This window comes from Phyllobates terribilis, unplaced genomic scaffold (genome assembly GCF_046119375.1).
Source record: "Phyllobates terribilis strain yellow unplaced genomic scaffold, ASM4611937v1 Scaffold_252__1_contigs__length_2834547, whole genome shotgun sequence".
In the NCBI taxonomy this organism is placed as follows: Eukaryota; Metazoa; Chordata; class Amphibia; order Anura; family Dendrobatidae; genus Phyllobates; species Phyllobates terribilis.
The window spans coordinates 2,344,130-2,416,218 of NW_027363012.1; the positions used below are offsets into that span (position 1 = coordinate 2,344,130).

At 47.1% G+C, this 72,089-nt stretch overlaps 1 protein-coding gene and 1 long non-coding RNA gene across 2 annotated transcripts; both read left to right on the forward strand.

The window, feature by feature from the left end:
* Positions 1-6,437: 6,437 nt before the first annotated feature.
* Positions 6,438-54,076, forward strand: LOC141218956 (uncharacterized). Its single transcript, XR_012287590.1, has 3 exons — positions 6,438-6,657; positions 13,809-13,976; positions 53,963-54,076. It is a non-coding gene; the product is annotated as an uncharacterized lncRNA (long non-coding RNA).
* An 11-nt stretch (positions 54,077-54,087) lies between these two features.
* LOC141218955 (uncharacterized) lies at positions 54,088-59,220 on the forward strand. The gene is made up of 3 exons (XM_073666000.1): positions 54,088-54,362; positions 57,511-57,642; positions 58,501-59,220. Exons 1-3 carry the CDS (start codon positions 54,155-54,157, stop codon positions 59,094-59,096), a joined length of 936 nt encoding a protein of 311 aa, XP_073522101.1. The 5' UTR covers positions 54,088-54,154; the 3' UTR covers positions 59,097-59,220.
* The last annotated feature ends 12,869 nt before the right edge of the window (positions 59,221-72,089 follow it).

Consider the following 72,089-nt stretch of genomic DNA (forward strand, 5'->3'; position numbering starts at 1 on the left):
CTCATTGGGGAGGATCCTGATATGCACCCTTCACCCTACAGTGCTCCGGGATGTGCCTGACTTTCCATCAGTAAAAGGTACTGAAGTGACTACCGTGTCCGTCCCCGTTCTTGCTCTGACCCGGCTGGGTCTCGCCTGTCCTGCATTCCCCTTGCATACGCTGCCCAGAGGCCTAGCTCCGCCTGTGGGGAGCTATACCATCGAGCAACCTTATCACCGGCCTCAGTGGACTGCCGCAGCGCTGGTGATTATCATCAGAAACCACAGGTGGCGTCATTAACGTTCATAAAATTAACAAACAACCACCCTTTTAAAGAGTGACCCCAGGGTACGGGCCCGGGAGCCGACCACCGCGACATCCCCAAGGCCAGGCAAAGGCCCGGGTACCGAGTCATCCCCATCCCCTGGGCTGGTCACTGCTTTTCATCATCCATGTTGGGCTGTTGTACGACGTGTGGACTACTCTGCTTGTTGGATTCTTGCATTACCACAAACACTGCCTTTATTTTGTGATTTCTGTGCCGCTTCCCATTTCTATTGGCAGCGTGATATACCAGCACGTGAGGGCTGCCACAATCATGTGTCAATAGGTTATTGATGGAGGCCGTGATACAGAGACCGTCCTGGACCAGGGAGGAGTTGGTACAGAAGCACCTAGAGAGGGGGGTACAGGGGCTTCATTTCAATTTTAAAACTTAGCTGGATTGTGTTTAGGTACAAGAATGGAAAGAAAAATAGAAAAAAAAAATTAAGAGTTTATTATTTGGCAAAATCGTTCATCAGAGGTTTGGCCACTACCAAAAAGTTTTTGATGAACTTACAGTAGCAGCTGGCAAAACCCAAAAAACTTTGTAACACCTTTAAGTCCTGAATATAATAACAATCCAGTACCGTCCGGACTTTTGCCAGATCCATGCAAAAACAGTGAATGATAAGAAATAACCCAAAAAAGGGACCTCTTGATGGAGAACATAAATTATTTGTCAAACCAGAGAAATGTATTATCTTTGAGTATCTGTAAGACCTGCCTGACATGTACCTGATGTGATACGAGGTGAATAAATTAGACTGTGGGGACCCCCAACCAAACCCCGACGCTCAGGCCCCCTACCGCCACCCCTTCCTTAACAATACAATAATGTAACTCTTACAACTGGATGGGTGAGGATAGGTCACAGCTTTATTAACTCTTTAACTCATTCCATTAGAAAGGCATTTTATTTCCAAAAATAATTCCGCTTGTTGCAGCATGCCCTGTGTCTCCACACCGGCAAGTTGGCCAACAAGAGTAACTTTCCAACATGTCCTTTCTATTTCAGGCCAAGGAGGATCCTGCGTACTCGTATGCAGGACTCCGACCCCCACCCATCATCATTAACGCTTGCTCCACTCCGTCCTGGAGTCCTGACAGGAATATGTCCAGTCCAATATCCGTAAAATGAACACCGTCGGGCCGTATGAGGCCAGCTTTATCTCCTTCCAGTTCTCGGTGTCTTATCACTACACCACCTCTTTCCTTTACAAATTTTGCCATCCGAATATTTATTAGCCGCCTTGTCCGTTCGATGGCTGCACTGTCTCGCGCACCTCGCCATACCGTTCTCGGCACAATCTCTAACCATATTATAGTTAGTTTACTAAAAAATGCTCTGAAGCGCTCAGTGTCTAGCTTCATTATTGCCATTAGTTATGCGCTCTTGTAATGACCGAAGTCGTTCCCCCCGGCGTGTATAACTAAGATAACCGGACCTGTTGCTTCTCTCCCTATGTTGATTACCTCCATTAGTACCTGTGGCCATCGCAGGCCTCTAATACCTCTCCAGTTGAAATATGTGTCATGAAACCCCATATTCCTCCCGCCTGGGCGGACTGTCGCCCTTTTTTCTGCCCAGTATATGTACGAGTGTCCTATCACCCACACTGTTGGCTTATCGTCACCTGTAAAAGAAACAAACCACGTTAGGATAACAAGTCCGGTCTTATGTATCTCGCAAAACACACGGATCGCCATCTGCCTATCCTCTGCACTTCCAGACAGTCCTGCTCTAGCTGCTTCCGTGGCCGTGCCTATGCGGAATGAGTGTGTCCCGTAATCTTTGGGGTGGTTCCCTGCTGATGTTAGGCATTTATTAAATATAAATTGGAACTGGTATCTTGATAATGGCGTTCCATCAATGTGTGATAGGAAGAAATTACTTTGTGGCCTGATGGCTGCATATGTTTTTTCTATTGTTACCGGACACAGTGTACTGTTTGTGGGTTTTAGAAGCACCCAAGTGCCCTTGCCCGTTGGGTCTGTTTTGGATTTGCGTATGCGTAGGCGTATTGCATTATTGGCTATGACTACGTCCTGGTGTAATAAGCCTCCACTGGTGGTGATTTTGGATCGAGGGACTAATTCGCTTATGCGTAGTGCCCCGAAAAAGGCGATCACAAATGCAGTAGACAGTAGTGTTGCTTCAAATTGTGAGTGGCATGTTAATGGTGTTAGGGATATGATTTTTGAGAGCAGATTTAGTGACACGGGATGTCTGCACTCCTGACTTGTCTGACCTCTTTTCCACCCTTTTAAGGCTTGACTGATGATGAATCTTTTTGTCACATCTCCCCAATTCAGTAGTTGGAAATGAAATGCTACTCCGGTCCGCCACCGCTGCGCTGACGCCCCTGATATTCCCCTCATTATTAGCTGGTGGAGAAATTCTATGGTTACATCTAGTCTGGCTTGTTCACATTGGTCAACCAGTCTGCCTGCTACTAGTCGTGTCCAGTCTTCCCATGCCTTACCGTATGCTTTCCACATTGACGGGGCGACTGACGCTCTGATTAATGGCATCAGCTGTTCGCCACTAGATCCCATGGGGAGGGTGGGCAACTGGTGCCCGACGGGTGGGCTTTGGGGAGGCGCTCTCTGAAAACCTGCCACTTGAATTGTGATAAAGCGTTAGCAGCAGCGTTAGATCCCCCCTCCACATTGTGGCTAGCGCGGACCCATACATTGTGTTTTAGGCACAGGAATGCTAGCCGGCGTAGTAGGCCTAGCACTGGGAGAAACGATGATGCCATCTTATTAATGCAGTGCGCTAGGCTGGTGTTATTTGTTATGAAGCGTATATTTTTGTTCGCTAGGTACGTGCCCGATATTTCTATGGCTACCACTATTGGGAAAAGTTCCAGGAGTGTCTGTTTTTTTGTTAACCCTTGTTCAGACCAATACGGAGGCCATAAGCCTGTGCACCACTGGTTATCTAGTATCGCTGCATATCCGCCCACTTCTGCTGCCCCGGTGAATAATGTTAGTTCAATGTTGGACTGTTCTGCTGACATAAATAACGTGTGACCATTGAATGATTGTAAGTATGTTTTCCACACCTCTAAGTCCGCCCGAAGCTGCCTGCTGATTCTGATTCTATGACTCGGTTTTAATGCACGTTTTGTTGCAAGGTATAAACGACGAGAAAAAACCCTTCCGACTGGCATCACCTGGCTCGCGAACACGAGGAGGCCTAGTAACACTTGCATCTGTTGTAGTGTTACTTTCCGTACTGTGCAAAATCACTCGAGGTGTAGTGTTTTTTGTATTTTTTCTGTTGGGAGGTGGAATAACCTTGCTGTGGTGTCGATTTCGATGCCTAAGAACGATAGCTTTGTTGTGGGGCCTATGGTTTTTGTAGGGCATAATGGGACTCCGAACCGTCGAGAGATGTTTGTGAATTCGTTAAGAAATGATTGGCATTGATATGAGTCTTTGGGTGCGACGAATAGGAAGTCATCTAGGTAATGTGTGACGGACCTATTGCCGGTTTCATACCTCAACACCCATTCTAGGAAGGAACTGAATAGTTCGATGTAATAACAAGATATTGAACAACCCATTGGGAGGCAAGTGTCGTAGAAGTATTCATCGTCCACTTGGCATCCCAGCAGGTGGTAGCAATCTGGGTGCACCGGTAGTAGGCGAAAGGCGGATTCTATGTCGGATTTAGCGAGCAGCGCTCCGGGCCCCGCATCGCGTACTAACATTACTGCTCTGTCGAACGACGCGTAGGAGACCGAGGCGTCTTCAGACGAAATACCGTCATTTACAGACTCTCCTTTTGGGTAAGATAAATGATGGATAAGCCGGAATGAACCTGGCTCTTTTTTGGGGATTATTCCCAGAGGGGAAACTCTTAGGTTACTGAATGGTGGTGTTGGGAAAGGGCCCGCCACTCTGCCTAGAGCTACTTCTTTTTGTATTTTTTGCCTAAGTATTTCAGGGTGCTCTTTTGCAGATTTAAGGTTATTTGCAAAGGTGGGCGATTTATTAAGTTTGAAAGGGATGAAAAATACCGTATGTGAAACCAAAACGTAACTGTCCCGCTGCGTCTTTCTTAGGATATTGGTCTAGCCAGGGGCCCATCGCGTTTACGCTCACCGGGGTCCTTGGATTCTGACTGTGGGAGTTTAATTGATAATTTGCTTGTGGGACGAGAACATCTTGCCGCGGGGTGGGCTGCACCGCAGGCTGAGCATTCATGTTTGTATCTGCATAAGGCGTAGAAACGACAGTGTCCCTCATTGTACTGCCAGCTGGCCCCTGGTCTACGTACTACCACTGAATTTTGGCCTGCTGTTGTCTGTTGTCCAGTAGCCGTTGTTGGAAAGGGATGGTGTTTCTGTGACAGCATTCATCGCAACCATACGTCTGTAGCTTTTACCCCCCAGCCTAACTGTGGTTGCAGGGCCAACCACCTCCGGAACTCTTCATCGTAGCGCCACCATGCTGAACCGCCGTGGGCTTTGTACGAGTTATACACCCTATCCTGGTATATGAATAGTTCCGAGCAGCGTTCCGGATGCTTTTGGCCCATGATGAACCCAGCACAGAAAACGCCTGTAACCAGTTACTCATCGTCATTGCAACCTTTTGTCTGTTTCTGTCGAATGGTCTGTCGGCTATCCTTTTCTCTTTGTCTATAGTATGTTGGTCAGCGGTTACAAGTGACCAAATGTCGATGCAGTCATTATTCCATATTTTAATTCTGGTTTCCTCGTCTATGTGTGAGCCCAATGGGCTTTTCCCGCAAAAGAATGTGTCCTTGTGTATGCTGGCTAATGGTGGAGTTCTTTTAGTAGAATTATGTATAGCGCCTGGTGGCGCGGATAGTTGTTCGACTATGGCCTTAAGGGCCGCTATTAAGTTGGTGTTACTATTTCCCATTTCAGTTATACTTATATTGCACGCACCCATTCCTGCGGCTGGAGGAGGGACTCCGATGTGTGGAGGGACTCTGACACCTGTCTCGCTCGGGGTGAGCGGCGTGCCTGTGCTCGTAGACCTGCGTGAAATCGTTGTATCGTGCAGACTGTAAGCTCTGGAGGGTGCTATTGTATAGTTTCTGTCCCCGGGAGGACGGGATCGGTGCAAGCGGCTGTTGGGGCTCGACGATGCGCTCGACATCTCTGATGCAGAGGATGGTGAGCGCCACCTTGAGGACTGCGACCTGTGACCCCTCCTGTGGGATGCCGATCTCCGCTTTGCTTGAGATGTCCGCTTCCTTCGCCGGTGACTTGTGTGCGATGGCATAGATCTGTCGTCGGAGGAACTACAGCGAGTTCGCCTAGAGTGAGTACGCCTGGAGTCTCTGTGTCCCTGAGGGTGTATGGGGGGTTCTGCGCAGTTTACATGTGTCCCACCGGGACATGTCGGTGCTATTTGTGGCCAGGGCAATGCTATAGCGGTGTCAAGCGCGTGCGTCGCTGCGCTATTATAGGGGTATATGGGGGAGGCGAGGATGGTCGCTGAAGTGTTTAGGCTCCGTATCGTGTCCATCAGTGGGGTATTGATACTGTGACTGGGCGCTGGATGGGCTGCGGTGATTACAGGGCCGCAATGTCCCCTGGATGTGTAGTGTCACGTGTTCTGTTTTGGGAACTTTTTCTTTTATTTTTAATAGGAGTTTTTCTGTGGGGGATTGTTTGGGGGGGAGGCAGAGCACAGCCCCCGGCAGAGGATTCCTGTCTGGAGCTCTGCTCTGCCACAGCCCCTGCTGTGTGTTGAGGGGGCGGGGAATGGTTACTAAGTGGCCCGCAGCTTCTTCTGTGAGGCTGCGGGGTGCTGTGCCTAAAGCGCTCTGGAGGACGGGAGTGCCTGCTGGACCTCCGCCCTCCAGGGCGCTCCTCGGCAGGATGCGGGACGGGAGTGTTAACAGGGGTGGGGAACAACAGGCTCTATGCTGTCTCCAGCGCCGGCGGCAGGCAGGAGACCTGAATCCCCTCTGTGCCCGCCGCCGACATGGAAGACAGCCCGCACTCATTTATTAGTGCAGTGGAGCCCTGCGCCCGCTGTGAGTGAGGCGCAGGGTCCACTGCCGCACTAGCTTCAGCTTCCTGCTCCGCCCCGCAGCTTTCTGGACTGGGGGGCGTGACCTGTGGGGTCACGTGAGGCGGACATGCGCCCCGCACATGCGCATCGAGCGCTTCCTGCCCTCCAGCTCCGCCTCCCCCAACATGCCTCTTCGGCCTAGTGGAGTCGCGCGCCCGCTTCCGGACCGCCACGTCTGCCCGCTTCCCCGAGTCAGCGCGCGCCTGCAGCACTACCGCAGCCACCTGCCGTCCCGTGCCGGGTTGAGTGGCCCGATGAACACTGTAAAGTTGTGCGGATGCGGCGGTCAGGTGAGGATGGGGATCGGGACCAGGCCGCGGAAGTAATGCAGCCCCCCGTTCCAGATGACCCGACCGCCGTGGAGGGGACCGTTGTATCGTGGGCAATTGGAGTGAGTAGGCCCAAGTGGTGAGGGGACTGGGGAATATGATGTTCCCATAAGGGGTTGAGGGCCAGGGGCAGGGTGATCTGGGGATTTAGAGCTTGGGGCCAGGGGGATGAGCGCTGAGCCCCGACATGAGAGCCTGTAACCAGCGCTCGCCCCCCTGTGCAAACCCAGCCTGGAGGGCCTCAGCAATCTGACCTGATCCTGAAATCTCCATGACATTCGACTCCGGGACCAGCAAAGAAAGGAAGTAACGTGGGATGTCCCGGTGTTTATGTATCCAGGGGACGGCTTGCAGCAGCCGTCCCTTTCGCTTCATTGGATCCTTCCGGGGGCTTCAGGATCACTGGTCAGTAAGGGGCAGAGAAGGGGGGGTCACCAATCGCCACGGCCCAGGGAGGGGCCACCACAGTCAGTGACTCCCTCCTTATTTAGTATGGAGTCTACCATTATGTCATCAAGATGGGTTTGTTGTGATCTACCTGCCAGATGAGTAAAAATGGGAGCATTAGTCAACCCAAATGCCATCACAAGGTTTTCATAGTGCCCCTCAGGAGTATTGAAGGCCGTCTTCCACTCATCTCCTCAATGTGAATGAGATTATAAGCCACCCTGAGGTCTAGTTTAACCAAATTGTAGGAGCCAAATGGTTTTCTAAAGAGGTCTGGGATGAGAGGGAGAGGATATGCATCCCAGACCTTAATCTGATTAAACTCGCAAAAATCAAGGCAGGGGCACAACCCCTAGTTTGTTTGTTTTTTGACAAAGAAAAACCCCACTGCAACGGGAGATGAAGAAAGTCTTATGGCCCTTTGGTAGACTTTCAGTGATCTAGTTTTTCATGGCCTGCCTCTCTGAACCAGAGATATTATATAACCTGTTTTTTTGGTAGCTTGGCCCCAGGAATAATATTGCCGACGCAATCATAAGGATGATGGGGAGAAAGTTCTTGACTCCCCTGTTCAGAAAACACATTCCTAAAATCAGACCCACCGTGGCTATCCGAGTGACCAAGCAGTGTTCTTGGCAATACTCGCTCCATTTTACCACCTCCCGAGTCTGCCAGTCTACGGCTAAGTGCCCACGATGCAGAAATGCTCTGGATTTTTCCTGAGCGTTTCTGCATCTCCCTGGCAGAAAAAAATGCATGCGGATTTTACATGTGTTTTTCCTGCCAGGGACAAGTGTAAGTGAAGTGTTTTTTCACATGCATTTCCGCATGCGGGTTGTCAAGCGCTTTCCAAGCGATTTTAGCATCACTTGGAAAGTGCTTGACAACTTGGTCACACTATATAAATACGTGCAACCAGCATGGATTTATATAGTGTGACCAAGTTAATAGTTGAAGAAAAAAGATTAAAAATGGTAAAAAAAACAAAAAACAAAAACATTTTACTTACCTTCTGATGGCCCCTGGTCTCTTGTACGGCTCACGGTGGTGTGAAAGGACCTTCCATGACGTCATTTAGTCATGTGACAGATCACGCGACCGCTGACGAGCCGTACAAGAGACTGGGCGCAGCGGAGAAAAGACAGGGGGCCATCAGAAGGTAAGAATAATGTATTTTTTTCTTTTCTTTTTTTTTTTTTTTACTACAGGTACCATGGTACCCGGGTCTTGAGGAGAGTCTCTTCTTCTCCAGACCCGGGTACCATCCACACGTTGAATCGCTTAATATCCGCATGTGCACATGTAGTCATGCGGATATTAAGCCATTCAATGGAGGCGAAAACGTTGCGATTACGCAAAATAATTGGTAGTGCTGCGGATTTTTCCGCACTGATAATGCGCAGCGGAAATTTCCGCAGCATGTGCACAGCACATGGGGATTATCATTGGGGAACATTGCAGACCTTCTACCAAGCGTTTAAGCGTTTCTGCAATGGAATTGCCGCTGCGGAAACGCTTAAAAGACGCATAGTGGGCACACAACCTACCACAGGATTGTGCAGCGTAAACCAAGGTAGTCCAAGGACCACAGGAGAGGGCAAGCCCTCTAGCACATAACAGTCAATAAATTTAGAGTGCAAGGCCCCTACCTGCAGATGTAGCACACGAGCGACAAGAGTAAAATACCCCTAGCTCAAGGGTGCAGAGTCAATGGCGATTATGGGTGTTGAGCCAGAAAATTTATGAGGTTTGAGGTCCTGATCGAACCTAGCGTCGATCAAAATAAACCCCGCCCCAATGTCCAGAAAGGCAGAAATTACCACCATACTTTTGCCAAGATGGATCTTGGACGGTAAAAAAAAAAATTGTGACCTACCCACAGAGGAAATAAGTACACCCCCGAGTTGCCAATTCACCCCGCAACTCGCGGGCGCCTTAGTTTTCCGGTGGGTGTTTAGGAATTTAGGAAAGACACACACACACACGTGCAACATCCCCCCAGAATACCCAGAACATGCCCCCACCAGCCCCACAGACCACCCAAAGCAAGCAGCATCCCCCAGAGCCCAGCACTGACCTCCTCCTGAAGCTTCACCGTATCACTTTCTGCATGAATCTCTGGCGTCTGGTGCTAAACTAGAACACGCCCATAATGCAGTCAGGACACGCCCCCGCAAACTACGTCATACCTGGAAGGAGCCCATACATTCTAACGTTTACCAGGGAGGAGGCTGCAGAGCGAGTTGTGGGTGGTGAGGCTGCTGAGTATTGGGGAGACATGGCGGATGACTGCGCACCCCACACTGAGCTCCCGGGGGGGGCAGTCTCAGTCCGGGGGGGGGGCACCCTGGCTTCCTGTGGATGTGGTTAGTCCCCTGCAGCAATGGTCGGTGACGGGTCAGAGCCGGGGATTACAGGGGGCCGCAGCCTCTCACCTGTCAGCAGTTGGACTATAAACCAGGTTTCCAGTCACTGACAGTATGGCTGGAGCTGCGCCCATTATGCACTGTTAGAACTTGGCGATGTCTGCCATGTTTGGAGGTTCCTGGATTCTGTATTTTTCTGCACAGGGTTTGTCCATGAGAAAAAGGAACACAGAGCGCCAGTCCTGGCCCCAGGTTGTGTCTGGTACTACAGCTCCGGTCTAGTGACGTGACAGGTGCTGAGCTGTAATGCCACACACAGCCTGTACCTAGGGGTGGCGCTGTAATCCAACAGCTCTGGCTTTCTACTCTGGGACAACTTCTGTAAGGCTGAATTCACACATCTGTGCTCCACGGAGCGAGCTCAGATCTGACAACCGCTGGGTCACCAGTGCTGATCTGTGATTACCTCCTAGGAATAGATGTGGCACTGATCAGGTCCGGAGAGCCGGGCCGGGTCCTCGGATCCCACCACGGATGTGTGAATTCCTCCTTAAGTTAATATCTTAGTGTTAGAGTTCTCCTTTAGAATTTGTGTTCACATGAGAGTAATTTATTATAGTTTATTGTGTAACTTTCGAAAAACGTATCGATTACTAATCCTGAGTTACAGCCAGTGATAGTCTAGAGCTGCGTTCAGAGATCTGCAGGCTTCTGAGCTGAAATCTCCCAGCAGTCCTTGCTGAGATTACTATTGTTAGCGTTGCAATGTTAAGGCAGGTGCAGATAGCAGTGTTTTCGGTCGGAGTGCGATCTGACAAAACATTGAATCGCACTGTGACCAGTGTTTGTCCAAGGAGAAAAATCGCACATGTGCACGGCCCCATAGACAGTCTGTCCGAGGACAAAAATCACTATGCTTGAGTTTCATCTAATATTCGGATCACGTTCGGCCATGCAAGTTAATGAGTCCTTCGAAAAGATCGCACTGCACTCAGATGACATCTGAGTGCAGTCCCATTTTTCACGGATTGACGGAACGAAGAAGATGGAGAATTTTTTTTGACCTATGTCTTGTATCTTGTTTTGTGTCACTTTATGTACAGTTCTGGCCAAAAGTCTTGTGACTGATACAAATTTTGGTGTTCACTTCAGTGTTTTTAGATCTTTTAGTCAGATGTTTCTGTGGTTACTGTAGTACAATTATCAGCATTTTATAAGTTTTACACTTTTATTGACAAATACATCAAGTTTATGGAAAGATTCAATATTCAGTGTTGACCCTTATTTTTCAAGACTCGTTCCCTTCGCCTTGGCAGCTGGATATCGGCTGCTGGGCCAAATCCTGACTGACGACGGACAATTTTTGTCTAATCAGTGCTAGGAGCTCACTACATACATTTCTGTTTGTCCACCCGCTTTTTGAGGAGTGACCACAATCGAATTGAGATCTGGAGAGTTTACTGGCCATGAACCCAAAATGTCAATGTTACCCAGACACTTAGTTGTCACTTTTGCCTTGTGACATATTCTCCGTCATGCTCATATATGCATTGTTAATCACCAAAAATGCTCCTGCAGTGTTCTTAGGCAAAATTGTGAGTGAGCCCACTCCCTTTTGATGATGGATAACTCCACACATGACTCGTCTCGGGTGCTTTACTGTTGGCATAACACAGGACTCAAAGTAGCACTCAGCTTTTCTTCTCCGGACATTCATTCTTCCATATGTCCCTAACAGTTTGAAGGGGGCCTTCATCAGGGAAATAACTTTACCCCAGTCCTCTGTAATCCAATCACTGTAGTTTACTGCATTTTATAATCCTGTTCTTCATCTTTTTCATGGAGAAAAGTGGTTTCTTTGCTGCCCTACTTGACACCAGCACAGCCTCCAAAATCCTTCTCCTCACGGTGTGTACAGATGCACTGACGCCCGCCTGCTGCCATTCTTGAGCAAGCTCTGCACTGGTGTTGAACCAATTCCATAGCTGAATCCTATGTAGGAAGTGATACAGGGACTTGCTGGACTTTTTTCGGAGTCCTGAAGTCTCCACAGCAAATTAACCTCCCCCTATTAAGTTATTATTTTTTATAGTGCCATTTATTACATGGAGCTTTACATGTGAAAAGGGATATACATAGCAAAAAACAAGTACAATAATCTTGAACAAAAACGAATCACCGACTGGTACAGGAGGAGCGAGGACCCTGCCCGCGAGGGCTTACAGTCTACAATGAATGGGTGAGGATACAGTAGGTGAGGGTAGAGCTGGTCGTGCAGTGGTATGATGGAGCGGTGGTTACTGCAGATTGTAGGCTTGTCAGAAGAAGTGGATCTTCAGCTTCCTTTTGAAGGTTTCCACGGTTGGCAACAGTCTGATATATTGGGGTAGAGAGTTCTAGAGTAGGGGGATGCATGGGAGAAATCTTGCGTGCGATTGTGGGAAGAGGAGATAAGAGGGGAGTAGAGAAGGAGATCTTGTGAGGATTGGAGGTTGCGTGCAGGTAAGTACCAGGACACTAAGTCACAGTTATATGGAGGAGACAGGTTGTGGATGGCTTGGTATGTCATGGTTAGGGTTTTCATCTGGAGTCTCTGGATAATGGGGAGCCAGTGAAGGGATTGACAGAGGGGAGAGGCCAGGGAATAGTGGGGGGGACAGGTGGATTAGTCGGGCAGCAGAGTACAGTTATCTGACAGGAGAAAACAAACTCCTTTGCCATGCTTGCCGATGGGGCGAGGGGTGTGGGAAAGGTGGAATCCAACGTATGAAAGTGCAGCTGGAGAGGCCATGTCAGAGGGGGTGAGTCAGGTACCATTGATGCCAAGGAAGGAAAGTTTGTTAGTAATGAAAAGTTTGTTGCAGACGGAGAGAGCATTCCATAGAGCTCCTGTTAGTGGGATTGGGGAAGCTGGGGATGGGCAATGGGTATAGGGTTAGAAATGTTGCGGAAATTTGATAGATTGTGGATGAGAGGTAGAAGTGACTGTGGGGATGTGGTGAGGAGGGCCATGATTTGGAGAGATATCGCCAGCAGTGAGGAGCAGAAGGAGCGAGCGTGAGGTGGCTGTCTGTGTTTAGAGACAGAGGATTGTATGTTGAGGAACAGATCTTCTGAGGAGGTGAGATGGAGGGAGAGATGACCAGTTCATTACTAGGTGTAGGGATTAGAAGGGTTAGTAGAACGTGTAGGACTATAGGGGTGAGAGTGAAAACAAAGAGAAACATTTTTTACTCTGGCTGTGCAGTTACCTTCAGGTATCTTCTGGTTCATTTCTGGTCTAACTCAGTGCAGCACACTGTAAGGTGGCTGCCAGACAGGTCGTGGATGGGAGGTATGTGTCCCCGAAGTACCAAACTTCGGTGATGTAGGACATGGAGAAGCAGGCTCCAGAACACATAGTGCTGGGAGGGAGTTAATGGGCCCGGATTAAAGGGCCGGGTTTTAAGAGCAGCTGAAAGAGTTGGGGGGAAATAGCTGCTCACTTACCTCCAGTCCAGGTCTTGGAAGGCCTGATTTAAGACAGCTGCGCCTGTCTCAGTGGTGCTGTGTGTTGTGCAAGGTGAGCAAACCTTGCATGTGCTGCTCAGTCTGCTGGAGGCCGAGAAAAGCACTAGATTTAAACGGCTGATGCCGTGCTGTATGGACTGGTTATTTTTAGTTTTGTTCTGTTATAGCAGTGTTTCCCAAACCTCATCCTTACGGACCCCCATAGGTCATGTTTTCAGAATCTCCTTAGTATTACACAGGTGAGAGAATTCCTGATGCCTTGATGATACTTCAGTCACCTGTGTAATACTAAGGAAATCCTGAAAATACGACCTGTGGGGTCTGTGAGGATGGGGTTTGGGAAACACTGCGTTATACCTTTTGTGTATCTATTGTATGGTGGCAGAAGGTGCCAAGCCCCCCCTGCTTTGGGCAGAGGGGGGGTATGTAAGGTTGCTGCCGGACAGGTCGTGGACGGGAGGTATGTGTCCCCGAAGTGCCAAGCTTTGGTGATGTAGGACCCGGAGAAGCAGGCTACAGCACACATAGTGTAGTGATAGGGTTTTGTGGTTAAGTAATTTCTTTGGGAAAAAATTAATATGCATTTTTTTTTTTTTTAACAATTCATCTGATCATTCTTCATAACAATCTACAGTTAATGCAAATTGACACTATAAAAACTGAAGCAGCAAACTTTATGAAAGCCAGAATGTGTTTCAGTCTCCAAACTTGCCGACTGTGTATTATTGTGTTACCTCTTTTGTATATTATTGTGTCACCTCTTATCTTGTGTATCGCTTCTCTTTTCAGTTTGTTAGCCACATGCTGCCAGGCGAGAGCTTGTGGGCACAATCATGCGGCTGGTGATTCTTGATGACTATGCCCTGGCCAGCGAATGGGCAGCAAAATACCTAAGTAATCGCATCGCCCAGTTCAATCCTGGACCTGACAATTACTTCACACTTGGGCTACCCACAGGTAATGTGCCTTTTATCTATCTTTATCCAGTTTTCCACGAGTTGGTTCCAGCGTTTTAGTTGTGGATTGAACTATTTTTGCACATGTGAATTACGAGAAGTCCTCAGGAGTAAGTCAGATGTGTACGGCAAAGCTTCATAGAGGAGGGAGACTCCAAGTTCACTGCTGAACATCTGCTCTCTCCATGTTTCGTTGCGATCTACCAGTGTCTCCGTAAGATTTGGCCATTCTCTACTGTTATATGCAAGAGTGTGCCAATTTTCCAAAGAAACAAGGAGACTGAGTAGCTCAACAGCCTCTTGCCACTGATCGGCAAACAAATTTGGAGAAAATAATTGGACAAAGCCTGAAGGACGCGGTAATGCAGGGTTGTGTTCTGGGGGATCGATGAAGACATAAGAAGCATGATCTGTGCTGAACAGTATGGATGGTAATCCAAAGCCTCCATAACCAAGCTTGGCGTGGAAGGCACTCGGGAAATAGGAGTGTGAGTTGGGGGTCTCCCAGTGGTAATACAGTTGGAATCACTGCCTTATTAATACAACGGGGAACTGTTTTTATTTCAATTAACAATTTAAAGGGGTTGTCCGCACCCTACACTGATTTAATCCTAAATCTCTATTTAATTTAATAATCTACCGTATTTTTCAGACTATAAGACGCACTTTTTTCCTCCAAAATTTTGGTGGAAAATGGGGGGTGCATCTTATAGTCCGAATGTTGGGGGGGGGTGTGTATATATATATATATATATATGTGGGGTGTGGGGGTAGCGGTGGAGGAGCGGGGCACAGGAGGCAGCGGCCGCCTGCTGCAGCCTACACTGTCCCCGCTGCTACAGCAAATTAATATTCACTGCTCCCCACGCCCATGGGGCATGGGGAGCACTGAATATTCATGCTCCTTAATAGCAGCACACAGTGTAGCCGCGCTGCGGCTCCTGCTGCTGCCGGAATCGCCTGTGCCCGCTATTAAAGGGCTTGAATATTCAACCTCTCTCCACGCCCATGGGCGTGGGGAGGGGGTGAATATTCATGTCCTTTAATAAGCGGGCACACGCTATAGCCCGGCAGCAGCAGGAGCCGCAGCACGGCTAAGCTGTGTGCCGGCTATGAAGGAGAGTGAAGTCACTGCTCCCCGCACACACAGACCCGGCATGGGAGTGACTTCCGGGAGCTGATCTTTCCATGTCAGCCGCGCATGGCAGTGACGTCATGCGCGGCTGTAAAATAATACTCTTTCTGTATTATTTTTTCTACTGAGGACTTCTCAAAGTATCAATATCACGATATTCTTATAAAAAAATGTATCTATTTATTCTTGGATTGTCCATTAAAAAGAATCAGATTGCAGCAGGTACATACAATAATTAGTTATAAAGTAATTGTCCATTTGTCCATAATTAGCTTAATTGTTGAGATTCACCCATCTTTCCTTGGATCCTGGCTGGTAAATCATGTCTTTATCCAGCACGTGTCCAGGCCTACATGTCAGATACTTCTCAGCATGAAGATTCTGTGTCTTGTGGGGTGGGCAGAGCAAGAGAGCCCCCCCTTTCTATACCATGGGCTTTTATAGCCAGTCGTATGGACACCTGTTCTACATATGGTGGTGAACCAAAAATACACACACAAATAGCGCATGTCAACTAGACACGATGGCTGATGCATAGAACTCAGATTTAAGAAAAATGATTATCGATTATTAATTATTTAACATTCCCCCCTTTTTGAGGATAAAAAGGACTGAAAAATCCTCAAAAGAAGACAGGTTTATCATTAGGATAACAATCATTTTTTCTTTCCTTCTTCCTTGGCAATATCATTAAATTTCCATAATAATAATAATAATAATATCAATATCTGATTATTGTTATATAATGATGTGAATTCATGTTATGGTAAGCCGTGACTAATATTCATTTAATATGTATAATTATACTTCCCTATATCTAAATTGAAGTAATCGCGGGTCCAATCGTCATCATCTGATGTCATCGGGTCGTCGTCTCATCTTCTTCTTGGTTCTTTTATAACACAGTCTTTAGATGAAAACTCCTTTGAAATAAATTATAGCGTGTAGATATTGTACAGTCCATAATTGTATTCATCATTGTGCAGTCCATAAACTGTACTCTTTATTAGAAAGATCATGTGTGTCAACTGATAAGAAAACAAAGTCTATGGATGAAATGTAGCTTTAATATCTGTGTGATGTCACCTGGACTGACGTTGGATATTCTGGAATCTTCCCCGTGTCATCTGCACTGGTCTCATGTCACTTTTGGAACAGATGTGACGTCTTTGGTCAGTAAAGCAAGGGTTAACTTGACACTTCCCTGCTTTATATAGCCCCATAACCAGTACTCAGTCCTTTATATACAGGACACATATGCCAGGTATTACCTGTTCACCAGCTTTCATTGAAGCGTTGCAGGTGATAAGAAACCACTGGAACGTGATGAAACTTGAACACAACACAGTTCATATAGGATCATCGTCCTCTGCCGTCCCGGTGATCAGTGGTGTGAATTGTATCTGACACAGTCTATGATCACTCAGCATTCACACCTGTTACCTTCTGAGACCTCCGGATATCGGTTGCGTCTTCTTGTAACCTCTGAGAGTCTCTTTGATTTATAAATATGAAAAGTCATTATTAAGATAGAATTCATAATTGCGATGTCTTGATTGAAGTCTTCATTCCCTAATCTGATACCAAATCTGGCAACTTTCCTAACCTATAATATCACAGCGTACCATAGCAATCAATAATATCCATCTAATTATTATCAAAATATTAAAATAAATTATGTTTGGAATAATAAACAATAATAGATAATAATTCATTATTAATCAAGTTCTTCATGTGATAGAACATTTTTATGTCATAGGTGTAATTGCCTTTTCCAACCCATAGGTGTCAGTGTGTTTTGAAACAACAAGTGTTTATATCTTTATTAAACCAATAATACCAAAGAATGTATACTGCTGAACTAAAATGAATAAATATATGAATGTAAGAATGAATGAATGAATTGTTGTGTTTACTCAGAAAATGTAAACATTTTTCTTATATTAATTCATATCATCATTATATTTAATGAAGCAATATTCTTTGTACTAGACATTACCCCATTAAATATTAATGTGTTTTCTCAGTTGAAATATTGAACTGAATTAAAATCAAAAATTGAAAATTAAAACTGAAAAATGGAAAAATAAGAAAATAAGTAAGAATAAAAATGTAAAAATGAAAATAAAAATAAGGCCTTCATATGTTAATGACAAATGAAGAGTAATTATATTCTCCATAAAAAATACCTTTATATTTCCATTATCTGGATGATTTCATATTTGTCATAACCTTGTATCACCAAAAAATTATTAAACTATGCAACTTTGCATGTAATACCCTTCTTAATTATACCATTGTACCTTATAACTTTTTGACAGTTAGGGTGATTAATGAGTGGAACAGGCTGCCACGAGAGGTGGTGAGTTCCCCTTCAATGGACGTCTTCAAACAGAGGCTGGACAGACATTTGTCTGAGATGATCTAGTGAATCCTGCTTTGAGCAGGGGGTTGGACCAGATGACCCAGGAGGTCCCTTCCAACTCTACCATTCTATGATTCTATGATTCTATTATTGTTTCTTCTTTATTAAAATGTGTGAAAAAATAAGTATTGATCAAAAGTGATTATGTAATCAGGATCAAAAACACATTTTCCCCTTTAATACCAAAAAATATTATTTTATAAAATTTATGTATATATCAGAACCAAATTAAAAATAATTATTCTTCTATGAACATTTTGCATAAATTTCATATCGATGAGTAGCATAGATTTGTCTACAGAGAGGTGTGTACCTATTTAGGTAACCATTAAAAATAATATCATAGTTATTCAAGAATATTATCATGTGGAAAATTATTCTAAATATAAATTTGCTTTGTAAACCATTTTGATGTGTGGTTGCCCTTATCCACTATTAGTTAAATCAAGAAATAATAATTATTAAAGAAATATAGAAGTATATATATATGTAGATAATACCTAATTATGTATTATAATTTTTTTTCAGAATTAAATATATTTTTGTACCTTCACATAAAGAAACATTTTTTTTTTCCAAACATACAAACGTACGAGGCCTCTGTCACATCAATCACACTTAGCAGCTGCTGATTTACTCATCTGTCACCTTCACTCTGACATTCACAGATCTGTTCAACTCAAACATTCCACATATGAAGTTTTAGATATATATATATTTAACCCAAAATTGTTGTATCCCAATTTATTAATGCGCATTGTCATATCAATTAAATATCTTAATATTCTTTGAATATTCCCCAAGTACATATTATATAATATGAGAGTAAGTTGCTGAAATTTCAGATACTTGAAAAAAAAACCTCTTGTTTGGCTATGTGCACACGATGCAGAAATGAAGCAGAAAATTTCTGCATCATTTCTGCATCTCCCTGGCAGAAAAAACGCATGCAGAAATGCGTTTTTCCTGCAGAATACATGCGGATCCACATGCAGATTCACATGCGTTTCCGCATGCAGATTGACAAGCGCTTTACTGGTGATTTTAGCATCTCTTGGAAAGTGCTTGACAACTAGGTCACACTATATAAATCCATGCAAACAGCATGGATTTATACAGTGTGACCCTAGAGAGTGTATATACTTACCTCCGATGGCCCGCGCTGTCCTGCTCACTCCGTTCTCCCGGCTGCCGGCAACTTTGAATTGAAAGACCTGCCGACGTCAGCGTCACGTGACCCGTCACATGACTCTGACGTCACCGCAGGTCCTACAACTCACTGCAAGTGCCGGGAAGCAAGCAGGAGCGCTGCGCGGGCCGACAGATGGTAAGTATATATATATTTTTTATTTTATTCTTGTTTTTACAGCTTTTTTAATGGTACCTGGGTGTGGATGAGACTCTCCTCTCCTCCACACCCGGGTACCATCCGCATATTAGAACGCACCAATTACGCAAGTACAGATGCAGTCTTGCGGAATTGGCGCGTTCTAATGCAAGTCAATGGCGGCGAAAACGCCGCGTTTCCGCAAAATTAAATGACATGCTGCGGATTTTTGAGCGCAGCGTTTACGCTGCGGAAAAATCCGCATCATGGGCACAGTACATGCGGATTTCAATTGGGGAACATTGCTTCCCTTCTACCATGCGTTTTTCATGCTTTTCCGCGGCGTTTACGCAACTGCAAAAACGCTGCGGAAACACATGAAATACGCATCGTGTGAACTCAGCCTTATAGATTCTTTTTTCACTGGCTGCCCGGTCTTAAGTTACATCAGCTGAAAATAGAATGAATAGGATCTATACTATTAGCTCAAAGTTCAAAGGCCGCAGCTGTCACACGTCATGCTGTAAAGCTACTTTAATTTGCACGAACACTTCATGCACAGAAAATATTAATTAATTAATGTTACACATAAATCATGCAATTTTCAGCTTCCTGTGTGAATAAAGAAATAAATCCATTTTAGAGTTGTTTGATCAAATCCTGCTTTGGAATGAAAACTCTAAGGAAATATAAGAAAATAAAATTAAATATCAAATTCATACAGAAACAGAATTATTTAAATATCTTATACATATATTGGTTGGTTCTAATGTAATTCAAAATATTGTTACTTAAATTTATATATGAAGTTCTAATTTATTAATTAATATATATATATATTTTATAAACATATATATAAATACAATTATACACAATCTCTACTTAGACAAGTGTATATATATATACATACATGAACTACTACCGTGTTTCCCCGAAAGTAAGGCCCTGTCTTACATTAATTTTACCCCCAAAAGTCCCACCCTGCCTTACTTTCGGGGGAGGCCTTACATTGGGAAAAAAAATGACGACAATTTTTTTTAACAATAAAATTAACATTTATTAACAGTCCGGCAACCCTCCCCATCCTCCCCCCTGCAGCATCCCCATACAGTGGTTCTGCCCCCCACTCTGCCACCACACATACTGACACATACGGTACCGGTACAGCCCCACACGGCACCCACACACATATCGTACCGGTACCGTACACACACTGACACATACAGCCCCATACGGCACCCATACACATACCGTACACATACCGTACACACACACACACACACACAGACACACACACACACACACACAGAGAGAGTTTCGGAACTTACCGTTACTTTCCTTCTGTTTCGATCTCCTCTGCGGTGCCGGGCTGACGATTCGGATGCCGGGGAAGCTGGACCAATCGGAGCGAGCCTGTAGGCGGTGACGTCGCAGCTGATTCGGCCAATCAGCTGCGAGCCGGCTGACTGGCCAATCACAGCTCGGGCTGGTGGCCAGCAGGGACTACGGTACGGAGCCTGTGACGAACAGGCTGATCGGCCAATCAGCCTTACATTCCCCGCCCCCCCCGCCGCTACCCTGCCTTACAATCGGGGGGTGCCCTACATTGGCGGACCCCCCGAAACCCCCCACCCTGCCTTACTTTCGGGGGGGCCTTACTTTCGGGGAAACACGGTAGAAACTATGTAACTACAATTTTACTGTATAAGATTATAAATAAATATTGAGACATTGTAACACTTCTATGCTACATTATAATTACAGTTTTTCCTTAGCCACTCCCTAAACCAAATCTTCTGTCTCTCTCAAATATCTCCAGGAACGCCCTATTTAGGAAAGACATTTTTCTATCCTTCAAAACCTCAGAGAACTGCCTGTCCTTCTGTCCACATTCCATGACGTCACTGTGAGCCGGTCGTCTCACCTGACTCTGTCCATCAGTTTCGGCCATTTTCCTTTTTAGAGAATCACAGTTCTGACTGAGAATTAACTCATTCTGTGAAGAGATGGACCTTTGCACTGGCTGATATGGCTTATAACAGATATGAAATCTCCTGCGTATTTGATAGAGTTCACTATGGGGATGACTCAGTCTAGGAGAGTTTGATATTGGCTTTTGATAAGATTTTACCTTTCCTGGTTTTATAAAATTAACTTGATTTTTTTCCTTTTCACGATTCTCATGTTTCCTAACAGAATCCAGCAACTGCACACATTTGAATAGGGATTCTTTTTGTGACGCTATAACTCTAGATACTGGATCTAGGAATTTGAATTTTTGTACAAAACTTTTTATCATATGTTGTACTTTTCCATTTTTGATGAGAGCTTTGTACAACCGTTCAAATATGGACATGAATGTATATGTACATTCCTTCCTACCAATCCTTAGTTTCTGCAGATCTTCTATGTTGGGAAAATCCTTTGTGACACAATAAATCAAATATCTTAATCTGTCCGAATCATTTTCCCATCCATTAGGAGAGTCATTTTCACAGGGCATTAAATGTAAACGTCTGGACAATGTCACAGGAATCCATATTTTAAATAATTGATTCCTCTCCTCATTGGATAAATCAAACTTATCAGAGAAGCTCTCAAATGTCTCTGAATTTCTACAGGCATGGATTTTGACATCATATTTTGGCATGATTTTGTATAATTTCAGCAAATTTTTCCTCATTTTAATTTGCAGTTGAGCCTGGGTAATTCCTGAATTCTCTGATATTTTTAGTGGCTCTTGTACGTCCGCTCCTCCTACGTCACTCACGTCTCCTCCCACATCACCTAGTATGTCGGTTTCTCGTATGTCAGTCATGTCTCCTCCCATGTCAGGTTTCTGTATGTCCATCTCTTGGTCAGACCCAAGGTCACCTTCAGTTACAGACACGTGTCTTATTTCTTGTTTATTTTCCACATTACAGTCAGAATCAGTATCACCATCTGACATTTCTACACTATTTTTCTGCTTAGAAATCTCTAACACAAGACTATGAAAAAAATCTACCAAATGTAGAATATTTCTCAATTTCTGTTTGTCTCTATTTACCAATTTAGAAGTGAACTGTAAATTCTGCAATTCACATTCTTTGTATAAACTGAGCCACAAAACTTCTATATCATCTCCTACATTAACTTTGAAATTAATATTACTTTGTTTAGCAAAAGAAGAAATTATATCCATATTTTGCTTACCTTAAGATTCCTTAGCTTCTCTTTATCAGCACATCCTGTCTTCAGTTCGTCTGATTCTTTTCCTGTGTGATTCTGTTCCTTGTTAGTACCTCAGTCTATAGATCCTTTCTGCTTCTCGTGACAAATTAGTGAATTTACTGACACGTGAACAACAGCTGTTCAGCTCGTCAGGACTTCCCCCCTTGTTCACGGAAGAAATTCACTTAATTAAAAAAAAAACGAAAAACAGGACTGGCTGGCTCACCATTGTAAAATAATACTCTTCTCTGTATTATTTTTTCTACTGAGGACTTCTCAAAGTATCAATATCACGATATTCTTATAAAAAAATGTATCGATTTATTCTTGGATTGTCCATTAAAAAGAATCAGATTGCAGCAGGTACATACAATAATTAGTTATAAAGTAATTGTCCATTTGTCCATAATTAGCTTAATGGTTGAGATTCACCCATCTTTCCTTGGATCCTGGCTGGTAAATCATGTCTTTGTCCAGCACGTGTCCAAGCCTACATGTCATCTGCTTCTCAGCATGAAGATTCTTCTTGTGGGGTGGGCAGAGCAAGAGAGCCCCCCTTTCTGTACCATGGGCTTTTATAGCCAGTCGTATGGCACACCTGTTCTACATATGGTAGTGAACTAAAAATACACACACAAATAGCGCATGTCAACTAGACACGATGGCTGAGGCATAGAACTCAGATTTAAGAAAAATGATTATCGATTATTAATTATTTAACATTCCAAATGAATTTCCATAATTAACCATTTAACAATGATAGGGCAGCTTCAGATGGAATGGCTCCCCACAGGTGGAGCAGGCCTCAGGGCAGTGTAGAATAAATGGAGGTGCGCTGGGCGTTGTAGTGCAGGGAGGCAAATGGCACCGGCGAAAGAAAGGAGCGGAGGCAGCTCAGTGCAGTCATCCAAGATTTACTCACAGTTCTTAGACAGTCCACAGGTGCACTGTACTGGTGCAAGCCTCCCGCGTCGCGCCGCGTTCACCGGGCAGGGGTTCCATCTTTCCTCAGGCAGTTTGGGTGTACCTGGCAGAACCCCACTTTCTTATGTACCTCTCTAGACTGACTTCACGCTCGGTCTTACTCCCTCCTGCCCTGCGCTTCCCACTGTGAATCCTGTTCGGGTGGCTGCGAGGTCCGCCCTGTCCGTCGGAGTTGCACAGACCTGCTTGACCTTACTCGGATTGAAGTGGGGGTTTGGCTCCTGGCTATAGAAGTCAGAAGCCTCAGGTTTTTCCAGCCGAGGCCTGAAGCTGCATGACTGGGCCAGGGGCCGGTCCCCTTCTTGCAGCCTAGATCCTCCTGACACTTGGCAGGTTCGGGGTGTACGGGTGGCGCCTGCACTCGCCGTACTCCCCTAGGATCCCTTCTACAGAACAGAGCTTACTCCCTGCTCCCCTCCTGGGCCTCAGTCCTGGGCCCTTGAAGTGGAGCGGAGCTCCTACAGAGACTCTGCTCCCAGACTGTTCCTCTGAACCACACTCCTCAACTTCCTGCTCTTGTTAAGATGTCTACCTTTTTATATATCTACTGTATGAGTGCTCCCATAAACTACTTCCTTCACCCACACCCACTACTGGTTCCCCCTAACTTTGGGTTCCCCCCACCCCAGCCAGGGTCAGGGCTCAGCAGAAAACTACATTGCGTCTTGCCCCTCCTGCTGGCCTGGGGTAGTGTAGTGTTGGATGTAGGTGTTGGGGTTCCATGCAGCACTCCCTCCTTACCTGAGAGAAGGGAGACACCACACCTCTGGGTGAGGAGCAGTACCTCTGTGGCGACCAAACCCTCAGGGGCGCCACACTACTACATGGATGACTATGGAGATGCATTATACTTTATGGATGACTATGGGGCTGCATTATAGTACATGGATGATTATGGGCTGTGCATTATAATTTATGGATGACTATAGGGTGCATTATGTTTTATGGATGACTATGGGGTGCATTATATTTTATGGATGACTATGGGGGTGCATTATAGTACATGGATGACTATGGGCTGTGCATTATACGTTATGAATGACTATGGATTGTGCAATATCCTTATTGAAAAAAAACACCATCCTTATTGAAAAAATGACCAAGTATGCAATGGACCAGGCAACTGTTAGGTGGATTCATAACTGGCTTAGTGATCGGACTCAAAGGGTGGTTGTAAATGGCTTCACATCCAGCTGGATGAATGTCTCAAGTGGGGTACCACAGGGCTCCGTCCTGGGACCTGTATTGTTCAACATCTTTATCAATGATTTAGATGAAGGAATTGAGGGTAAACTGATTAAATTTGCTGATGACACAAAGCTAGGAGGGATAGCTAATACTAGAGAAGAGAGAGGGAAGATTCAAAAAGACCTAAATAAACTGGAGCAGTGGGCAGCAACCAACAGAATGGTTTTTAACAGGGAAAAATACAAAGTACTACATCTGGGCAATAAAAATGAAAAAAGCATATACAGAATGGGAGGAATAGAGCTAAGCAACAGTACATGTGAAAAAGACTTAGGTATACTAATAGATCATAGACTGAACATGAGTCAACAGTGTGATGCAGCAGCAAAAAAGGCAAATACAATTCTGGGATGTATTAACAGAAGCATACAGTCTAGATCACGTGAAGTCATTATCGGTCTTTACTCCTCTTTGGTCAGACCTCATCTGGAATACTGTGTACAGTTTTGGGCACCACATTTTAAAAAAGACATAGACAAACTGGAGCAAGTTCAGAGAAGAGCGACCAGAATGGTGACTGGTCTGCAAACCATGTCCTATGAGGAACGGTTGCAGGATTTGGGAATGTTTAGCTTGCAAAAAAGAAGACTGAGAGGAGACTTAATAGCTGTCTACAAATATGTCAAGGGCTGTCACATTGTAGAAGGATCATCTTTATTCTCATTTGCACAAGGAAAGACTAAAAGCAATGGGATGAAACTAAATGGGAGGAGACACAGATTAGATATTAGAAAAAACTTTTTGACAGTTAGGGTGATTAATGAGTGGAACAGGCTGCCAGGAGAGGTGGTGAGTTCCCCTTCAATGGACGTCTTCAAACAGAGGCTGGACAGAAATCTGTCTGAGATGATTTAGTGAATCCTGCTTTGAGCAGGGGGTTGGACCAGATGACCCAGGAGGTCCCCTCCAACTCTACCATTCTATGATTCTATGATTCTATATAATTTATGGATGACTATGGGGTGCACTATACTACATGGATGACTATGGGCTGTACATTATACTTTATGGAGGACTAATGGCTGTGTATTATATTATATGAAGGATATGGGCTGTGTATTATGCTAATATGGATGACTATGGGCTGTGCAGTGTATTATATGGAGGACTATGGGATGTATTATACAATATAAAGGACTATGAGATGTCCATTATACTTCTTCTTTGGAGCCCCGTGACTTTTATGTACGCCCCTGATGAGCATAGTTTATTTTCTTCTATACATTAAAGAACAGTAGCAGAATGGGGAAAATGTACCAGGATGAGGGATATACTGTATATACCAGAATGGGCCCGGGATAAGGGACATATACCAGAATGGGCGATATAAATACCAGGATGGGGCCAGGATGAGGGACATATATACCAGGATGAGTGATATACAGTATATACCAGGATGGAGGACGCGCATATATATATATATATATATATATATAATATAATATAATATAATATAATAATTTATTCAAGATAGAAGGGGGACCCGGTCCAGATCTTGCACTTGGGCCCATACGACTCTAGTTACGCCACTGCATGCAGCTATAACCAGTCAGTCAAATGGGTACATACAGTACTGTGCAATATTTTTAAACAGGTATGGAAAACTGCTGCAAAACAACATCAAAGCATCAGGTACACTTGCATACAGTTTTGTGAAGGACCTCAACAAGGAGACTGTTCCCAATATCTTGGCTCACTAAAAAATAACCACAGATCTTCTGTGGATGTAGGCTTGGACAAAAATACTTCTGTCTCTCTATGTAATCCAAGACTGACTTGATGATTTTGAGATCAGTGTTCTGTGGGGGCCATATCATCACTTCCAGGTTCGTTGTTCTTTTTTATACTGTAGATAGTACTTAGTCACATTGGCTTTATGTTTGGAGTCATTGTCCTACTTGTTAGGAATTGTGGTTCTGTGCTCCCACCTGAGAATGGATCAAGTCCAGTGCTACGCTACTCCGGTTTGCAGGGGCCACCATTGTCCTGACTCTGCAGGCGAAGCTACTACGCATGCAGGAAAACCGCCTCAATCTTATGGAGCATCGCGCTCTGGAGTAGTAGGATTTGTGAGGACGCGGGATGCCGTATCTCCCGCTGATATAATGCCCGGTTAACATGGGATGCTGTGTTCCCCTGATTGCCAGGCAACACACGATACTGCGGTGTCTGGCACTAGGCAGTGGTGGGATTGGGTCCAAGCTGCTGTGCAAGTTAGCAGGGAGTGGTTGTCTTGGGATGATTGAGAGGTATTCAACACCTGATCATTAGGCGGGCTATTTAAACCTGTTCCCTGCTCAGTCCTTTGCTGTTTATTACAGTTTCAATGTGCTGTGGTGGTGAGGGGTGCTATCATTATTAGCTGTTATCTTTCCAGTGTTTTGTCTTAGGAGTCCTCTCTTTCCCTTTTAATTTTTACTAGGTGTTCTTATAGAGGTACCCACCTGGTTCTTGACTAGGCACCGGCCGTGTCACCAGACCCCAGCTGGCTGGCGACAGTGGGCCTGGGAAGGCTCTGCCAAAGTCCCCCTTCCATCACTGGGAGCTGAGTGAAAAGTGTTCCCGGTCCTAAAGAGCTCACCTAGCTGGGCAGCTTGCGCCAAGTGCGTCTGTCCCTGCGGATTTGCTGGTTTGGTGCCAGTCTTCCTGGGTCTTTCTGCGTTAGCGCATAACACTGCTGAATAATAAATTTAGAGCCAGTCAGACGCTTAACTGATGGTATTGCATGATGGATAATTATTAGTGTTGAGCGAGTATGTTCTGTTAACCCTTTCGGCGAGTATGCTTGGGCCGAGCACCGAGTAGTTACAGCTGCTCGGTGTTATGTTTAAATCACTCCCGTGTGCATGATTTGCGACTGTTTGACAGCTTTAGTACATGTAAGGAATGTCTATTTATTACACATTCCTCACATGTATTAAAGTTGTCATACTCGCCAAAAGTGTTAACAGGACATACTCGCTCAACACTAATAATTATCTGCTATATTTCTCTGCATTGAAGACACCATTCATGATGACCAAATCCCCAACTCCATTTGTTGAACTGGAGTTCCAAATATGCTAGGTCCCTCTGTAATGGTGTAGAACAGGGGTCCTCAAGCTACGGCCCGCGGGCCACATGCGGCCCGCGGAGGACTTTTATCCGGCCCGCCGGGCTGTGGGCAGAGGAGAGCGGTGTCAGCGCCCGCCCTTCCTCCCGCTTGCTCAGAGCCCCGGCAGCCCGATACTTACCTCTCCCCGTGCCTCCGCAGATCCGCTGTCTTCCTGGTCTGCGCTCCCTGTGACGTCTCAGGTCAGAGGGTGCGGTGACGTCTTTACACCGCGCCCTCCCCTGAGCCGTCACAGGGAGCGCAGTGCGGGACGTCACTGCCGCGACACTGGAGTCCGGACCTGAGCAGCGGCAGCAGGCAAGGAGGGAGGTGAGTATTGGATTTTTTTTTTTAATGTATGGAGGCATGGGACATAATATTAGGGGTGACATCCTGCCTGTGGCATTATATGGGGGGGTGACATCCTGCCTGTGGCATTATATGGGGGGGGGTGACATCCTGAACGGGGCATTATATGGGGGGGGTGACATCCTGAACGGGGCATTATATGGGGGGGGGTGACATGCTGCATGGGGCATTATATGGGGGGGTGACATGCTGCATGGGGCATTATATGGGGGGGTGACATCCTGAATGGGGCATTATATGGGGGGGTGACATCCTGAATGGGGCATTATATGGGGGGGTGACATGCTGCATGGGGCATTATATGGGGGGTGACATCCAGCATGGGGCATTATATGGGGGAGTGACATCCTGAATGGGGCATTATAAAGACAGGGGGGTGATATCTTGCACGGGGCATTATATGGTGGGAGAAAGGGAAATCCTGCATGGGGCATAATAAGGGGGGAACAGCCTGCATAGGGCATTATAAGGGGGAAACAGCCTGCCTATTGAGGACCTATGCTGCCTATTGGGGACATTTACCTGCCTATTGGGGACCTATGCTGCCTATTTGGGACATTTACCTGCCTATTTGGGACATTTACCTGCCTATTGGGGACCTATGTTGCCTATTGGAAACATTTACCTGCCTATTTGGGACATTTACCTGCCTATTGGGGACCTATGCTGGCTATTGGGAACATTTACCTGCCTATTGGGGACATTTACCTGCCTATTGGGGACCTATGCTGCCTATTGGGTACATTTACCTGCCTGTTTGGGACATTTACCTGCCTATTGGGGACCTATGCTGGCTATTGGGAACATTTACCTGCCTATTGGGGACATTTACCTGCCTATTGGGGACCTATGCTGCCTATTGGGTACATTTACCTGCCTGTTTGGGACATTTACCTGCCTATTGGGGACCTATGCTGCCTATTGGAATCATTTACCTGCCTATTTGGGACATTTACCTGCCTATTGGGGACCTATGCTGCCTATTGGGAACATTTACCTGCCTATTGGGGACATTTACCTGCCTATTGGGGACCTATGCTGGCTATTGGGTACATTTACCTGCCTATTGGGGACCTATGCTGCCTATTGGGGATATTTACCTGCCTATTGGGGATATTTACCTGCCTATTGAGGACCTATGCTGCCTATTGGGGACATTTACCTGCCTATTGGGGACCTATGCTGCTTATTGGGGATATTTACCTGCCTATTGGGGACCTATGCTGCCTATTGGGGACATTTACCTGCCTATTGGGGACCTATGCTGCTTATTGGGGATATTTACCTGCCTATTGAGGACCTATGCTGCCTATTGGGGACATTTACATGCCTATTGAGGACCTATGCTGCCTATTGGGCACAGTTACCTACCTATTGAAATACCGGTTGATTTAACTTTACTTGTTCTTCATTTAAATATTGTATTTGTTCCTGTATTGTTTTTTAACTACAAAATAAGATATGTGCAGTGTGCATAGTAATTTGTTCATAGTTTTTTTTAAAAACTATATTCCGGCCCTCCAATGGTCTGAGGGACCGTGAACTGGCCCCCTGTTTAAAAAGTTTGAGGACCCCTGGTGTAAAAGATGTCTGAACACCCTCTCTGAAGACTCCTGACTGTATAGTTAGTGTGACCTGTGGTTTTATGTGTTTTATCCTTATGTAGGCTCCAGTTTTCCTCTGTACAGGGGTGGACATGGTTAACTGTAGGGCCAGCCCATAGTTTGGGGAGGAGTAAGTGGGCACCAGGAGTTAGTTCCTGTTTTAATAGAGAGTCTGAGTAGAGCTGCAGAGAAGAAAGGACAACTTCAATCGGATCTAGCCATAATTTTGCGTTTGCGAAGAGCAAATGTGACACCCCAGGGGTCTGGTTGCCACAGTGATAGAGATATTACGTCTGAGAGCAGGTGGGAGGTCTCTTGGTCAGGGATCCTATGCATGCTACACCTCCTGCCCAGTCCTGGGAGGGGAAGAACTTCCCCTATATAAACCTGGGGCTGAGGCAGGGTTAGTGAGTAGAGAAGAAGCAGAGAAAAGAAGCAAATATAGGAAGAAACAACAGGAGCTCTGTGGGAGCAGTGTACAAGGAGTCAGGGGCTGGCAGCTGCAGAGCTCGCCCTGACCGAGAAGATTTCTTACCGGACCCGGAGTCCGAGGCTGTGGGGACTAACTCCTGCCCAGCAGCAGAATCCGTCAGGCAGGGGATTCCAGGTCCTCTGGCCAAGAAACCTGAAGGCACGGTCACACGCATGGGACCAGCACCGCCATCGTGGAGCGGAAGCTACTAGAAGGCCCCGAGTCACCGGCCATACGGGTGAGCACCACACGGCACACTCAGGGACGTGGGCTACTTTTACCCGCCTCTAGCAAGGTAGCCAGAAGAGTACAGTTAGTTTGGGAGGCCTACAACTCCGCCTGGCCAGGGGAGATTCCATCTGCTCAAGGACTGACCAGGCCCCAATCGCTAGCCAGTACTCCAGGAGGGTCTATCTTTGTCACCAGTAAAGACCCTGAACTACACAGTACCGTCTCCGAGTGGTTCCTGCTACCCCCATCATCCACGTCGGCTGCCCTGAGGCCATACCCCTCCCGTTGGGGGTTATACTATCACGCTGCACAATCCTACCACCGGCCTCAGCGGTCTGCCCTGCAGCAGCAGCTCCCTGGCTGCACTCAACGGGTGGCGTAGTCATCTAACATCTACTGCTAAAACATCGCCGCTTAGTCTGACTCCCTGGGCACGGACCGGATCACCGCCACGAGACTACAACCCTCAACAGATCCGGCTCCGGGTAAGCTCCCGCGTGCGCAACGCTGCGCGACACAGGCCCAGGGGCGCGTCAACTTTGGCGTAGTCGGCAGGATCTCGTGCCCGCAGCCACCGGGTACTGCGTGCCTGAAAAAGAGACTTTTCAAACTTACCTTCCGGCGCCATCTTCAGCCTTCTTCCCGCCATCGGTGAAGTTTCCCGCCATCCGGCGCCATCTTCTGCCTTCTTCCCGCCATCCGTGGAGTTTTCCCGCCATTGGACGCCATCTTGAGGACGCCGCGCGGGAAGAAGAGGGGGCGTGGACTCCGAAAGCGCGCGAGAACTGAAGCCCCGCCTCACGTCCGGACGTTGCGTAAGGTCCTGGAAGGAGCCCAGCAGACGCCGACGTCACAAGAGCGCGACGGAAGGTCCTCAACCCTGACGATCCACTGCGGAGCCGCGGCCTACGGAAGAGGATCATCGCAAGGTAGGCCACGGTCCACTAGGGGGGAGGAAGATGTCGGATACGGAGGAGAGCTTCACTGCCTCAACCCCTGCCAGCGCTACCGCTGCTGCAGTTATGCCCTTCACCATGCCCTATATCCCGGGAGCAGCTTGGCTACCCCAGTACTCAGGGGAGTCACATACCCTGCATGACTTTAGAGAAAAGCTGGATAGCCTCTTCCAGGTGTACCCCCTCACAGAAGAGCAAAAAGTGAGCATCCTGGTGGCCCAACTAACCGGGGCAGCCAAAAGGGAAGTAAAATCCTGGCCACCTGGGAGGAATACTGTCGCAGGGATACTAACCCGGCTGAAGGACACCTTTGATACCCGCACCTCAGCCGAGATTAAGCTTAGATTCTACGGGTGCAAGCAGCGAGCGCATGAGAGTATAAGGGACTATGCACTAAACCTACAAGAGGCCCTGAGGGCCATTAAGCAGACCGACCCTGATGGAGTGGGAAACGAGGACAGGCTGTTGACCGAACAGTTTATAGAGGGACTATATTGTAATACCCACCGAACCCAGTTGCGGGCAATGGCCTTACAGGATCCCCATCTGGGCTTTGCACAGTTCAAGGACAGAGCCATCCGGGTGCTCCGAGAACCGGCACCGGGTGGCGTTGTGACCCACAGGCGCCCTGCTATCACTTACCACCAGGAGGCGGCGCCCTTGTCGGCGGGGCCTGTGGGAGCTGATGCGCAGGCTTTGGACAATGACCCGGCTCCAGACCTACACCATCAGGTCCAAGAGCTAGCTAAGAGCGTTGCTGCGCTAACCCGAACTGTGCAGTCTTTACAGGCTTCCACCCCAGGGAAGATCCAGCTGGCATCCGGACCGGAGGACATCCCGTGGCGTCGACCAAGGAGGACCCCACCGGCCAGAGGAAGACCCAGTGACCGATACAGCGAGGACGGACGACCCATCTGCCGCCGCTGCAATCAACCCGGACATATGGCAAGGTACTGTTCTTTAAACGGGCACAACCTGGGGTAGAGGGCCAACCCCCAGGAAAAAGATCACCAGGCCCATCGAACTGGCGAGACAGATATGTGGGAGGACGTCCAGTCTTGCCTGTGGTACTGGATGGCATTCCCATGAGTGCCCTACTGGACACCGGGTCACAGGTCACCACCATCCCGTACGTGCTCTTTAAGCAGTACTGGAATGACTCGGATATTACCCGCTACCCTGACGACGACTTGAGTATCATCGCCAGCAATGGCCAGCCCGTGCCACAGATCGGATTTAAAGAGGTGACCATCAAAATCGGAAGAGTCGAACTGGCAGCACAGGGACTGATCATTGTAGATATTGACAAACATGAGAGTCACCCAAAAATAACTCTGGGAACTAATGTAATTGAAAATTGTCTTGCAGAGGTGATTTTCCTTCTACAGCAGGTTGCCAAGAACGCCAGCGCCGGCGAGCAGCGGGTGCTCCAGAAAGAGATCCGGGCACTGATGCGACGGCAACAGGTGGAACTCTCCGGCGGTGAGATTGGTAGTGTAAGAATGTGTGACCCTTTTCCTATTGCCATGCCCCCAAAAAGTGAAATGATGATTTGGTGCCGGGCAGCTATTGGTCTGAGAGGTAGGGATTACCAGGCAATGGTAGAACCAGTTTACTCAGACAGTAGGCCCACCATTTTGACAGCCTGGGGGATGGTTGATGTACGCCATGGGAGGGTGCCCGTTCGCATAATAAATATCGGGGAGAGGGAAGTGTACCTGCCCCGGTATGCCACGCTAGCCAAATTATATACCATTAACCAAAATTCTATACAATCTGTGGAACCCTTGCCTCCATCTCACCCGGAGGAAGGTAACGGCTCTAAGAAAAACATGGAGGACTGGTGTCAGCAACTACATCTAGGTACTGACTCCACTCCCTCACACCAGAAACAAGGAGTCTATCGGGTGGTTCAAGAGTACGAGAGAGTGTTCAGTAAACACCCGTTAGACTTCGGGCGAGTCAAGGGGGTAGAACACCACATCCCCACGGGAGACCATCCTCCTATAAAAGAGAGGTATCGACCCGTACCCCCTGCCCACTACCAACACGCTAAGGGGATGCTTAGAGACATGAAGGAGGCTGGGGTGATCAGGGATAGCTGTAGCCCCTGGGCAGCTCCACTAGTCTTAGTCCGAAAGAAAGACAACACCATGAGGATGTGTGTAGATTACCGGAAAATCAACCGTATCACACACAAGGATGCGTACCCCTTACCAAGGATAGAGGAGTCATTGGCTGCTTTAAGATCTGCTAACTTCTTCTCTACCTTGGATCTCACTAGCGGGTACTGGCAGGTTCCTGTAGCAGAGGCGGACCGGGAGAAGACTGCATTCACCACCCCGATGGGACTTAGTGAGTTCACCTGCATGCCGTTCGGACTCTGCAACGCACCAGGAACCTTCCAACGATTAATGGAGTGCTGTCTGGGCCACAGAAACTTCGAGACGGTCCTGTTGTACCTGGACGATGTCATCGTATATTCTAAGACTTATGAGGACCACCTGAAACACCTGGCGGAGGTGTTCGAAGCTCTGGCGAGTTACGGCCTAAAGGTGAAACCCTCCAAGTGTCACCTCCTGAAACCAAAGGTGCAGTACCTGGGACACGTGGTGAGCGCTGACGGAGTGGCTCCCGACCCTGATAAGATCACCGCAATTAAGGAATGGCCAAGCCCCTCCAGCGTAAAAGAAGTGCGGCAGTTCCTCGGGTTGGTAGGCTACTACCGAAGGTTTATTCCCGGTTTCACCAGAAAGGCAGCACCTATGCAGGACCTCCTGATAGGCCAGTCCCGGAAGGCCAAGAACCAGAAGCCGCCCTTCAAATGGGAGGAGCTGGAAGAAGAGTCCTTCCGCCAGCTGAAGATGGCCCTCACGGGGGATGAAATCCTGGCGTACCCGGATTATAGCCAGCCCTTTATCCTCTACACCGACGCCAGTAACATCGGGCTAGGAGCCGTACTGTCCCAGATTCAGCAGGGGAAAGAACGAGTAATCGCCTACGCCAGCCGAAAACTGCGACCCACCGAAAGGAACCCCGAGAATTACAGCTCATTTAAGCTAGAGTTCCTGGCCGTGGTATGGGCAGTCACCGAGCGCTTTAAGCATTACCTCGCTTCTTCCCGGTTCACCGTGTACACGGATAACAACCCGTTGACACACCTGGACACGGCAAGACTCGGTGCCCTGGAGCAGAGGTGGATGGCCCGTCTGTCCAACTACGAGTTCACAATCAAATACCGGGCAGGACGCTCCAATACCAACACGGACGCCCTGTCCAGGATGCCCAACCTGCCGGACGGAGGAGAAGATCCGGAGGGACTGGAAGAAGTTGAACTCCCTGCGTTCCACCGTCATGGGACTATCCAGTATTCCCACCGGGTAAGGAGTAAGCAGGCTGCTACGTTGAACCCCTTACCCCACTACAACTGGGCAGAAACGCAAGACAGCGACCCTGCCGTCCGACTGGTGAAGGAGATGCTGACTCGGCCGGAGGCTCGCCTTGAATCAGACGCTCCGGAGGAAGCCAAACAACTATGGGCAGAGAAGAGTCGACTGTTCCTTTACAAAGGGAAGTTGTGCCGCAGAATGGTTAACTCCCGGACGCATGAATTACTCTGGCAAGTAGTGGTGCCACGAAGAGACGCAGCCATGGTGATGGAGGCATACCACGACGGAGCTGGACACTTCGGGTGGAAGAAGCTGGAGTTCCTGCTGCGCGAGCGGTTCCACTGGGTAGGCATGAGGGGAACCATCGAGAAGTGGTGCAGAGACTGTGGCCCGTGCAACCTGAGAAGGAAGGACCGTGCCAGCCAGAAGACTCCCCTGCAGTCCATCGTCACCCGGCAACCGTTGGAACTGGTAGCCTTGGATCATGTAAAGCTGACCCCAAGCAGAAGTGGCTACGTCTACGCGTTAACCATCGTGGATCATTACTCCCGGTTCTTGGTTGTCGTCCCCGTCAAGGACTTAACGGCTCAAACAGCAGCTAGAGCCTTCCAGCAGCACTTCTGCCGTCCACACGGGTACCCGGACCAAGTGCTGACGGACCAGGGACCTGCCTTTGAAGCGGAGGTCTTCCAGGAATTTTGCAATCTGTATGGCTGCCGGAAGATAAGGACGACACCCTACCATCCGCAAACTAATGGACTTTGTGAAAAAATGAACCAGGTGGTAATGGATCTTCTAAAAACGTTGCCTCTGGAAGAACGCAGTCTGTGGCCTGAGAAGTTGCCCGATCTGGTGGACCTATACAACCACATCCCGGTAGGTTCCACCAACTGTACCCCGGCTTACCTAATGAGGGCGAGACCTGGTAAGTTACCTGTTGACCTGGAAATGGGAGTCCTGACACCCGAGGACACTTCACCAGAACCGGAAAGTACAGGAGAGCGTGGAGCGAAGTCTCTGTCAGGCTAGGGAAAGACAAGAGAAAACTTACAACCAATATGCTCCCGCCGTTCCCCTGGTACCCGGAGAGCAGGTCTTAAAGAGGAAAAGACGGCTCCACAAGTTGGACGACCAGTGGGAGAAGGACCCGTACACCGTACTGCCCTCAAGCCACGATAACCGGAAGGTCTGTACCATCAGTAAAGACGGAGGGGAAACCACAGCCATTGTATCCCGGGACCACCTGAAGAAGTGTCCCGAACAACTGAGGAACCCTGAAGAGGAACAAGAAGACCATCGACCCGTAGAGGAAAGGGAAGATATGGTTAGTACTGTGCTCGGGGACTTCCCTCGGTCTTGGACTCAAGTCAATGGTGCAGTTGTGGTACCCGTACTCACCTTCCTCCAACCGTCATCCCAAGCACCTACGGAGCAACGGGTAGAGCTGGAAGAACAGCCGGTCCAGGAGGCAGAAGACCCCACACCCGCAGACCAGGAGGATCAATCCTCTGCTTGCAGTGAGCCTGCCATATCCCTAGTGAGCCAGGGAACTCGTAGACAGCTGCCCAGTTTACCCTTGACAGCTCCTACACCCTGTAGTTCGGGGCCAGACAGTCAGCTCCGTAGGTCCACCAGAGCCACTAGAGGCCAGTTACCCGCACGCTGGAGGATTTAAAGTGTATAAATTGTTTTATTTATGTTTACCTGTGTATTGTTGCTTGTGTATAATTTTGTGTTTCTAGTTATTTTTAGGAGTCCTTGGTGGATCTTCCGGGAATCCTTGTACAATTAGTTGGAGCGTAACCCAGGATGGACTAGAGACTGTTAAGGACTCGGGGCAAGACAGACCCCTACCTGGTTACGTCTCCCTGTTTTGGTGAAATGGACACCTTTGTTTTCTTCAAAACTGCACCCGGTTGCGGACACGCCGTAACCATCTTTATGTGTTTTTCTTATTGTATTATTATTGTTTATACCTTGTTATGTTTTTCTAAAAATATGTTTAGTCCCGGAGTACTAAATTTCACTAGGGGGGAATGTGACACCCCAGGGGTCTGGTTGCCACAGTGATAGAGATATTACGTCTGAGAGCAGGTGGGAGGTCTCTTGGTCAGGGATCCTATGCATGCCACACCTCCTGCCCAGTCCTGGGAGGGGAAGAACTTCCCCTATATAAACCTGGGGCTGAGGCAGGGTTAGTGAGTAGAGAAGAAGCAGAGAAAAGAAGCAAATATAGGAAGAAACAACAGGAGCTCTGTGGGAGCAGTGTACAAGGAGTCAGGGGCTGGCAGCTGCAGAGCTCGCCCTGACTGAGAAGATTTCTTACCGGACCCGGAGTCCGAGGCTGTGGGGACTAACTCCTGCCCAGCAGCAGAATCCGTCAGGCAGGGGATTCCAGGTCCTCTGGCCAAGAAACCTGAAGGCACGGTCACACGCATGGGACCAGCACCGCCATCGTGGAGCGGAAGCTACTAGAAGGCCCCGAGTCACCGGCCATACGGGTGAGCACCACACGGCACACTCAGGGACGTGGGCTACTTTTACCCGCCTCTAGCAAGGTAGCCAGAAGAGTACAGTTAGTTTGGGAGGCCTACAACTCCGCCTGGCCAGGGGAGATCCCATCTGCTCAAGGACTGACCAGGCCCCAATCGCTAGCCAGTACTCCGGGAGGGTCTATCTTTGTCACCAGTAAAGACCCTGAACTACACAGTACCGTCTCCGAGTGGTTCCTGCTACCCCCATCATCCACGTCGGCTGCCCTGAGGCCATACCCCTCCCGTTGGGGGTTATACTATCACGCTGCACAATCCTACCACCGGCCTCAGCGGTCTGCCCTGCAGCAGCAGCTCCCTGGCTGCACTCAACGGGTGGCGTAGTCATCTAACATCTACTGCTAAAACATCGCCGCTTAGTCTGACTCCCTGGGCACGGACCGGATCACCGCCACGAGACTACAACCCTCAACAGATCCGGCTCCGGGTAAGCTCCCGCGTGCGCAACGCTGCGCGACACAGGCCCAGGGGCGCGTCACAGACATACTAGGGAATACATTTCAGCATTCAAGTAACAGTGGCAGCAGTACTCCATACCAAAGGCAAGTTGGGGCACCCACTGAAAAATAAATCATTTTAAAGCTAGTCTCAGTGTTAGCCAGACCTGGAGGTCTTTGTGAAGAAATATGGGATCAGTCAGGCTGGTACAATGGTCACAGCGCAATACATCGACCCATGTAGCCCTGTACTGGGAATATGAAGGCCCTCGGTGGAGCTTGTTGTTCATTTGCAAAGTTCTACACAAGTATTGCGCCACCGTCCTCAACCATCAAATGTGAACCTCTGTCATACTATACAGATGAAAGTTTAAAGCATTATTCCTGCTACCCATTGTACATTTTTTCCAGACCTAGTAAATGAGAGTTTATTTTCGGAAACATGTCTGTCTTCTTCTTTGCGGAGTTAAAGAGTCCCAGTGTCTCACCAACTGTGGCAGAACATAGTCTGAAGGTGCCATCAGCTGAATCCGTAATATGTGCACACAACGAGGAACCCCTTGTCTCGTCCCTTACACCTTCACCATACTTCATTGTTGCTTGCAGACCCTCTATATTGTTCCACTCTCCAGCCCTTTGACAAACTAACTGTCTTCTGTGAACGGCAAATATTTCACATTTTTGCTCATTAGTCCATAGCCAAGGCTGACATTTTTCGGCACCCTTGTTTCTATGACTAAGATATTGTTTTTGATTACAATTCTTCCTTGAAGACCACTTCTGGCCAGAACTTTGGATGGGATGGGAGCATTTTTGTGCCAGCTCTGTGCTCAGGCTTGGACTGGCCGACAGGAGAATCCTCCAGTGGACCCCTGTGCAGAGTGGCCACCACCCTTTTATATGAGCAGTACTTGGCACAATAAACTTTACTCACTATGTGCAGACAAAGGTAGCATCTTATTCATTTACCAATCTACCCAGTTCATGGTTATATAAATTTGTGATTGAGGATAATGTCACATTTGCATGTAGTTGAGAAGTGGGGCCCTAAAGTTGGACAGTGGGGGTCTCTGGCACCAGTCAGACACTGCTTGTGTCTCTTGTATTCGGTGTCTCTGTGTCCCGGTCTTCAGTCTTCAAGCAGGTAGTTTGTTGTGTAGGACATACACTATTTTAGTGCCCTTCCCCCATCACAGAGATTGGTCTCCATAAGGATGTGTGCCCACGATGCATTTTTAAACTTTTCCGCAGCAGCAAAAACGCTGCAGAAACGCTTAAAAAACGCATGGTAGAAGGCCTGCCATGGTCCCCAATGATAATCCGCATGTGCTGTGCACATGCTGCGGAAATTTCCACTGCGGATTATCATTGCGGAAAAAAACGCAGCACTACCAATTATTTTGCGGAAGTGCTGCGTTTTCGCCGCCATTTACTTGCATTAGATCGCATGGATTACGCATCACTGTATATGTAGATGCGCATTCCATGCGTTCTAATGTGTGGATCGTACCCAGGTCTAGAGAAGAGGAGACTCTCCTCCGGACCCTTGTACCATAGAAAATTGTAAAAAAAAATGAATAAAATAAGTATATATTTATTTTTTACCTTCTGGCGGCCCCCGATGAGCTCCTCCTCTCATGCCGGCAGTTCGATGGACTGAAGGAATTGCGCTGACGTCATAGTCATGTGACGGGTCACGCGACACTGACGTCGGCAGGTCCTTCAGTGTAACATGATCTGCCGGCAGCCGGGACGGTGAAGCTAGACACCGGGGGCCATCAGAAGGTAAGTAAATATTTATTTTTTGACATTCTCTTGGGTCACACTATATAAATCCATGCTGGTTGCATGGATTTATATAGTGTGACCAAGTTGTCAAGCACTTTCCAAGTGATGCTAAAATCGCTTGGAAAGCACTTGTCAAACCGCATGCGGAAATGCATGTGAAGAACGCTTCACATCCGCATGTCCCTGGCAGGAAAAACGCATGTACAATCCGCATGTACAATCCGCATGTACAATCCGCACGTACAATCCACATGCGTTTTTTCTGCCAGGGGAGATGCAGAAACGCTCAGGAAAAATCCAGAGCATTTCTGCATCGTGGGCACATTGTTAGAACCCTCCTGTTAGTTTTTGCTATCTTGTGTTTTGCAGTCACGTGACGATCTACCTATATATTCCAGCTCCTCCCTTCTGGCTTTGCTGGACTTCAGTGTTGTTTGACTGTTTTGCTAGCCTGGTGCTTCTGTGCCTTTCTCTGTTTGCTTGGTCCTCTTGGACCTCTAGTACTTTTTGTCAGTTTGTCTTTTGTGTTCTACAACAATTTCTGTTTAGGAGGTGTCCCATTTTTGTCCCAGTCCTTAGTTCTTTAGGGACCCCTACCTTAATTCTATAGGTCTTCGTTCAGACTAGCCGAGGACGAAGGTGGGTCTGTTCACTAGGAACAGGCAGCCCGCTACATCGTAGGGATTCAGCTTAGTCTTACTGTAGGGACAGCTTTCCCCTATCTTTCCTTAGTTCTTCTTGCAGATCACAACAGTAAGTCCAGCCCAAAAAAAAAACTAAAAGGAAAGAAATTCAGGGATCAGTATGGTTTCCGTCCAGGAGTTGGCTCAACGCGTGCAAGGATTGTCTCTGGAGGTGGCCGAGCTTCAGCAACACGTGAGTAGCTGTCCTGGAGCGCATTTTGTGGAACCAAAGGTAGGACTGCCTGATGTTTTTTATGGTAAACAGCAAGATTTTTTTCCTTTAAAAATGCTTATTTGTTATATTTTCGTTTGAGACCAAGTTCCTCTGGGAATGAATCACAGCGCATTGGTTTTATTATGTCACTTTTGCGCAAAGAACCACAGGGTTGGGCCTTTTCCCTCCAGCCTAATGATCCGTGTTTAAATTCTGTTGAAGAATTTTTTTCTGCTATGGGGCTATTATATGACGATCCTGATCGAATCTCATCTGCTGAATCAGAACTTAGACGTTTGAATCAGGGGTCTGATGATGTTGAAAATTATTTCACACACATCAGGAGATGGGCTTCAGAAGTTAAGTGGAATGATTCGGCGCTTAGATGTTTATTTCTTGCTGGTCTGAGTGAAAGGGTTAAGGATTTGCTAATTGCATTCCCTGCACCTGAGACTCTGCAGGAGGCTATGCAGTTAGCTGTTCGTATAGACAGGAGACTGAGGTGCAGGCTCAATGACGTAAAGACTCCTGTAATGTCAGGTCCTAGTCCCCAGAAAATCTGCACTGACGGCGGGGAACCGATGGAGGTTGGGGAGATGTCACTCCACTCTCAGGAAAAAGACTGGAGATTCGCTGAGGGATTGTGTCTTTATTGTGGTAAAGGTGACCATTTGATTAAGTATTGTGAGCGTCATTTAAGTAAAGAAAAAAAAAGGTCAGTTACGCCCGTATAGCTTGTTTATGCTCTGCAAGAGTATTTCTTTCTGGGAGTACTACTCTGCAGGGAGATTTGATTGAATTTCAGGTATTTGTGGATTGTGGTTCAGCACTTAATGTGATTGATAAAGGGTTTTTGGAAAACCTTAAATTGAAATCCAAACCTTTGTCATCACTTATTTCTGTGGTTGCAATTGATAACACTCCTTTGAACTGTATTACTCACAAGGTTGCAGTATTTTCTCGCACTATCAATGGAGTTCACCAAGAAATTTTGGACTTGGTTGTTTTGGATAATTTACCCTCTCCAGTTGTTCTAGGATTGCCTTGGTTAAAACTGCACAATCCTTTATTGGACTGGTCTACTAATGTGATTAAGTTTTGGAGTCCGAAGTGCTATGATAAATGTTGTAATGGTCGCTCTGCGGCTGTGGAAAAAGTGGAATTACCTGTACCTATTCAAGATTTTTGGAGGGTTTTTTTGGAGGAGTCGCAAGTTTTACCTCCTCATAGGGATTATGATTGCGCCATTGAGTTTGTTCTGGGTGCTACTCTTCCCAAAAGTCGCTTGTTTAAACTGACTATCCCTGAAAGAAAGGCCTTGGAGGAGTACAAAGAGACTAGCCTGGTTGCTAGTCACATTAGACCTTCTAAGTCGCCTGTGGCAGTCGGATTCTTCTTTGTTAAAAAAAAGGACGGCGGTTTATGTCCATGTCTGGATTTTCGTGAAATAAGATTACCGTACGCAATTCCTACCCGTTACCGTTAATTCCTGACTTGTTTAACCAGTTAGTGGGAGACAAGTGGTTCTCCAAAATTGATCTCCGGGGGGCATACAATTTGTTACGTGTGAAGGAGGGTGATGAATGGAAAACTGCTTTTAACACTCCGGTAGGTCATTTTGAAAATCTGGTGATGCCTTTTGGTCTTACCAATGCACCTGCATTTTTTCAGAACCCTATTAATGACATCCTGAGACCTCTGATTGGTAAGAATGTGGTTGTGTATTTGGATGACATTTTGATTTATTCACCAGATCTGGAGTCCCATTGGCAGAGTGTACGTGAAGTTTTGCAGTTATTGGGTGATATTTCACTCTTTGCTAATCTGGAGAAATGTGAGTTTGCTGTGCAGAAAATTTGTTTTTTGGGCTACATTGTCTCCAGCCAGGGCCGGCCTTAGGGTATATGGCGCCCTGTGCGAAATCCCTCTTGGCGCCCCCCCCCAAAGAAAAAAAATTAAACTCATGTAGGTGAAAACAACAAGTGCATTTTTTATTAATCAAATGATCAAGTAATAACAAGCAACAAAAGTTGAAAAGTTTTAAAGCCGCCACCACGATAAGGTAGACTCTTCTGGCAGGGCCCTACTCTAACCTATTAAAATTTTCTTAAAATATCCAATACTCTTTTTAGATATATTTTTATTTAGTTTTCTTTAAGGGAATGTGTCATATACATTTTTTTTTAAAAATGACCAATAATACCACATACAGGGAATACTGCCACACCATGACCAGACCACATATTACCACAACATAGTGACCGAATAATACCACACAGAAGGGGGAAAAACTGCCACACCATGACCAGACCACATATTACCACCACATTACTAATATTACCACCACATTACTAATATTACCATAAGTGTCATTATGCACGGGAGCTCTATACATGGTATGTATAATGTAAGTGTCCAGGTAATCTAGTGATCACCAGTGACATTATACACAGGAGCTCTGTATATAGTGTCAGTGTACAGGTAATACAGTGATCATCAGTGACATTATACACAGGAGCTCTGTATATAGTGTCAGTGTACAGGTAATACAGTGATCACCAGTGACATTATACACAGGAGCCCGGTACATAGTATATAGTGTAAGTGTACATGTAATACACTGACTCACTGGTGACGTCTCTAGGTGAAGTCCTTCAGCTACGCTTTTCTCCTTCATCCAGCACAGACCGCCATTACGTCTTCCAGCCAGGACTCGTCTCTGCATAAAATAACACAGTTATCTAGAGCACATTCCCCAACTTCTACATTACGCAGCTGAATACAGACGTGTATCCACCATCAATATATGGTTAGTTATTATACAACCTACCATTCCAAATATAAATTGTAATCCACCACGGTGCCCCCATTAACTGTAAATAGGCACTTAATATATAATTTAATTAGAACCTCTACTCTTTCCGCCAATTTGTTACCAGTTACACTCCTGCATCCGCAACGCCCCCTACTCTATACTTCCTGCTCCCCGCATTCATTATTTACATGCACCCCCTGCCCCAATTCATTATATCATGTCCTGCTCTCCCCACCCCATCATCATTTACTGTCCCCCACCCCACATTCATTATGTGCAGCTCATTATCCCCCTACTCCCAATTCCCCCATGTGCAGCTCATTTTCTCCCAATTCCCCCATGTGCAGCTCTCACCCCCCCATGTGCACATCTCTCATCCCCCTCCCCCACATGTGCCCCTCTCTCATCCCCCTCCCCCACATGTGCACCTCTCTCATCCCACTCCCCCACATGTGCACCTCTCTCATCCCCCTCCCCCACATGTGCACCTCTCTCATCCCCCTCCCCCACATGTGCACCTCTCTCATCCCCCCCATGTGCACATCTCTCATCCCCCTCCCCCACATGTGCACCTCTCTCATCCCCCTCCCCCACATGTGCACCTCTCTCATCCCCCTCCCCCACATGTGCACACCTCTCATCCCCCTCCCCCACATGTGCACCTCTCTCATCCCCCTCCCCCCACATGTGCACCTCTCTCATTCCCCTCCCCCACATGTGCACCTCCCATTCCCCCCACTCCTAGTAAATTGTATTTAAAAAAAAAAAAAAACTTGTTATACTTACCCCCATGCGATCCCTGCAGAATCCTCGTCCAAATCGATGACACCAGGTTCTCCTGACTTCCGGTCATGTGACGGTGCCGTCACATGACCGGAAGTCAGAGAAATCATGACAGAGATGTTCCGGCCCCGGCGCTTAGCATGGGGCCGGGGGCCCCATGAGGAGAGAGACACACAAGAGGGGGGCCCCCAAGGGGGCCCCTACCGGCCGGGCCCCATACTGGAGTCAGGGCAGTCATGCCCTGATGGCGGCCCTGCTGGAGGCTGAAGGGGCCCCCTCTCCCTCGGGGCCCCCGTTCAATGAACCGGCTGCACGGGCGGTAGTTCCGCCCCTGTGTGTGAGGAGGAGAGAGTGCAGCGCGCCCGGGTCCCGGCCGGACATTTCAGAGCAGAGAGGGGGCGCCGGCGCCTGAGCACAGAAGAAACGCTGGGCGCTCCCTCTCTGCTCTTCCATAAGAAAAATACCGACGGGGAGGGAGCCAGCGCAGCGCCCCCCTTCACTCTCAAGTTTGAGGCGCCCTGTGCAGTTGCACAGCTGGCACGCCCCAAAGGCCGGCCCTGTCTCCAGCGATTGCTTTGAGATGGACCCTGTGAAGGTTCAGGCTGTGCAGGAATGGCCTAGGCCTATTGGTTTGAAATCTATACAGAGATTTTTGGGTTTTGCCAATTATTACAGGAAATTCATTAAGAATTTTTCTGTAATTGTTAAACCTCTAACCGATCTCACCAGGAAAGGTGCGAATACGGCCCAGTGGACTACTGAGGCCATTGAAGTTTTTGAGTATCTCAAAGAGAGGTTCAGTTCTGCCCCTATCCTTATGCAGCCTGATGAGACCAAGCCTTTTTTGGTCGAGGTCGATGCTTCATCGGTGGGGGTCGGAGCAGTTTTGTCTCAGGAGAACAAGGGTGGAGTACATCCTTGTGCCTTCTTTTCGAAAATTTTTTCGGAAACCGAACTGAATTATGATGTTGGAAATCGGGAGCTGCTGGCTATTAAACTCGCGTTTGAACATTGGCGTCATTTTTTGGAAGGCGCTAGATTTCCTATTCAGGTTTTCACAGATCATAAGAATTTGATTTATCTGGATGCTGCCAAGCGCTTGAATGCCCGTCAAGCTAGGTGGGCACTTTTTTTTTCTCGGTTTCATTTTTCTGTTACCTATTTCCCTGGTACTAAGAATGTTAAAGCCAATGCTTTATCTCGCAGCTTCTCTCCTACGGTCGGTGCCGAGGAGGAGGAGAGCATTTTACAGAAAGGAGTTGTGGTGGCGGCTTTGGACTCTGTTTTGGAGAATGGGATTCTGAAAGCTCAAGATGATGCTCCATCTAACACTCCCCATGGGAGGTTGTTCGTGCCTGGAGCCTTTAGGAGAGATTTGTTTGTGGAGTGTCATGAGTCTCTGTTGGCAGGTCATCCAGGAATTTCGGAGACTAAGAGACTGATCAGTCGCAGTTTTTGGTGGCCTGGATGGCAGAAGGAAGTCATCAAGTGAGTGTGTCAGTGTACTGTGTGCGCTAGGTCAAAGGCTTCACATACTCCTGCTGCGGGGTTGCTTTGCCTTCTGGATGTTCCTAGTGCGCCTTGGACGCATCTCACTATGGATTTTATTACTGATCTTCCTGTGTCCGAGGGTTTTACTGTCATCTGGGTGGTCGTGGACCGTTTTAGTAAGATGTGTCATTTGGTTCCATTCATTAAGTTGCCCTGCGCCAAGACACTCGCTAAGGCATTTGTTAAGGAGATTGTCAAGCTCCATGGTGTTCCCACGGATATTGTTTCTGATAGAGGACCTCAGTTTGTGGCTTGCTTTTGGCGTGCTTTTTGTGCAGGTTGGGAGTCCATTTGTCATTTTCGTCTGGTTATCATCCTGAGTCTAATGGACAGACTGAAAGAAAGAACCAGGATGTTGAGCAGTTTTTGCGTTGCTTTGTGGCGGACAATCAAGAGGTGTGGTCGGAGTTTCTGCTTCTCGCAGAATTTGCTCTTAACAGTCATACATCCTCCTCTGCTGGGTGTTCTCCTTTTTTTTTGTTGTACTGGGAGACATCCGTCTTTTGGTTCTTTCTCCAAATTGGGGTCGGCGGTGCCGGAGGAGGAGAATTTTTCCGGTGATTTAGAGAGAGTTTGGACTAATGTACGTTGTAACCTTCAAGAGGCTAACAAAAAGTCCAAGAAGTATTTTGACAGGAAACGTAAAGAGGTTTTGTTTACTGTGGGTGACATGGTTTGGTTGTCCTTGAAGAACCTGCGTTTGAGGATTCCCTCTAAAAAACTGGGTCCTAAGTTTGTGGGTCCATTTAAAGTGCTTCAGGTTGTTAACCCACCTGCTGTTAGGTTGGATGTCCCTACTTCCTGGAAGATTAATCCTGTATTTCATGTTTCCTTCTTGAAAAAGGCTGACGTATCTAATAGGGACGCCACTGTCACAGTTCCTCCTGTGGTGGAAGACGGCGAATATGAAATTTCTCGTATTTTGAATTCTAGATGGCATAGAGGGAAATTACAGTATCTTGTCTCCTGGAAGGGTTTCGGTCCCGAAGACTACTCCTGGGTAAGGACGGATGATGTCTCTGCTCCTAGGCTAGTTAAAGCTTTCCACAGGAGGTTTCCTCAAAGGCCTGGGCCTGGAGGATCAGGAGGATCCTCATAGAAGAGGGGGTTCTGTTAGAACCCTCCTGTTAGTTTTTGCTATCTTGTGTTTTGTGGCCACGTGACCACCTGCCTATATATTCCAGCTCTGCCCTTCTGGCTTTGCTGGACTTCAGTGTTGTTTGACTGTTTTGCTAGCCTGGTGCTTCGGTGCCTAGCTCTGTCAGTTTGCTTGGTCCTCTTGGACCTCTAGTACTTTTTGTCAATTTGTCTTTTGTGTTCTACAACAATTTCTGTTTAGGAAGTGTCCCATTTTTGTCCCAGTCCTTAGTTCTTTAGGAGCCCTTCCTTAATTCTATAGGTCTTCGTTCAGACTAGCCGAAGAAAAAAGTGGGTCTGTTGACTAGGAACAGGCAGCCCGCTACATCGTAGGGATTCAGCTTAGTCTTACTGTAGGGACAGCTTTCCCCTATCTTTCCTTATTTCTTCTTGCAGATCATAACACACATAGCCTTACTTTGTTATTTAGATAGACAGATAGATAGAGGGCTGCCACCAGGAATTTCAGGGCCCAATATTGGCAACATTTTCAAGCTCCCTTGAGACTCCGCCCAGGCTCCACCCCAGCTCCACCTCCACCCCTCGAAACTTCCACAGTCCCACCACCAAATATTGGAAAAACTCCACTTCTGCACCACGCCCTCACCAATCACAGATTTACAGTTCCCACTCAACCATATATCACATACATAGCCAGCAACTTTTGTTTTGGCCAAAAGATTTTTTTAATCAACCACCACGACAAGTTAGACTCTTTTGGCTGGGCCCTACTTTACTCTAACCTATTAAACCTTTCTTAAAATATCCAATACTCTTTTTAGGTATATTTTTATTTCTTTTTCTTTAAAGGAATGTGTCACATACATTTTTTAAAATGACTAATAATATCACATTCAAGGAACAAAAACCATCACACCATAGCCGGACCACAATTTACCATCACATAGTCACCAAATAATACCACATACAAGGTATACTGCCACACCATGACCAGACCACATATTACCACCACATAGTGATCAAATAATAGCACATACAAGGAAAAAATACCGCCACACCATGGCCAGACCACATATTACCACCACATAGTGATCAAATAATACCACATACAAGGAAAAAATACCGCCACACCATGGCCAGACCACATATTACCACCAAATGGTCACCAAATAATACCACATATACACTGTGTGCAGAATTATTAGGCAAATAAGTATTTTGATCACATGATAATTTTTATACATGTTGTCCTACTCCAAGCTGCATAGGCTTGAGAGCCAACTACCAATTAAGTAAATCTGGTGATGTGCATCTCTGTAATGAGGAGAGGTGTTGACTAATGACATCAACACCCTATATAAGGTGTGCTTAATTATTAGGCAACTTCCTTTCCTTTGGCAAAATGGGTCAGAAGAGAGATTTGACGGGCTCTGAAAAGTCCAAAATTGTGAGATGTCTTGCAGAGGGATGCAGCAATCTTGAAATTTCCATACTTTTGAAGCGTGATCACCGAACAATCAAGCGTTTCATGGCAAATAGCCAACAGGGTCGCAAGAAGCGTGTTGGCCAAAAAAGGCGCAAAATAACTGCCCATGAATTGACGAAAATCAAGCGTGAAGCTGCCAAGATGCCATTCGCCACCAGCTTTGCCATATTTCAGAGCTGCAACGTTACTGGAGTATCAAAAAGCACAAGGTGTGCGATACTCAGGGACATGGCCAAGGTAAGGAAGGCTGAAAAACGACCACCTTTGAACAAGAAACATAAGATAAAATGTCAAGAATGGGCCAAGAAATATCTTAAGACTGATTTTTCAAAGGTTTTATGGACTGATGAAATGAGAGTGACTCTTGATGGGCCAGATGGATGGGCCAGAGGCTGGATCAGTAAAGGGCAGAGAGCTCCACTTCGACTCAGACGCCAGCAAGGTGGAGGTGGGGTACTGGTATGGGCTGATATAATCAAAGATGAACTTATGGGACCTTTTCGGGTTGAGGATGGAGTGAAGCTCAACTCTCAGACCTACTGCCACTTTCTGGAAGACAACTTCTTCAAGCAGTGGTACAGGAAGAAGTCGGTATCGTTCAAAAAAAACATGATTTAAATGCAGGACAATGCTCCCTCACATGCATCCAACTACTCCACAGCGTGGCTGGCCAGTAAAGGTCTAAAAGAAGAAAAAATAATGACATGGCCCCCTTGTTCATCTGATCTGAACCCCATAGAGAACCTGTGGTCCATCATAAAATGTGAGATCTACAGGGAGTGAAAACAGTACACCTCTCGGAACAGTGTCTGGGAGGCTGTGGTGGCTGCTGCACGCAATGTTGATCAAAAACATATCAAGCAACAGACAGAATCTATGGATGGAAGGCTGTTGAGTGTCATCATAAAGAAAGGTGGCTATAATGATCACTAATTTTTTTGGTTTTTGTTTTTGCATGTCAGAAATGTTTATTTCTAAATTTTGTGCACTGATATTGGTTTACCTGGTGAAAATAAACAACTGACATAGGATTATATTTGGTTTTTATTAAGTTGCCTAATAATTCTGCACAGTAATAGTTACCTGCACACACAGATATCCTCCTAAGATAGCCAAATCTAAAAAAAAAACACTCCAACTTCCAAAAATATTAAGCTTGGATATTTATGAGTCTTTTGGGTTGATTGAGAACATAGTTGTTGATCAATAATAAAAATAATCCTCTAAAATACAACTTGCCTAATAATTCTGCACACAGTGTAAGGGACAAATACCGCCACACCATGACCGGACCACATATTACCACCACATAGTGACCAAATAATACAATACTGATCATTAATAAAAAAAAAAAAAATACTAATATTACCATAAGTGCCATTATACACAGGAGCTCTCTACATAGTAGACGGTGTACAGTGATCACCAGTGACATTATACACAGGAGCTCTGTATATAGTGTCAGTGTACAGGTAATACAGTGATCACCAGTGACATTATACATAGGAGCTGTGTATATAGTGTACAGGTAATACAGTGATCACCAGTGACATTATACACAGGAGCCCTGTATATAGTGTCAGTGTACAGGTAATACAGTGATCACCAGTGACATTATACATAGGAGCTGTGTATATAGTGTACAGGTAATACAGTGATCACCAGTGACATTATGCACAGGAGCTCTCCATATAGTGTATAGTGTACAGGTAATACAGTGATCACCAGTGACATACACAGGAGCTCTGCACATTAGTATATAGTGTCATTGTACAGAGAACACACTGACTCACAAGTGACGTCTCTAGTTGAAGTCCTTCATCTTCGCTTTTTTTCACTTTCATCCAGCACAGACCGACCTCACTTCTTCCAGCCAGGACTCGTCTCTGCATAAAATAGCACACAGTTATCTAGAGCACATTCCCCAATTTCTACATTACGCAGCTGAATACAGATGTGCACCCACCATTAATATATAATTAGTTATTATGCAACCCACCATTCCAAATACAAATTGTAATCCACCACGGCCCCCCCCACTAACTGTAAATAGCCACTTTCTCCACCCAATAAATATATAAATTAAATAGCACCTGTACTCTTTCCCAATTCATTACCAGTCACACTCCTGCATCCTCAACACCCCCCACTCTGTACCTTCCGCTCCCCCAATTCATTATATTTACATGAACCCCTCCACTCCAATTCATTATGTCATGTTCATGCTCTCTCCCAACCTGTATTCATAATCATTTATTCTCCCCCACTCCCAATTCATCATTTGCTCTCCCCCACTCCCAATTCATTATTTGCTCTCCCCCACTCCCAATTCACCATTAGCTCTCCCCACCCCCCATTCAACATTTGCTCTCCCCACTCCAAATTCACCATTAGCTCTCCCCACTCCAAATTCACCACTAGCTCTCCCCACCCCCCACTCCCAATTCACCATTTGCTCCCCCCATCCCCACTCCCCATTCACCATTTGCTCTCCCCACTCCCAACTCATCATTTGCTCTCCCCACTCCCAATTCACCATTTGTTCTCCCCACCCTCCACTCCCAATTCACCATTTGCTCACCCCACCCTCCACTCCCAATTCACCATTTGCTCTCCCCACCCGCACTCCTAATTCACCATCTGCTCTCTACCCCCACTTCCAATTCAACGTTTGCTCTCCCCACCCCCCACTCACTATTTGCTCCATTCACCATTAGTTCTCCCCACCCCCTATTCCCAATTCACCATTTGCTCTTCCCACCCCCAATTCATCATGTGCACTCCACACTCCCAATTCACCATTAGCTCTCACTACCGCTCCCTCCCAATTGACCATTTTCTCTCCCCACTCCCAATTTACCATTAGCTCTCCCCACCCCCACTCCCAATGCACCATTTGCTCTCCCCACCCACCACTCCCAATTCACCGTTTGCTCTCCCCACCCCCAATTCACCATTTGCTCTCCCCACCCCCACTTCATCATTTGCTCTCCCCACCCCCAATTCACCATGTGCTCTCCACACTCCCAATTCACAATTTGCTCTCCCCACTCACCTCTCTCAATTAATCATTTGCTCTCCCCAACCACTCCCAATTCATCATTTGCTCTCCTCACCCCCCCATTCAGCATATGCTCTCCCCACCCCCCACTTCCAATTCACCATGTACTCTCCCCACCCCCCAGATCATTATCTGCTCTCCCCACCCCCAATTCACCATGTGCTCTCCCCATCCCCCACTCGCAATTCACCATTTGCTCTCTCCACCCCCCACCTTCAATTCATAATTTGCTCTCCCCACCCACCATGTGCTCTCCCCACCCCCAATTAATAATGTGCTCTATCCACTCCTCACTCCCAATTCACCATGTGCTCTCCCCACCCCCCACTCCCAGTTCACCATGTGCTCTCCCCACCCCTTAATTCCAGTTCACCATGTGCTCTCCTCACCCCCCACTTCCAATTCTCCATGTGCTCTCCCCACCCCGACTCTCAGTTCATCATGAGCTCTCCCCACCCCCACTCCAAAATCATCATTTGCTCTCCCCACCTCCAATTCACCATGTGCTCTCTCCCCCCCCCACTCCCAATTCATCATGTGCTCTCCCCTTCCCCCACTCCCTATTCTCCAAGTGCTTTCCCCAACCTCCACTCCCAGTTCATCATGAGCTCTCCCCCAAGACCATTTAATTAATTCTATTAAAAATAAATAAATTGATACTTACCTCTCATATAATCCCCTGCAGCTGCACTTCTGTACTGGCATCTTGGCCCTCTATGCAGACGCGTACGCGATGATGTCATTGCGTACGCACCTTCACCAGCACGTCCCATAAGAGGCGGAGGGACTGCACGGCCGTTCAGGTTTTATGGCGGTGAGAGCTCCAAGGGTCCCGGCACACGATACCCCAGTGTCGGCATATAAGTAAGCAAAAAAGATGGTAGCACTTAATAGAAAATTACATAAAAAATGGTGTATTTATTGGCCCGTGTGAACAGGTGCCAATGTTTCGGCTCAAAAGCAAGTGGATTTTTAATGCAACCAAACAAGCCTCATCAGGTCTAAGAAATGTATTTATTTTAATAAAATAAACAGTTTGTATTGTGGAGTCTGCTCCACTTCAGAATTATTACATATATTGGGAATAACTCTTTAACCCCTTCCCACTTAAGGTACTTTTTACTTTCCTGACCAAGCCAAATTTTTTAAACTAATATGTGCCATTTTATGTGGTAATAATTTTTTTCTTGACACATTGTAGTTTACGTTCGTGGTAAATTTAGGTCAATATGATAGACATTTATATAAAAAATATCGGAAATTTGATAAATATTTAGAAAAAGTCTCATTTTTGTACTTTGAATTTTGTATGCCAATGAAATGTCCCATCCCTCAGTTTTTCAGGACCATCTACACATTTGAAAAGATTTTGAGGGATCTATATGTCATGTATACACCTCAAAATATTCAAAACCGTATTCAGAAATTTTGTATAACCCACAGGGCTTCATGCAAAGTTAAATGAAAAATTACTTTTTATTATTATTATTAGCATGTGAAGGTATTTGCAAAGGGGGGTAGCAGAGGAATAGTGAGGCGAGAGATGAACCAGTCGAGCAGCAGAGTTGGGGATGGACTGGAGGGGTGCGAGAGTGTTAGCAGGTAGGCCACAGAGGAGGGTGTTGCAGTAGTCGAGGCGGGAGATGATGAGGGCATGAACAAGCAGTTTAATAGATTGAGGGTTGAGGAAAGGATGGATTCTGGGAATACTTTTGAGCTGGAGGCCACAGGAGGTGGCAAGAGCTTGGATGTGGGGTTTGAAGGACAGGGCAGAGTCAGGGGTTACTCCGGGGACCGGGGAAAGTGTGATGTCATTTATTGTGATAGAAAGATCAGGTGGGGAAGATATGCGAGATGAAGGAAACATGATGAGTTCAGTGTGCGGAAACAGTTGGCTTATACTCGAGTATATACGGTATATACTTTAAACTGTAAAGTGTTAGTAACAAGGCAAATTAACAGTAGAACTAATAACAGTAAGCTTGGGATAGCAGAGAAAGTCTTTCACTATTTAACGTTAATGTTCTCTTCACAAAGGTGGTGTGCCCAGTCGTGTGAGTTTCCATGTAAGTTCTCTATGAAGCTCTGGCCCTAGCGGGGATCACTGGGTTTTCCGGCTAGGCCGCAAGTCTCTCTCTGATGTTCACTACTAGGACCAACCCTTCTCAATCACTATGTTTCCACAAAGTAAAATAATAGGAGCTATACTCACCTCTGGTGCTGGCACCATTCCAGCTGGATCACTGAGGGGCTCCTGCAGGAACTGAGCAGTCAATGTCTTTGATCCTAGCTGTTATCTTTAATTAACGCCTTTGATGCCGCAACCTATAGTATCAGTGGCATCTAGGTTGTCAAATAAAGGTAGGGGGCTCTTTTAGTCAACCAACTCACACAATGGCCCCCACAGCTGTAATTGTAAATCATGCCTCGCAGCATCGTGCAATAAAGCTCAACCAGGTTCACATTCTGTAAAGGGACTAAAGTAAAAAAAGTAAAAACCAAAACGGTTTATAGAAAAAAATAACAAATCCCAGGTCCCGTTCTTTGATGTGGACTTGGGAACTGAGCCGACAAATGATGGCTGCATTATTCAGCCATCATCTGCCTCTAACAGATGCGAGTGGAGGGAAGCGACCGTTAACCTGTTATATGCCGCTAACTATCTGTGATGGCAGAATTTACAGCGACTGGTCCAGGTGGGGCACACTGTTCTAACTGTCCCTGCATCATGATTGTGGGGTGCCAAAGGGTTGTCATGACAGCTTGAGGTTTTCTGAACACCCCAGTGCTTGTCATGACAATACTCTGTAGTATCGGTGTCTCTGCGCCTTGACAGGCAGAGACGCCGTCCCTCTTACCGCCGCGCTCCCCTCCCGGCGTCCTCCGGCGCTCCTGCTTCTGCCGGTGCGCAGCTTCCCGGGCATTGTGCTTAGGGCGCCCTCTTAAAGGGGCCGCGCACGCCGTCCTAAGGAGTCCCCGGCCAATGACCGGAGGACCTCTCATATAAAAGGCACCTCCTCCAAGATGGAGGTGCCCATGCAAGGTTGTAGCTTTGTGTGTTAAACTCTGCTTCAGCCCTCAGGTCCTGCTGCCAGCCTGACTACCAGTCCAGCCCGCCAGCTTGACTACAAGTCCAGCCCGCCAGCCTGACTACAAGTCCAGCCCGCCAACCTGACTACAAGTCCAGCCTGACTACTAGTCCAGTCCGCCAGCTTGTCTACTCTCCAGCCCGACAGTCTGTCTACAGTCAAGTCCGCCAGTCTGTCTATGGGCCTTGCCCGCCTGCTTACCTGGAAGCACCTGCCTGTTACCTACCGTGCCTACCAGTCAGCTTATCTGGAGGCTCCTGCTTGTTATCTGCCGTGTCTGCCAGTCTGCCTACCCGGATCACCCGTCAGCCTGCCTGCCGTGCTCATCTGCTGTACCGGTCAGTTCCTGCCTTCTGACCCGTGGGAGTCACCTGCTCTCATACAAGGTTGGTCCCAGAGTAGCACCTGGTCTCTCTGCTCGGTCTTCCCTGGTCACGGAGTCGATTGAGCCGCCGTATGACCTTGGTCAGTCCGAGTTGACAGCTACTTACGCCCCTCTGGTCCCTCCTTGCACCGCAGCACAGAGGTTCCACCACCCGGATCCGTAACATACTCCTTTGAACACATGCCTGTGGAGAGTAGGAGACTGTGATTTTTGCTACATACTGAAGCAGGGCTGCCACCAGGAATTTCAGCACCCCATACTGGCAACATTTCCGGGCACCCTTGAGACTCCACACCAGCCCCGCCTCCACCCCTCAAACTTTCCACCGTCCCACCTCCCACTCTTGGAAAAACTCTGCTTCTGCACCTCGGTTTCACCAATCACACATAAACAGTTCCCATCGAACACCATATCACATACACAGCCATCAGCTTTTGTTTTGGCCAAAAGATTTTTTAAGCCTGCCACCACGACAAGGTAGACTCTTTTGGCAGGGCCCTACTCTACTCTAACCTATTAAACATTTCTTAAACTATCCAATATTCTTTTTAGGTATATTTTGCTTATTTTTCTTTAAGGGAATGAGTGACGTACATTTTTTAAACTAATTGAAACCAGATTGTGATAATTTTTTTATAATCTGTATTTCTGACTTCAGATTATTGTATCCTGTTTTCTGTACATTTATGGAAATCTGCTGTCTTGCCTGTTTGGAGATATGAACAATAGACATATGGATGTATATATATCACAAGACAAAATATGGGAGTCTAATTCCTAGGGAGAGTTTTCTATACATGTTCTCATGTTTAGTGACATGCAGATGTCATTGTGCAGGAAAGGGGAAGAGGTGAGCTGTGACACGACCTAATGTGAATGGTGGATTCTGTTATCTCTCATTGTAATCCTGCTGGCTATGATAATGAGGTGACTGCTGAAAAGGAATCTCTTCTGGACGTGTTATTCTATTAGAAAAGCAATTTCTGTTTATTTATTATTTATGATATAAGGGGTGACAAACTTTAAAGTAAATTCTTCCAAAAAGTTAAACTATGATTAAAAGGATTGGCAATTTTCTGGTTATTCTTGACCAATGTGTTTGAGATGATGATAAGGCACTTAGTATTATGGTCTTTCTTGAACTTCGGCACTAAATACGAAATATGGGAAATAGACTATATTTCTATGTTGAATTTCTGCATTAAGGGCCTTTTATTCATCTCACACACACATTGGTTAAGAATAACCAGAGCATGGTCAATGCCCTTAACATAAAAGTTTTGTAAAACATTCCCACTAAACATTTCGCTAATTAAATCTATTTTTCATAAGAGTCATTTAGTTAAATCCTTTGGTCAATTATGTAAAGTGCAAAATTATAATGTAACAAAACAAACAAAACAAAGACAAAACGTATAACCAATTAATACAATGAAAATAAGGTCATTTTGTGAGGTCAGAAAACATATTAAAACAACAAACAGTTTTGCACACGATCTAAGGAAATGAACCATAATAATAAAGATGTATTTCCATAAATTCAAGAACAACAAACAATAGTGCGCTCTATCCTAAAAACTGAGCCCTAATATTAAATGGGTATTCCCATCTGGGGTACGGATAGTGCATCGCAGGGTCAGTCAGGTGCAGGTCTCAGAACTGAAACATTACTAACTGATCTGTTACATCTGTCTAATACTAGGACTTTGGGTCAGTAATCCCGCAGTCAGGCTAGGACACTCATCCATAATACAGGGGAACATACATGGCAATAACACACTAATGTAAAACTGGCTACATGTAGAAGATGTGAAGATGCAAATTTACATGTATGGAACAGGCAGTCGTTTTACCTGCTGGTTAGAAAAATCCTTAATCAGGTCTTTAATATTCAGGTGTCTGGCGAGCTCATGTTCAATTGACAGAAGGGCTCGGCTGTTTAACCGTTGTTCCGTCATTGTAGAATGCAGATAGTTCTTGAGAGTTTGCTAATGCTATCTCTCCTTCTGCTACTCAAAGTGGTTGGGTGATAAAAATTCTTGCAATACACACCTCTCCAAATCTTGAAGCTCGAATTTGTAGATGGCGTTTAGTAAAGCCAGTGGACCAATGTTTTCTGTAAATGTAGCTTCATAAACTTTCCGAAGACGTTGCTACTCAGAAAGTAACGGTGATGTGAGATCTACCTGCCTTCCCATGGGTTGTTCCATCTCTTGCTATTATTTTGAATTATTTGGTTCTTTCCTAGAATGGGTGGTCAAGTATGAAACAGGTTCCTCCGCTATAATCCATTATCTTGACGATTTTCTTTTTGTGGGACCACCAGATTCCAGGTCCTGTCAATTTTTGCTGGACAATTTTATTTTTTTCGCGTCGTATTTTGGCGTTCCCTTATCCAGTGGAAAAACTTTTGCTACTACTTCGCTATCCTTTTTAGGAATTGAGATTGATTCCGTTGCCATGGTTTTTCGCCTTCCCTCAGAAAAAAATTCAAAATTGCTGTCCCAGATTGAAGGATTTTGTTCTGTCCTCAAAGTAACACTATGTCAAATGCAGTCCATGCTAGGCCTCCTTAACTTTGCTTGCACAGTAATGCCTATGGGGAGAATTTTTCCAGACGTTTATCCCTCTCGACCAAAAGCATCAAGCTTCCCCATCATAGAATTCGGATAAAACCTCCTTTGAAAGCAGACTTGCTGGTTGGGAAGGAGTTCCTCTTGTCCTATAATGGATATACATTCTTTTAGTCATCGGAATTGACTAATGAGGATCTCTCCCTTTTTTCCGATGCCGCTGGATCTACTGGTTTCAGTGTCATTTTTGGAGACCAATGGTGTGCCGAACCTTGGCCGGAATCTTGGCGCACTGAGGGCTGGGTTAAAAACCTTACTTGGTTAGAGTTATTTCCTATCATCACAGCCATTTCTTTATGGGGCCCATCCCTCAGGGATAAACGGATCTGTTATTGGACTGACAATATGAGTATTGTACACGCCATAAATCACTTGTCATCCTCATCTCCCCTGGTTATCAAATTACTCAGATTCCTGGTATTAAAATGCTTACGTTTAAACATCTGGTTTTAAGCCCGCCATGTTCCGGGTACAAATAATGTCATTGCTGATTCTCTTTCTCGTTTCGATTGGCAGAAATTCCGGGAATGTTTCCCCGCAGCCAAACCAGAGGGGCATCCATGCCCATCCCTCATGTGGGAGGTGGTAGAGAAAGATTGATGGAGTTGGTGAGATCTTCAGTGGCCTCATCTACATGGCGTTCTTACGGTAAGGCATGGAATGAGTGGCATAACCTATTTGGGGATAGATCAGCAGCAGCATCCGACGCTGCCCGTCTGGAGGTCACAATCGAATATTTACTTTACTTGCGTAGCATGGGTGTTTCAGGAGCCGTTGCACAGAACCGCCTATCTGATCTCGGTGTTTATTTTCGCCTCTTAGGTTGGAACGATGTTACTAAGGTTTTCATCATTCGGCAGGCTATTATGGATTGGAGGAGGGAGCACACTCGTCAGGAGAACAGACGGCCCATTTCTTTCAGTTTACTTACCCGCCTAATCAACCCACTCCCGCTGTCCGCTCTTCTCCTTTCAAGTCTGCTCTACTCTCTGCCGCTTTTTGACTCGCGTTTTTTGGTTTGGTGCTTTGCGCATTAGTGAATTGGTGTCCCCATCCAAGCGCACTTCAGGAGGACTCCAGTATGATGGTATCACTCCCTGTGACCGAGGTCTCCGTATCCACTTTCGGAAATCGAAAATTGACCCGTCCGGTATTTGTTCATGGGTTCCCCTTCTTACCATCCCCGGTCCTATTTGTCCTTTAACCCTTGTTAATAATTACTTATCATTCTGGCGATCTGGTGACTCCTTTTTCTCACATGAGGATGGTTCTCCTCTTACGGTTTTTCAATTTCAATCTAGTTTTTTTGGAAATGTTTAGCTTTCGTAGGCCTTCCTCTCAAGGTATTTGGTACGTACTCCTTTAGGATAGCAGCTGCTACCGAAGCAGCCCGTGCTGGTTTGCCTAACTCCGAGATCCAGCACATTGGTAGATGGCGTTCCTCCTGTTTTGCAAGATACATCAGACCGAATTTATTGCTTCACTAACTTTATTATCTCTTCATAGATGGTGTAAAACACACAGTGAGGATACTGGGCCACTCTTACATCTTCTGGGCATCCCAAAGAGCAGAACGTCGACCAGGTGGCAGAGGTCTTGGGTTCCACGGCATCAACGTTTTTTTGAGAGGAATAAGAGGCTTGACCTGGCCTCAGGTTCTTCCCGAGGTGGTGCGGATAGCTCAGACTGCTTCCTCTCCCTTAATTCTAGTCCTGCATGCGGGCGGGAATGATCTCTGCTCCTTTCACCTAGCGGAACTCCTCACAATCATGCGCTCCGACGTGGATAAATTCCACAGACTTTTTCCAGAGCTTACTCTGATTTGGTCAGAGGTCATGTCACGTGTTGCATGGCAGGGCGCGAGAGATGTGGCGGCAGTTGAACGTTCTGTGCGCACGCTTAATGCCCGCTTGTCCCGCTTTATCCGTTTTAAGGCCGGAGTGGTCATGAGGCATCACCAACTTGAGGGAGACAATTCCAGTCTTATGCTACCCGATGGAGTCCATCTGACGGAAATAGGGCTGGATATTTTTCTCTCCGGTCTCCAGGATAGCATAGAACAAGCTTTTTACCAAATGGGTGGGGGGCGGAGCGCAGTATAAATACTCCGCTCCTCCTTAGCGGTCATTTTCTCCATCTTGATGTTTTTTTCCGGGACGAAGTCTGACTTGCGCTGGGAGTCCAGCTGTGGCATATGGATTTGCACCCGTTTCAGCTGGCCAATAGTGCCTTAACCAAGTTTTATACCGGTTAAATACTGAGCATGTCCTTTTTGGCTGTGACCGACTTCTACCCATTAAAAGGAGTTTTGGTTAAGATCTGTGTGTTGTCGTTATTCCATGGGACTTTTTGAGGAAATATTGTTGTTGGGTCTCAGCAGTCTGCAGGGCACGTCAATCTTTAATTGAATGCCCCTTGACTGCTGTGCCCTGCTGAAGGGGTTAAATTGTGTGTCCCATGTTCTTTTTCTCCTCTCCTCCTGGCTTTCACCCAATAATCCTCTTCTTCCTCCCTCTTCCCCTCTTTATAAGTCCAGACCCTGTGTGAAGCCCAGCTGTGCTTGGTATCACAGATCCTAGAAGGGTGTATTGACGGATTCCTCCACAAGAGGCCCCCATAACCATTCACACATCTCCACCTTCCACCTCAGACCACCAGAGGGAGCTGTTAGGGATATATAAAGAAGGGAAGGTGGAGCCAGGCAGTCAGTTCCTGCAGAGTGAGACACAGAAACAGGGCAGTCTGCAGTGGAGCTCAGTGACTCCGCAATTCCTCTGGAGAGTTCAGTTAGTGCAAGCCTGAATACAGAGTTGAGCCCGGTTGAGTCGTAGCTCAGAATAGTGAGCTTAGGTGTGCCGGCGCCATAAGATCGGTGAAGCGCGGCAAGCTGCCGTTAGTGCGAGTAGCCTATTGAGGGCCCGAGTAGGCCGAAGGCGAGTAGAGAGAGTTAGTACATAGGGGGCAGAGGAGCTTAACTAGCTCACCCCGAAGAAGAATTTACCGGACACCGGGTCCGAAGCTTACCGGGATATCCACGACCCAGTAAGATATAACCGGAATCCCTGGAGAACTACAAGTCCCAGGATCGCTAAAGGGCTGATACGTACCAGAGCCAGGAGACACATAGGCCCCGTAGGTCGGGAGAGTGCACTCCAAGAGAAGGCCCTACCACAAGGACAGCCAGCGCAGGACAGAGACAAAGTTAGGCCTAGCTTCAGGCAGGTCAGAAACTTACTAAGCAGAGGCAAGGAACAGGAGGCCCAAAACCCGCTCATTGGGGAGGATCCGGACATACACCCTTCACCCTACATTGCTCCGGGGAGTGCCTGAATTTCCATCAGTAAAAGGTACTGAAGTGACTATCGTGTCTGTCCCTGTTCTTGCTCTGACGCGGCTGAGTCTCTCTGTCCTGCATACCCCGTCATACACTGCCCTGAGGCCTAGCTCCATCTGTGGGAGCTATACCATCCAGCTGCCTTATCATTGGCCTCAGTGGACTGCGCAGCGCTGGTGATCCTCACCAGAAGCCACAGGTGGCGTCACGAACTTTTATAAACTTAACATCTATCAACGCCTTTTTAAAGAGAGACCCCAGAGTACGGGCCCGGGAGCCGACCACCGCGACCTCCTTAAGGCTAAAGGCCCGGGTAACCGAGTCTTCCCCCATCCCCTGGGCTAGTCATCTCCAACTGGCGTCACGAACAGGATTACGTGCCCGCTGCAACGACAGAGTGTTGTGCCCGTTGCCACCGGGTACTGTGCGCCTTTATTCTGAACTGTGTACGTAAAGTTGTGGTGAAGGTTGCCGCCATTGTTGGGCCGTTGAGCAAGAAGAAGGGCGTAACCGCGGGAAAATAAGGGGCGTACCTTCAAAAGAGCGCTAAGCCCCGGACACGCCCCACGCCTTGACGTCAAAGCTAGAAGCGCCAGTTCCTGTAAGGAGCATCGCTGAACGCTCTGACGTAGGACGCAAGGTCCTGAAGACAACCGTCACCTGCGGAGCTGCGGCCTACCGGAAGAAAAAAAACAGAAGGTAGGCCACGGTTAACTAGGGGGGTGCCAAGATGTCCGACAAGCAGCAGAACGCCAACCTACCGGTCAACGTCCCTGAAGTTCAGCCCGATGATGAGCAGGCCGAAGCCGCCGCTCCACCAGCAGCGCCTGTAACACCCGTAATTCCTATGACTTTACCGTACATTCCTGGAGCAAAGTGGCTCCCCCAGTACAACGGCAAACCAAATACCCTGTCTGGATTCAAACGGAAGATATGTGGTATCTTGGACATGTACTCCATGACCGGCAAACAAAGAGCCGCCGTTGTATTAGGACAGCTGACCGGTGCTGCGGAGCGGGAAGTGGAAACATGATCGGCCGCAGACCAGGAGTCAGTGTCCGCAATATTTCAAAAACTACAGACTGTCTTTGAGGACCTTACTGAGGCGGACCTCCAGATGAGGTTTTACAGCTGTTCCCAACAACCAGAGGACAATGTTCGGTACTACGCCTGGCGTCTACAGGGGGCCCTGCGGGCTCTAAACCAGGTTAGTCCAACCAGCGTTGAAAATGAGAACAAAATGCTGAAGGAACAGTTTGTCCGGGGACTGAGGTCTCCAGAGGAGAGCAGGACTGTGCGTTGGTGGTCCCTGGATCATCCAGAAGCTACCTTTGACAATCTTAAGGACATGGCTATAAAAGGACTGCAGCCCCTGGAAACAAATGCCATCCAACGTTACCAGGGTGGGGCGACCCCAGTACCTGCAACACCCACCTTTTCCCCGGTGGCTGCTGAAGCTAAAGTTCCAGCAACGTCCCCTAAAGAACTGGACAGTCTGCGCTCTGAGGTGCGTCAGTTGAGTAAAACCCTGACCACTGTGCTGAGTGCTCTGCAGTTGCGGACGGAGCCTGAGGAAGGAGGGAAGATCCTGTTAGCCGATAGCCCTGAGAATGTCCCCTGGATGCGAAGGAGGAGGAGACCAACACCACCCTCGCCGAGGATCAGTGACTAGCGCCGTCCACCAAAGGACCCAGCCTGCTACCGCTGCCGCAAGACCGGACACATCGCCCAGAATTGTCCTTTAAACGAGAAAACCCTGGGTCCGAGGGCCGACACCCAGGAGTAGACTCACCAGGCCCATCAGACTGGTACAACAGGTTCGTCGGAGGAAGACCTTTCCTGTCCATTGTACTGGACGGGATCCCGACGCATGCCCTGCTGGACACAGGATCTCAGGTAACCATCATGCCTGAAGTCCTCTACAAGAGGTTCTGGTCCATGGACGACCTACGTCCGCCAGCTCCAAATCTGTCTGTGTATGCCTCAAATGGACTCCTCCTTAACCTACTCGGGGTTAAGAATGTGACTGTAAAGGTGGGGAGAGTGGAGCTGAAGGACCAGGGACTAATTGTAGTGGAGAATAACCCTGATGACAGCAACCCGTATATGGTATTGGGCACTAACGTTGTTGGTAACTGTTTGGGAGAAGTTGTGTTCTTGCTCCAACAGATCGCCGACACTGCCAGACCGAGAGAGAGGAGGGCACTGCAGAGGGAGATCCGCGTCCTGATGTATCAACAGCAAGTAAAGTTAACAGATGGTGAAATCAGTAACGTGCGGGTAACAGACCCCATACCCATTGTCGTTTCCCCAATGAGTGAAATGCTCATCTGATGAAGAGCTGCCATAGGTCTTAGAGGACAGAGCTACCAGGCGGTAGTAGAACCCCTATGCTCTGAGCACAGACCCACGCTCTTAACTGCCAGGGGAGTGGTAGATGTACGTAATGGGAGGGTGCCCGTCCATCTTCTCAACTTAGGGGAAGATGAGGTCAAACTGCCACGTTATGCCACTGTTGCCAAATTACATGCTGTCAACAACAACTGCATCCATGAGGCGGAGTCCTTAACTTCACCAGAAGAAGTGGAGGATAATGACCCTGCAACCCAGGTGGAGGATTGGTGTCAACCGCTCCCTGTTGGGTCGGACACCACTCCTACCCACCAAAAACAGGGTGTACACTGGGTGGTTCAAGAGTACTCGCAGGTGTTCAGTAAACATCCACTAGACTTCGGAAGGGTTAAGGGGGTTCAACATCATACCCCCACAGGCAACCATTCCCCAATCAAAGAACGTTATAGGCCTATACCCCCAGCTCACTACCAGAAGGAAAAAGAAATGCTGCATGACATGAGGAAGGCGGGAGTGATAAGGGATAGTTGTAGTCCCTGGGCAGCTCCCCTAGTGCTGGTTAGGAACAAGGACGGGAGCATGAGAATGTGTGTAGATTACCGTCAAGTAAATCGCATTACACATAAAGATGCATACCCTTTACCACGCATAGAGGAGTCCCTAGCTGCCTTAAAGTCTGCAAATTACTTTTCCACCCTTGACTTCACTAGTGGGTACTGGCAAGTAGCTGTGGCTGAGGAGGATCGGGAGAAGACGGCCTTCACCACCCCGATGGGACTCTGCGAGTTCAACAGTATACCGTTTGGACTCTGCAATGCCCCCGGAACGTTCCAGAGATTGATGGAGTGCTGCCTGGGACACCGCAACTTCGAGACTGTGTTACTTTACCTGGACGATGTAATTGTGTACTCCAGAACGTACGAGGACCACTTGAAACACCTGGCAGAGGTATTTGAGTCACTGTCCCGGTATGGGATGAAGTTGAAGCCCTCAAAGTGCAACCTACTCTAGAGAAAGGTACAGTACTTGGGGCACATTGTCAGTCCGGAAGGGGAAGCACCAGACCCGGAGAAAGTCACAGCCATCCAGAAGTGGCCAGAGCCGAAGAACCTCAAGGAGGTGCGTCAGTTCTTGGGACTAGTAGGATACTACCGGAGGTTCGTAAAGGACTACACTAAGAGAGCAGCTCCTCTGCAAGACCTCCTGGTAGGACAGTCCCCCAAAGGCAAAAAACCCCCATTCCACTGGGGTAAGGAGCAAGCCGAGTCGTTTCAGGAGATGAAGGAGATCCTGACAGGTGATGAGATCCTAGTCTACCCTGACTACAGCCAACCGTTCCTACTGTATACAGATGCCAGCAACGAAGGCCTGGGTGCTGTTCTAAGTCAGAAGCAGAATGGGCAGGAGAAGGTGATCGCATACGCAAGTAGGAAGCTCCACCCGACTGAGAGGAACCCAGAGAACTATAGCAGCTTCAAGTTGGAGTTCCTGGACTTGGTCTGGGCCATCACTGAAAGATTCAAGCACTATCTGGCTTCCAGCAAGTTCACTGCCTTTACTGATAACAACCCCTTGACCCATCTTGAAACAGCTAAGTTGAGAGCTCCGGAACAACGATGGATGGCTCGGCTGTCAAACTACCAATTTACAATCAAATACCGGGCGGGCCGCAAGAACGCCAAAGCCGATGCCCTGTCTAGGATGCCTCACCAGTCAGACACAGAAGAAGAAGTGGATGACCTGGAAGAGATTGAGCTACCTGCCCTTCATCGAAGTGGGATGATCCATGAGCAACGAGCCTCCAGGAATCAGCGTGGAAAAACGTTAAACCCCCTGTCTCAGCACAGCTGGAAAGAGACCCAGGATAGCGACCCGGTTGTCAGCCGCATCAAACAGCTGATAACTCAAGAAGGTGCCTCCCTGGAGAAAGATGCGTCTCTGCAAGCAAAGCAGCTGTGGAATGAGCGAAGTCGGCTGTTTATCTACCATGAGAAGCTGTGCCGGAGGTGCGTCAATCCAAAGACTCATGAGATGGTATGGCAGATAGTAGTCCCTAAGACAGACATCCAGATGGTATTAGAGGCTTACCACGATCAGGCGGGGCACTTTGGTTGGAAAAAGCTAGAGACCCTGCTGAAATGTCGATTCTACTGGGTAGAAATGCGCAGCTCCATTGAGAGGTGGTGCTGGGACTGTGGACCCTGCGGCCTAAGAAGGAAAGACTTCAGCAGCCAGAAGGCACCCCTGCAACCCATCAAGACGACTCGACCCCTGGAGATCGTGGCCCTGGACCATGTTGAGCTCTCCCCCAGCAGGTCAGGGTACTCCTATGCTCTGACTATGGTGGATCACTACTCACGTTTCTTGGTGGTCGCCCCCGTCAAAGACCTGACGGCAGAGACAGCAGCAAAGACGTTCCAAGCGTATTTCTGCAGACCCCATGGTTACCCTGAGCAGGTGCTGACGGACCAGGGCCCGGCCTTTGAGGCTGAGCTGTTTAAGGAGTTCTGCCATCTCTACGGGTGTAAAAATATAAGAGCTACACCGTATCACCCGCAAACAAACGGTCTCTGCGAAAAGATGAACAACATTATCATCGACCTGCTAAAGACCATACCACTTGAGGAGAGAAACCAGTGGCCAGACCTACTACCTGACCTAGTGGATCTGTAGAATCATATACCAGTGAGTTCCACCAACTGCACTTCGGCATATCTCATGCGGGCAAGGCCAGGAAAGCAGCCCATGGATCTGGAGCTTGGTGTTGTTGAACCTGAAGCTGATATGACCACTGAGGACTGGGACAAAACCAGACAAGAGCAGTACAGAAGGGTACAAGCTTGTGTCAAGGACAGTCTTACTCGGGTGAGAGAAAAGCAGGAAGTTTAATACAACAAAAACGCACCCGCAGAACCTTTCACACCAGGTGAAACAGTGTTAAAAAGAAAAAGAAGTAACCACAAACTTGATGACCAGTGGGAAAAAGACCCCTACACTGTGTTACCGTCACGGTTTAACAACAAAAAGACATGCATAATTAGTCGTGATGGAGGAAGAACATCTGCCACAGTGTCCAGGGACCACCTAAAGTTGTGTCCAGACTTACAGAAACACCAAGAAAAAGTGCCTCTCACAACCCAGGAAGAACCTAAAGAAGCAGTGACCCACACTGACCTAGGAGACTTCCCAGCGGATTGGCCTCAAATAGGAGGTGCAGTAATTATTCCAGTACTCCAATTCTATGAACAGCCAGCAAACCCTCCACAGCAAGTTAAACCTGTAAGTGCTGTAGAAGAGCCAGCTCAAGAAGTATCCCCGGATGAAGGATCCCCGGCAGGAGCAGAGCAACAGGGCCCAGCCAATGGTAGACTTGCCAGTCCAAGAGAGAGGTTAAGGCAGTTTTACAACATGGTTACATGTAGAACTGGTAGAGTAACTGAGGATACAGACACTGACACTCCACCAACCACAGCACTACGCAGGTCAATATGTAGTACAAGAGGTAAACCTCCTGTTAGGTACACTCAGTAGATAGTTAAAAATCTCTGAAAATATATATAGTTACCCCTGGGGTATTGTATATTAAATTGTAATGTACTGCATGACTGTTTATTTTTATGCATGCTTATCCATTTGTGCTTTTTTCTCATTAATTCTTTATTTGCCTAAGAACTTCGTGGCTGAGGACTGTGTGCAGCCCAAAAACTCTTACTATATATAATAGCGCTCCCTGGAGTGCCCTTTAGGTGACCTCAGAAGCAAAACCTGTTTGGAGTGGCTCTTTTGGAGGTCCAACTCGGGATCTTCATGCCCTGCAGCTACCCCAGGGCCAACGTAGAAGGTTTAGGACAGGTCCCTCAAAACTACCAAAGTACTCTACCTTGTGAGATGGACATCCTTGCTGGGAACCTCACCACAGGAGACTTGGATTCTGAGGACACTCTGTAATTGTTTTGTTATGCAACGTTTAAGATTCGTGCCTCCCATAAAGGGAATATTGTTCATGTATTGCTTAAGTTTACTATTGTTATTGTTTTATAAAATGTACTTCAGCTCGGGAGTGCTGAGATTAACTAGGGGGGAATGTGAAGCCCAGCTGTGCTTGGTATGACAGATCCTAGAAGGGTGTATTGACGGATTCCTCCACAAGAGGCCCCCATAACCATTCACACATCTCCACCTTCCATCTCAGACCACCAGAGGGAGCCCGTTAGGGATATATAAAGAAGGGAAGGTGGAGCCAGGCAGTCAGTTCCTGCAGAGTGAGACACAGAAACAGGTCAGTCTGCAGTGGAGCTCAGTGACTCAGCAATTCCTCTGGAGAGTTCAGTTAGTGCAAGCCTGAATACAGAGTTGAGCCCGGTTGAGTCGTAGCTCAGAATAGTGAGCTTAGGTGTGCCGGCGCCATAAGATCAGTGAAGCGCGGCAAGCTGCCGTTAGTGTGAGTAGCCTATTGAGGGCCCGAGTAGGCCGAAGGCGAGAGGAGAGAGTTAGTACATAGGGGGCAGAGGAGCTTAACTAGCTCACCCCGAAGAAGAAATTACCGGACACCGGGTCCGAAGCTTACCGGGATATCCCCGACCCAGTAAGATATAACCGGAATCCCTGGAGAACTACAAGTCCCAGGATCGCTAAAGTGCTGATACGTACCAGAGCCAGGAGACACATAGGCCCCGTAGGTCGGGAGCGTGCACTCCAAGAGAAGGCCCTACCACAAGGACAGCCAGCGCAGGACAGAGACAAAGTTAGGCCTAGCTCCAGGCAGGTCAGAAACTTACTACGCAGAGGCAAGGAACAGGAGGCCCAAAACCCGCTCATTGGGGAGGATCCGGACATACACTCTTCACCCTACAGTGCTCCGGGGAGTGCCTGAATTTCCATCAGTAAAAGGTACTGAAGTGACTATCGTGTCTGTCCCTGTTCTTGCTCTGACGCGGCTGAGTCTCCTTGTCCTGCATACCCCGTCATACACTGCCCTGAGGCCTAGCTCCACCTGTGGGGAGCTATACCATCCAGCTGCCTTATCATCGGCCTCAGTGGACTGCGCAGCGCTGGTGATCCTCACCAGAAGCCACAGGTTGCGTCACGAACTTTTATAAACTTAACATCTATCAACGCCTTTTTAAAGAGAGACCCCAGAGTACGGGCCCGGGAGCCGACCACCGCGACCTCCTTAAGGCTAAAGGCCCGGGTAACCGAGTCTTCCCCCATCCCCTGGGCTAGTCACCTGCCTCTTCCTGCCTCTCTCCACACAAGCATGGGACCCGCAGTCTGCGTTTCCCACCACCCCTCCCCTTTTTTCCCATGTACAGTGTGTTTTGTTGGTATTATTTGGTTGTTCTGTATTTAAGTCACAGCAGCAGTCATTTGCTCTATCTTGATGTTTTTCTCCAGTACGAAGTATGATATGCGCCGGGAGTCCGGCAGTGGAATATGGATTTGTACCCGTTTCAGCTGGCCAATAGTGCCTTAACCGGGTTTTATACCAGTTACGCGCTGAGCACATCCTTTTTGGCTGTGACCGACCTCTAACCATTAAAAGGAGTTTTGGTTAAATTCTGTATGTTGTCGTTATTACATGGGACTTTTTGGGGAAATTTTGTTGTTGGGTCTCAGAAGTCATCTTACTACTGTTAATGGTAAAAATGATCATAGACATGTGCAATGTTGGTTAAAAAAAAATCTGGCCTCCTCCTCCCCTTAATAGCCGGCCATCGCACACCATGTTATTTCTTCTTAGCCCAAGACAGCACCAAAGACTGGAGCTGTTATGAGCAAGAGGAAATCCAATTACCAGTTAAGGTAAAATGTTCTGCACATGCCTATGAGTATCATGAAGCGCAGATGTTGTGGCGCTTATACTTGCTGCCAGAATAGGAGTAGATCTGCTGGCATCTCTGTATTTGGTGTCATATATTGGGATCCTCTGTCATTGCTATGCTTATCTTCATTATTAACTGATCATTTTTTAAAAAAAAAAAAAAAATCCGGCCTCCTTCCTCCCCTTAATAGCCGGCCATCACACACCTCTTCCCAACACCCATGACAGCACTTTCATGAGTGTGAGGAAATCTTACTATCGGTAATGGTAAAAATGATCATAGACATGTGCAATGTTAGTTAAAAAAAAAATCCGGCCTCCTTCCTCCCCTTAATAGCCGGCCATCGCACACCATGTTATTTCTTCTTAGCCCAAGACAGCACCGAAAGATGGAGCTGTCATGAGCAAGAGGAAATCCAATTACCGGTTAGTGTAAAATGTTCTGCACATGCCTATGAGTATAGTGAAGCGCAGATGTTGTGGCGCTTATACTTACTGCCAGCGCATGATTACATTGTCTGGCTTCTTCATCTTTGGGGTCTGTGTTTTGGGTCCCTCAGTGTCGTATCCATGGTCATCTTCATTCCAGCAGTGCTTTCAGATGATCATCAAAGTGATGTCCAATCTTCAGTTCTTCAAGGTCTTCTGGAGGCTGAGGAAGACAGCTGGCTCTGATGACTATGGAGCTGGTGTCTTGTCAAGGGTTTCCAAGTTGACAAAAGAAAATCCCTTGAACATGGCCTGGTCCTTTGCTGATAGAGGTGACTTTTTGGCCTCTGCTGCTTCTAATTTCTCCAGATGGTGTGGTCGAGAACGGTGATGAGCTTTAGATGGCTATAAAACAAACAAAAAAATAATTATTACCAAAATCTCAAACGTTCTGGAGAAGGATGATATGAAATGATCTGGACCATCAGACCAGGACCAGCAGCTCTGGATGATGTTGATTTTCCAATTTTAGGCTGTGTGCCCACGATGCGTTTTTAATGCGTTTCTGCAGCGTTTTTGCAGCGCGGAAACGCATTAAAAACGCATGGTAGAAGGGCAGCAATGATAATCCGCATGTGCTGTGCACATGCTGTGGAAATATCCGCTGAGGATTATCATTACGGAAAAAAACGCAGCACTACCAATTATTTTGCGGAAATGCTGCGTTTATCGCCGCCATTGACTTGCATTAGAACGCGCCAATTCCGCAAGACTGCATCTGTACTTGCGTAATTGGTGCGTTCTAATGTGTGGATGGTACCCAGGACTAGAGGAGAGGAGACTCTCCTCCAGACCCAGGCACCATTAAAAAATCTGTAAAAAAAGAATAAAATAAAAAATAAATGTATATTTACCTTCCGGCGGCCCGCGCTGCGCTCCTACTTGCTTCCCGGCACTTTGCAGTGGATTGAAGGACCTGCGCTGACGTCAGAGACATGTGACGGGTCATGCGACGCTGACATCGGCAGGTCTTTCAATCCACTGCAAAGTGCCAGCACCGAGCAAAGCAAGCCAGCGCGGGCCATCGGAGGGTAAGTATACATTTGTTTTTTTTATTTTTAACCACTCTCTCGGGTCACACTATATAAATCCATGCAGTTTGCATGGATTTATATAGTGTGACCTAGTTGTCACAAGCACTTTCCAAGTGATGCTAAAATCGCTTGGAAAGCGCTTGTCAATCCGCATGCGGAAATGCATGTGAAGAACGCTTCACATCCGCATGTCCCTGGCAGGAAAAACGCATGTACAATGCGCATGTACAATCTGCATGTATGATCCACATGTACAATCCGCAGGTACGATCCGCATGTACGATCCGCATGTACAATCCGCATGTACAATCCGCATGTACAATCCGCATGTACAATCCGCATGTACGATCCGCATGTACGATCCGCATGTACGATCCGCATGTACAATCCGCATGTACGATCCGCATGTACGATCCGCATGTACGATCCGCATGTACAATCCGCATGTACAATCCGCATGTACGATCCGCATGTACGATCCGCATGTACAATCCGCATGCGGAAATGTCAGTGAATAACGCTCCATTTCCGCATGTCCCCAGCAGGAAAAACGCATGTACAAGCCGCATGTACAATCCACATGTACAATCCGCATGTACAATCCGCATGTACAATCCGCATGTACGATCCGCATGTACGATCCGCATGTACGATCCGCATGTACGATCCGCATGCACGATCCGCATGCACGATCCGCATGTACGATCCGCATGTACGATCCGCATGTACGATCCGCAAGTACAATCCGCATGTACGATCCGCATGTACAATCCGCGTGCGTTTTTTTCTGCCAGGGAGATGCAGAAACGCTCAGGAAAAAATCCTGAGCATTTCTGCATCGTGGGCACATAGCCTAAGTGTCAGCGCTAACTAATACTTAACAGAGGTGCAATGTGATCTGGTCATATACTTACTACAGGGATGTGAGGTGGAGGCACTTTCAGGGCTTCCACAGAGACCCAATCAATACACTGGAAAAACACGTGCTCTCGGATGTTACCATGGACTCCTAAGCGTCTGGCTGGATCTTTCTGTAGGAGCTAAAAACAATAAAGTAAAACCCATGAAGGTAAGCGGTAGAGGCAATAAAACATTCTCACAACTTCACCATTTAAATGAATATTGTACAACCCATAGTACTAATAACCTGGAATTATACTGACCTGTTTAATGATGTCATCAATGCCGGAGGATGCCTCATCGAGTGTCAGATGGAACGTACACTCACTGGTAACCATATCTTTTAAGATGACGCCAAGAGAATACCAGTCTACTCCGGCGTTATACTCCTCGCCAGCAAAAATCTATCATGGAAGAGAGAACAGAAAGGTCAAAATGTTAACATTCCCATGGACTGTAATTTTAGCGAAAACTAAATAGGAAAGCACTATTATCCCACCTCAGGAGCCATGTAACCTGCAGTCCCAGCGTATTCGGTGGCTGTTCGGTCTCCATGCATGTTGTCAATTGCGAGACCGAAATCTGTGATCTTAATATGGCCCGTTTCAGCCACCAAGATGTTCTCGGGCTTGAGGTCTCTGTGGATGACGCCCTTGGAGTGGAGGTACTGGATTCCACAGACCAGTTCAGCGGCATAGAATCTGACAGAAAGACATGAATGAGTGTAACTTTCCGAGGAGAAGACAAGAAACACAAAGATATTGCTTCCAGCCAATATTATCTACATTGACTGGACGATTAGAACAAGATGACCATATGCAGAACATACAACAAATCCTGCCAGATCCCACTGAAGAATAATGAGGCCACTCAGATTTCTGTCAATGTTCTGGTTAATTTCGCTGCAATCTACAGTATTTTTTATATTAAAAACACCAGAACCCAAAGGCAGATAATACAGCACGGAAGTGAACGGATGAATGCTAGACATTTCTATACAGTTATGATCAGGTTTGTAGGTAACATAAAATGTACCTTGCGCTGGGGATGTCAAGCCGCCCCTTCTCCAGAAGGAAGGTGTTAAAGTCCCCGCAGCTCACGTATTCCAGACCAAGCAGCACACAGAGCTGGAGCACAGAAATACAGAAGTAGATTTGTATGCAGG

What these genes read in the sequence shown, in the direction of transcription:
- LOC141218955 (XM_073666000.1), top strand. Translation starts at nt 54,155, where the DNA reads ATGGGCCTTGCCCGCCTGCTTACCTGGAAGCACCTGCCTGTTACCTAC. An exon ending in GTCACCTGCTCTCATACAAG is followed by an intron (nt 54,363 to 57,510) that starts GTTGGTCCCAGA and finishes TTCGATTGGCAG; the next exon opens with AAATTCCGGGAATGTTTCCC. An exon ending in ATCTACATGGCGTTCTTACG is followed by an intron (nt 57,643 to 58,500) that starts GTAAGGCATGGA and finishes ATCTCTTCATAG; the next exon opens with ATGGTGTAAAACACACAGTG.